The 72,089-nt window shown below is 38.5% G+C and overlaps 1 protein-coding gene across 2 annotated transcripts; it reads right to left on the minus strand.

The window, feature by feature from the left end:
- Positions 1–17,527: 17,527 nt before the first annotated feature.
- Positions 17,528–52,467, minus strand: LOC139456562 (microtubule-associated protein futsch-like). 2 transcript variants are annotated; one of them, XM_071238345.1, is made up of 3 exons: positions 52,354–52,467; positions 23,684–28,515; positions 17,528–23,218 (listed from the first exon to the last, which is right to left on the minus strand). In XM_071238345.1, exons 1-3 carry the CDS (start codon positions 52,363–52,365, stop codon positions 20,293–20,295), a joined length of 7,770 nt encoding a protein of 2,589 aa, XP_071094446.1. In that variant the 5' UTR covers positions 52,366–52,467; the 3' UTR covers positions 17,528–20,292. The 2 variants fall into 2 exon arrangements, with proteins under 2 accessions (XP_071094446.1, XP_071094445.1); XM_071238344.1 differs by lacking the exon at positions 52,354–52,467 and adding an exon at positions 51,992–52,126.
- Between the last annotated feature and the right edge of the window lie 19,622 nt (positions 52,468–72,089).

Consider the following 72,089-nt stretch of genomic DNA (forward strand, 5'->3'; position numbering starts at 1 on the left):
CCTTCTGATTGATCAATGTACACAAGACTTATTTATTCGCGTATAATACGCACTCATGTGTTACATGCACCCTTAATTATGGGCAATTAAATTCTGGAAAAAATATATCTGTCGTACATAAACATTTTAGGCTCTCAGCATAAACCACGAAATCTATATTTCAGCTCATCTTTTTTCACCAAAATAATATTCTAATGAGAGCCCCCCTATTTCTAATTTTGAGAGCGCCCTGGGCGGTTATTACGTCGAATATGGTAATAGAGTTTTGGCTAGGTAGAAGGACATATAATAGGCTAGGTTATCCGGATCCTTATTTGAGACGGCAAATCCAAAGCCATGTCGAACACTGTAGACACGTTGACAGCAACAGATGCAATATCAATGATGAAAAATTGCTGTTCAAAGTAAACGTTTTTCAACATTCATACCATCTTCCACAAGCACAAACATGGCGTTAAGGTCAACATGTCCTAGACATCTGTACAGGTATTTGTTAGAGAGTAGGAACAAAGGGTGCAAGAAAGGTGAAGAAAATACACTCTCAATGGCGTCATACAAGCGATGAATAAACAAGTTAAAAATGCATAGAGCTCCTTCTGTTCTGATGTACATTTGATTGTTCGTGCCTCAAACGTATTGTGTAGGTAATGGCAACTCTCCATTTTCAAATAATTAATTCACTCATGTGAAAAACGCGTGTATTGAGAGAGAAAAATAAATACATATGTCTTAAACCCTCATTAGTAATTTTACAGCTATCCGCGGCGATTTTGCTGAGAGAACAAACGTTACAAGCGAGCATTCTCTTTCTGCCATCATTTCAAAGAACGTCAGGCGACTCTTCCTCAGACGTTGTTTCATCAAGGTTACAACATTCAAGGTCTCAGTAAAGCTTTTAGAAGTTATATGGAAGACATGTGGAGGAAATTTGCAAACTTGACGAAGCATCAGTGACCAAAATGATATCCGATGCAACTTTGACTCGTACCATATGTTCCCATGTTTTTTTTTAAGATGAACAACTGACTTGCCTTTGCATGTGTTTGTGACGGTTGCCACCGATGGGGCACACCTGGTATCATCACTATTTGATAAAGTGGAATCGTACAATCGACTCTTTAGCTGATTGTACTAGGCCAGACTACTGCCAGTTTTATAGTGCCTGCCCACTGAAATGCCGCAGGTTTAACACCCCACTCAGACACAGTGTACTGACTCCGAATCGACCAGTCCTTTTTTATCCCTTTAATGCCGAGCGTAACAACAAGTGCCATCTTTTTAACGTCTTCTGATACAACGCGGCCGAGAATCGAAACACCGGCCTTCCGCCCTCCGGAAGACGCTCAATCCACGAGACCACGAAGGCGGTCAGACAGTTATAATAATCTTAAAAACATCCAGAACATTGATTACAAAAGCCATGACGACAATCATATCTTCGCATAAACAATACACAACACAAATTCTATATGTAATAAATATCCTGCACATTCAATAATATATCATGGTGATATTTGATATATGAGCTTTCAAATGAATATGGCACATGAGAAGGTCACAAACAAACGAAATACTCCGCTGTTTCATGTAATCATTTCATTACTTCAATTCTAAAATAAAATTGACGTTAGTATCGAAAAACATCAGTTTTAAGAGCATTACGTACATCGACCAGGATGTGCAAGCAATTAGCTAATTACAATCAATAAAAAGCATCAGAAAATGGTCTCCAATTATCTACATCAGTTGCAGTAACAACATTGACGTACCCTGTTTCAGACATATGACCATTCAACCTGAACACAGTTAACTGTTTTTATTGTGTTAATACTTGGATGGCGATGAGGCTTCCACTATCAGTGTGGCATACTGTGAACTAGATACCTACATTTGTGTATGTTCCGAAAATACTTCCCGTTAGGCAAGGCAGGAAGCTGGAACCAAAATAGAACACTTCAAGTTGCAAAAGCGCGTTAACATCTATTCTCGGGAATGTCGTTGAAATGTACCCCTCTGAAGACACGGTGTTGCATAATAAAAGGTAATCGTCCAATACGGCAATGTAATGTCCCGGCTTGAAAGTTGCAATATTTCTAAATGCGGCGTTAAACAATACTCGCTCATCACACCATGTTGAGGTGTTTGCTTTATCAATCAAGCTATGTGACTGTGGTCTTTAAATAACTGAACCTGGGCCAGATACTTCTGTGATAGAGCATCGATCCACGCAATTGATATTCGGTTCCATTCATTCAATCAACCAAGTCACCTAACCTGACTATCCGATAAATATAGTTTTCTCTTTCGACTATGTTCATACCTGGAATCCCTACGGGTTCCACGTATTTATGGTTCACAAACTGTTTGTGGTTATATTTGTGTGTTTGTTTGTTTTTTAACGCCGCACTCAGCAATATTCCAGCCAAATGACGGCGGTCTGTAAATAATCACATCTTTACCAGACAATCCAATGATTGATACTATGAGCATTGATCTACGCGATTGGGATACGATGACATGCATCAACCACCCGACCCCCTCAGTCGCCTTTTACGGCAAGCATGGGTTACTGAAGGCCTATTCCTACCCGCATCTTCACTGGTAGTTTATGGTAATGAAAACATGCCAGTTATGGTTGAAGGTGGCGATGTTTCCCATTAGATTGTTTTTACTAATTATTGTATGTCTATGCAGCATATATTTTCATCAGTTTGTAAGTCCAATACAAGAGTGAAACATATTGTCCTCGGACGCCAGATGTTTCCATGATGAGAGCACACATTTTATTCTGGCCATGTGTAACTGTCTGGGAACAAAGTGCAGCTCATATACATTTTTGACACAGGTTGTAATGTACTTCAACTGATGACAATATCGAATATCATTTGTAAATATAAAACGTCAACGCCAGAGAATAACCAGTCTCGGGTATCCACGGAAGCAGATTCCATTGAGCGTAAAATGAAAACACTTCTCTTTGAAATTGTATCCAGAAAAAAGGCATGCGGAAATCATAGAGATGAACTGCCTAAGATCTTGTAAGAGGGGTGGCTGAAAGGTTCTGAGCCTAACTACGAACGATGTCCAGTAGACCCTTAACAGTTTGCAGGTACTAATACAATACATACATACATATTTCGACAGGTGTCACAGTGAATAGATAATCTCTGCTGATGGAAATAAACAAAATTGGCTACCGTGCTGTCATCAAGTATCTCCAACTCCAGCAACCATCCATGCAGACATGGTGTCAAGGTAAGGAGATTATACTCCTTTCTTTGCCACTGTTAAGACGTGGGCAGCAGAGTTCAAGGGGCATCAAAGACCATTCCACCACTCAGGAAATTGTTGATCAAATACATGATATATTAATGTTTGATCCACGACTCACCGCACGTCACATTGTCACGGTATGCTTATCTCACGAAAGAGTTGAGAACATTCAAGGGATTTAACTGGGCATGACAAAGGTTTTTAGCAACGGACCAAGGCTTCTGACTCCAGGTCAGAAGGCCTCCAAATTAATCATCTCTTCTGAACTTTGCGTCGTTTTGAAACAGACTCAGCTGATTTTGTTGGGCGATTGTAAGCATGGATGAGTCTCGGGTTCACCACTCATTGAGAGACTAAAAACGGTCCGTGGAAACATCTAACGTCTTCTCCACCAGAGAAGGCAAAGTCTGTTCTATCTGAAGGCAAGGTGGTGGCTTCTGTTTTCTTGGATTCCAAAGGAGTCCTACTGGTGGGCTACCATCCGGAAGGTCTGACCATTAATGGTCACGACTATGTTAACCTGCTTAGGCAACACACTAAAGATGTGCTGTCCTACCCTGTGCACAAGTCTGTTGTCATGGCTGCAATGCATGACAATGGCTTTGAACTCAATAGAACATCCCCAATATTCGCCAGATTTGGCACCATCGGATGTCCACCTCTTTCCACACCTGACGAAAGAACTGTCTAGCAAGCATTATGGAAATGATAATGACGTAATTTCTGCTGTGTTTTTTTTTTATACCTACAGGAGGAAACCTTCCACACCAATGGGATGGATCCATCCACTGCAGCATCGTTCGCAGAAGTGTGGGGACAACTGAGGAAATTATGTTAACAATTATCTGCAACAAACCCCATCAACATAGCCCATCGTAGATAGGTAATCACATGACTGTTCAAACACCCCTCGAACACCATAAACGCTGTCAATTTCCGATCTCTGTACCAGTATACTGTACTCATATAAGCCATAATCATTTCTCGATGTTCGTTGGGTTAAGTCCTCAATACCGACATGGATGATTGACTGATATCGGGTATTGGAACAATAAAGTAAAAAGCGACAATGCTTTGGTGCACAATTAAAATTAAAAAAGCATAATCCACACGATTTACACCTTATTTTGAATTGGATGCTTGAGGTGAAGCATTATCCCGTCGGGACAAAATTGCAGAGTTAGAGTTACTAACTTGGTGACTTTGTTCTCGTGCAATGTGTATCCCACAAGGCGCAAGTCACAATGCAGTTCTCTTGTAAAACCATCTTAGCTGGTGGTAAAAACATTGGATGTAAGACACTTTTAATAATCGACTTTCTCCACGGGAATATCTCAAATAGAAATACATCTAGACGTGATATCTGATGTTGTGAGTATCTGTTAGTATAAATCAATCAAATCAAAATATACGTTTACGTTATAAAGTAACTGATGCTGAACTATTACTTACTGTAACATTATACTTCAAAAGTAATTGTTCAAAAGCGCTGAGAGCATGATCCTCTGTTGGGAGAACTCTAGTCTTTATTCACTGACCTCAAGGGGTGAGTCTTCAGCGTACACTTAGAATCTACTTACTTTGTTACACAGTGGTTTTTGCTGGTAATGTTATCTCCGTTATACTGTTTAAACAGTAAATTAATGCGAGCAGAATATTAATGCGAAAAATGCGAGTGACGAAAGGTCATATTAATTTTATGCGCATTAATTTTGTACCATCAAAATAAGGAAACAATGAACAAACGAAATAAATCACTTCAGTATTATTTACTAGTATTACATCAAAAACAATGATATCAGATAATTACAGCCACTGACAACAATCAGTCACAACAATCTTCAAGATAAGCCACCCCTATGGCCCTCTGCATAAGGGCAAGCACTGAGCCTCTACATGGAATGTCATTTTGTAACTTGAAACTCCACAATCACTGCTCAGATCTGAGCACATTCTGACCCCTAGAGGATATAGTACACTCGGCATAAACGTTGATCTGATCTCATCCGGAGGGCGGTTCCAGAGTTACGGTCCTGAAATTTGGAATACACGATCTCCATACGTCTTTGTGAGCGATGTCCTCACTGCCAGCAGATGTTGCCGATGGGATCTTAAGGATGTTATAGGTCTGTGTGGTTCAATGAGTTCAGCGTTGTATGAACTCACGATTGGTGTTCACGACACATTATGTAAAACCATATCTGGGCATATGATCTATATTGGTCTATGGAATATTAAACTATCAAATCTACCTATTGTTGTACCGGACATATTGTGTGAGCCTAAACAGGGTGCCTGGTCTATCAAAATGTGTGTCACGAGCGTTGTACCTGATTTATTATGTAATACCTAAACAGGGTGCTAGGGCGATTGGCATGAAGGATCTTACGACTTGTGTCAGCCAAATATCGGACCTCGTGATTGGTGGACACGATACAAGGTGTAAAACTAATCAGGACTCTGATCTGATTGTAACAACAGGTGTACCCGATACATTGTGTGAAATCGAATCAAGCTTCCTGGTATATATTCCTGGTCACGACTGGTGCAACGGACACATTACATGATGCCTTATCAGTGTGACTGGTCTCTTAAGCTGTCGGCGTCACAAATGTTGCACCCTATACACTGTGAGAACTGATTTGGCTTCCTGGTCCATTATACTGTCGGTGTCACTATCGGTGTACACAAACACATTGTGGTTCGTCGGGGTATCTGATTTATTTTGATGCGGTTTCTTATATCATGGGATATACTTAGTGTATGTACATCGATATATTGTGGAGGGAACAGTCAGGGGAGTGTTAAGATGCAAATGGATTAAACAGACACATAGTTGCCCCCCCCTGGATTTTTTTTTATAGAAAACAGTTTTATTTGAATCAAGTTGGGGACAAGTGATACTTGTACAAATATTTGCCCCCCCCCCCCCCCCCCCCCCCTGTCAAAAAAAGTTAACTACGGCCTTGAAATGATATACAACCTTTAACAACCTGTGCAAGCATGTTGTGACCTAACGAATTAGCATGCGTTCAAGGCTACGATAAGACCATGCTGTGACCCAGCACAACCCAATACTATCTTCCTCCTGTTATCGCTTCAGTAACGTGACCTACATAGTTGTATGCCTGTGTAAACACCACACTAGATAGTTTTCCTCATACTGTTCATGACGTTGTTACATCAAGCAGGCGCCATTAATATTGATTTCATCTTTTACACTCTGCATAATAGATATTCTTCTGGTGACGGCCCTACAGGACGAATAACACAAATGTCCGGGAACGTCTTCACATGACGATGTCATGTACGCCAATCTATAATACACCCGAGTAGTATGTATGTTTTTACCCATGACAATAACACTCAAACATAATCTGAATGTCTCTTATCTGTTGTAAAAGTGCGTGGTATAGTTGACTGTTTGCTGGCCTGTGATGATTTTAAGGAGGCTTATGAGGGTCTCTCTCGTAATGACGATAATCGTGTGGTTCATTTCCATCGGGTTTAATGTTACTTTCATGTCAATGTTTGCAACGACCATTATATGGACGTATAAAGTGTGTCTATCAGTGCGTAGCAGAAATGTTATATTTATATATTCGGTATACATAATATTGTCGGCTATTCATGTTTTACCAAGCATTGTCTTTTTGCCCAATAATGCAACCGTGATAACCGGTTGTTAGCTTCACTACCATGACGCCATCGTTATGAGATCCGACGCCTCCATACGCATTGACGTCATGGAGATGCATGTGTTGATACCACACATACGCTACTACCCGATAGCTTCCACAATTAGGTTACATAAATGTTTGCAAGATGGTCCTCAACGCAACTGTTGTTGTGTCGATATTTGTTTTTCATTGAAAGACATTTATTCCTTTCATATATTACAGAAATGTTTAACTGAGGAAAAGCAATCATGTACATCAACGTGCTGATCCACGTTAAACGTCCATATGCTAAGATATAATCATGTGTTTCGTTACAGAGCGAGTCAGTGTCAAGAGTCGTTTGTCCACGAAACTTGCGAAGAACTAGATCACCAAAGTACCTCGAAGGGTATCACTAGATAGACTGAAAAAGGTTCGATGACTATGCAAATGTAGCAACCAAGCAGAAACGGCTATCATTTTGACATATTTTAGATATTGATATTTTGATATTTGACTGATGGTGCCATATGTCGCGCCCGTTAATACAGGGACGCTTCGTATGCAGAATCCGATATTCTGAAGTAATCAATCATGTTTAACATGACAAGTTTCTTAACATGACTGGTTTCTTCGAATATCCCTTATACGACCGTCATCGGAATGACGTCATGGAAGATGCGCAGAAGGATAATGAATCATTGAGTTACATCTGTGTGAGTGAGTATGGTTTTACGCCGCTTTTAGCAATATTCCAATATCACGGCGAGGGACACGAGAAGTGAGCTTCACGCATAGTGCCCATGTGGGAAATCGAACCCGGGTTCTCGGCATGACAAGCAAACGCTTTAACCACAAAGCTACCCTTACGCCCGATCTACATCTGAGACAAAGGAGAAAACATTACTGGAAGAGCGCTATATTTTATTTTATCTTGGTATTGAGACACTTTGTAGACCTGTCTCAGAGACAAATATCTGATGACTAGTACTGAATGCAGAACATCAAGTATTCACATTTAACACACTTGAGTTCGTATCGCCGTGTTCGTGTTAGGTTGCAGTAAACCCGCAAAGGATGGTACATAGTATATTCCATGTACAGGGGGATAATATCTCGATAGCTTTGGTGTGTAACACCGAGGCGTTAACAGGATCATGTCACAGTCAAGTGCCGCTCTGTTCCCCGGCTTTATTTCCGACACCGCTCATTCGTCATTCTACAGTGTGAGATCATTTTGTGTTAAAGAATTAAATTAAATTAAATTTCATTCTCTGGTGATATAACGACACTCTCAAACCATGTATTGACTGGATGTATGATATCTCTTATATGTTCGCTCCCATATTCTTGTATTGAAAATGTTTTATTTGTAATTCTGATTTGAAAACATTAAGGGAACTTATATCAACATTCAGATATTTCTCATGTATTTATGGTCAGTATTGCCTCATCAATAATTGTACATAGCTTCTTGTGAATCTTTAATGATACCGTTGGGCAGCTAATGTTATGTTGATACTGACATCTTAAGGTAACACACAACCAAATGTTTTCTCATATACTTCTATAGTAACGTTATATTTTTCGGCCTTAGAGCAGCAATAAAAAAATAAAAAATGACTAGCTTAGTATGCTCCTTTTCCGAGTACCGGAAGCTAAACACAACACCCCCAGTTTCGCACCATATGTCACCTACTTGAAAATAGCTGTGGTCACATTCAGCATAAGTCATCATGTTGAAAAAGACAGTACTAAATATAGAAAAACATGGTCAGTTTTAATAACTGGATGGATGTACATTTGAAAGACATAAAAATCTTACAGAATATCCTCCAATCACAGCCTGCAGATATCTCTCGATCTGTACTGAAGGCTCCTACGAAAACCGCACTGTCCAAACTGGTACTGATTTGGTGTAGTAGAACCTTAAGTGCAGATATAGTAGTTGGTTTGCCACTCGTTGTTATCCCCGTGTTTAGAAACACACGTTAGCTAGGCGCCCCAGTTGTACTAACCCCGGCGGTCCTGGTCACCTTCGCACATAGGCATTAATGACATTCATTTTCATACATTTTATTTCCAACTAAGTAGATATTAGCGATAAAATCTTTTGCATGTTCATGCTATTTAAAAGCAGAGTCGATTGTACGATTCCGATCACAGCATGAGGATGCATTTATGAATCACTCTCAAACAGTGATGATACCAGTGTTTGCGAAAAGATGAGCATATCCTGCCCCACTGGTGTCACCCGTCACAAACACATGCAAAGGCAAGTCAGGTGTTCACCTAAACAAAAACACGGGGAGATGTGGTACAAGTCAAAATAAGGAATTGCATCGGACACTTGTTTGCAATACTCATCGAATATTTACATGAAATTCATGGACGTGGAGTACAAAGGTTATGAAAATACGGCAGCTGCAGCATAAATATATTCCACTTATCACACAACACATACTGTTGCCATTTTGAATACAGAGTCACATTGCAATCATCTGCAATAGGACTGTGCATCTGTAAGTTTCGCTTGCTGTTGTGTTACAAGTATGTTGGTCTAAATGTGTCTTCCACGCCCACGTCTCCCCTTTTAATAGTGTGGCTAAAACCAAGGTCACGTTGCCCCGGCTGTACTGTAATAAATACGTTATTTCACCCTTATCAATGGTTGATTCTTTCACTGGTTTGTGTGAACTAGAGCGCAACAGCTTGAGGTTTCCACGTACGGTCCCCGCTTAACAATGAGCAGATATAATGAAACATTTCAACAAACCGCATTGCAATGTGGTTTTGTAGCAACCTGTATATATTTTACACTAATAGAATAGATGATTATCGGTGTATACATTATATATAACTGTAGAGAGGCCATATCAGAGATATTCTTGTTGGCAAATCTGCTAATGGCACTGTTATCAGAGGTAGAGGCGAACAGAAACGTAAACCGTATAACCTTAAATCCTTAGTTCGTATCACATGACGGCCATTGTACTACTCTTAATAGAAATCATGTGTACAACTTAAAGTCAAAACCAAAGAAAATCTGTCGCCGTGTTTTGTTAAATCATTTTACAGTCACATGCACGCAGCTAATTCCAATATGGGTTCCTGCTAGTGCCGCCGAGGTCCCATTGACCTGTAAAGAATGTCGCGTATGTTCAGGTGTATCGGGGATCTCATACCGTTCAATAATGGTCAAATAGCCTCATCACTTCCGTCGATGTACCCGCCTGAACTAGAAATAAAAGAGACTAGTGAAAACACCACATCATAGTTTGGTATATACATACAGCCTCAGAGTGACAAAAGCAATCCACGAGACTGTGTGACTTTAACATTTCAAAAGTCAACTTTCTCTTTACGTCGAGCAATAATTCAACACATTCAGGCTTTGGTGTCTCCATTTCACAGCTTTTGGCCTACACTCGAGCTTGCTCTTTCTACGAAGAATGCTTAAGGCCTTAATAAAACTACCTAAATGCTGTGTGGAAGATAGAGGAGGCATTTCCAAATCAGTGACGGTATTTTTCCTTTTTCAGATGAACAGTCGACTTCCTATTTTTTTATGACGGGTGCCAGCTTTGGGACTCGATACGCTCACCTTTCCGCGCACACCCGGTATCACTGCTTGAAAATGAGTCATAAACACATGCTTATGATGCAGTCGGAATCGTACAATGGGTCCTGCTTTTAGCTGAGATTTCTTATGGTTTGGTGTTATGGTTGGTTGGTTTGTTGTTTAACGCCACAATCAGCAATATTCCAGCTATATGACGGCGGTCTGTAAATAATCGAGTCTGGACCAGACAATCCAATGATTATTATCATGAGCATCAATCCACGCAATTGGGATTGATGTCGTGCATCAACCAAGTCAGCGAGCCTGACCACCCGATCCCGTTAGTCGCCTTTTATGACAAGTATAGTCGCCTTTTACGGCAAGCATGGGTTGCTGAAGACCTATTCTACCCCGGAATCTTCACGGTTCGGGTGTTATGGGCAAGGGTTTTATTGCTTTTATTTATGGTTATAGAAAGGGTGACATGACATTTACAGCCCCTTTGAATTTACATAACAACCACGGAACGAACTATTTTAGCAGATTAAAATGAATGATGATTGCATACACGTAAAATACATATTTGATGCATAAGGACATATTGATATTATCTACAAATGACAATATTAAGCTATATATTCAATTTGTGAGATTGTTCTGAACATATTTCATTGTACTTTGCAAATCAAAATATCTCCATTGTCTTAATAAAATATCCTGATTCACTGATAGACACTTTCATAGTTAGTTTTATTCAACGCAAAAAAACCTCGAAAACAAGTACCACGGTACAGAAGCTCACCTTTATTCAGCGATATGATATTTATGGTTTGAGATGTGATATATATTATATATAAAGGAACTTATACCAAATAATTGAATATAACCATGGTTCAAAACGGCAATCAATATATTCTGTTGTGATTGCCGTTTTGAACCATGGTGATTCGTTTTGAACCATGGTGATATATAAAAAATGTCAAATAAAGCTTGTTCAACTGTTGGCCCATCGATCCACGCAATTGGGATGACATGCATCAACCAAGTCAGCAAAGCCTGACCACCCGATCCCGTTAGTCGCCTCTCACGACAAGCATAGTGGGCAAGTATGGGTTGCTGAAGACCTATTCTACCCCGGATCTTCACGGGCACATGCTGTGTAAACATATTGAGAAAAAAACATATGTTTGGAGCAAAAGTTTAGGTTTTAGTGCAGTCGAACGAATACTTAGAAGAAGGTACTTTCCATCTCAGTTTCCACAGGAATCCTGGTGATATGGAAAATGTTGGTGACAGTATGGTGAAATATGCCTGAAATGATCCAAACAAGTGTTGCAATGCCGACACACAAGGTAAACTTCAAATTATGTTTCAAGATCACTTGTACGTCACGGGCTATGACACCAATGTCTGCAATGCGTCATGAACAACGGTATTTACATCCCAAACAAAACATTATATTTTGAGGTGTGACCTATTCCACCTAGCTTGCACAGTTTCGGTAGTGGCGTCAGATATTTAGACTCTGATCGAAATGCTTTGGTTTGTTATATATACTCCTTGTAATGAGCACATTAGGTTTGTGTTGTTCAAGCTTTACAGGCTTTTGTACAACCTCTTTTGCATGTAGCGTGTTTCAGGAAGACACGGTAATTGTTACATGGCAACAAGCCAGCGCTCGGAAGGGAGTTGTCGGAAAGGGCGGGTATGAACTCGATCCCGACATTGTAATGGTTGTTAACATGCACGACATTAGGCTCAGCACGCATTACCAGTGACACATGTCACTGTAGATAAATTGAAGAATAAACCGTTTGTTTCATATTTCGTATTTACTTGATGCGTTGGTTGATTCGGAGAAATAAAATAAACTTATCGAGATATTTCTAGAGGATACAAAATTATGTTAGCTCTGGCATTTAGTGAGTGGTGAGTTGGAATGGGAATTGTGTGGCTGCTTGTACGAGATCGGACTATTGCTGATCCACAGAGCGCACATGGATCCTCCACTAAGACACAGTATACTAACTTGGAGGCGACCAATCCGTGTTTATCTCCTTATGCCGAGACCAAGGAGGGCTAACAATAAGTGGCTAAGTGAGTGAGTTGGTTGTAACGCCGCTTTAACATTGGTACAGTTATATCATGACCTGTCAGTTAGCTTCCTGTGGGAGGAAAGCCCGAAATGATGCAGGTGTTAGACCTTTACCACTTTGATGAAACCCACGTCCATGGGTATGGTAAACCTAGAAACATAATCGGGGTGAACCGGGACTCGATACATCAATCCTAGTTTCCTAGCATGCCCAAGGGACGTAACTCTGCACAGCCAATTGCGATGCCATACGACTGGGCCGACCGTGCCCCCGTGAAAACAGTTAGCATCTCAGGTGGTACCATGAAATTATGTTACACTTTCTACCTGAAACAATTGATATTAACATATATCGATAATATGTTCAATAACTGTAGTACAAGTCTCTATCTTTCAATTTTCCAATTTCAATTATAGTCTTTAACGCACAATCAATCACAATAGTCAAATCTTAATTATATTGGACGTCTTATTGATGTTATAATGTCAAACGTCATGAACTTGGACCATGACGGCAGATCTTCGATATATCGCGATATATAGTTTGACAAACAAGGATTGAGTTCGACTGTTATTAGCACGCTGCAGGTTCTACTGAAGGCAACAGTTGGTCGGAGAGGACGCCTGCATGTCATGAAAGGATCTTTTGGGCTGAAAAGGAATGGGGCTGTGATGTGGCATGTAGCTCTTACTTGTGTCGCTTGTCCCCCGATTTTCCATATCTGTACAGTGGTCGTACCGGGCGTGGATATTGCTGGAATATTGCTGAATGGCATTTACCCTAACTCACCCAAAAGGAAAGCTATCCCATCCTACTTGAAGCAGTCCGGTAACATATGCAGGCTATTCAAAAGATATTACCAAAAATAATTTCAGAACCTTTCATTAGTCCAGTAAGTTTATATTCAAAATGAAAGCCAAGACGACGTGGACTTTGTAATTGAACAGAAAGTTACTCTCATGTATGTCTGTACTTTGAGATGTAAACACCAAAAGCATAAATAGTTTGCACATCTATTGATTAAAAAGCCCGATGATGTTTTTTTAGCCTGATGTAAGGATGAGACTGTCATATTCCTGTAATATCTGCAAATGACCGCGTGCAGTGTATGGTTGCATATATGACATTGCTGATGACTGCAAAATTATAATTTAGATATTTTGTCATAAACGTTCAAACAGAACTGTCCAGTTTCTTGAACTGTAATCTGATGAGCTGGATTGATGTCGTTTTTTGTGTGCATTGTTATGATTCTGGTGGATAAATCACTTGTATTCCGTAATTTACCTGATAGATGTCATCATAATAGTAATGTATTGCGTTTTACTGTAAATTAAATTATCACCCTTAAGGGCTAGATAACTACATAAACAAATGTGTTAGAGAGGATAACGTTTAATAGTGGAATGTGCATGCCCGTTTTAATAGAAGTGATTTAAATTACACCCACAAGTGGAAATGTACCTGTATGCAAAAGAAATCTGCACTACTATATGGAATCAGGCCACAAAAGAGAGCTTGTTTTTTCATGCAAATTGTCTGAATGGCGGGTGCTGCTGGTAAGACAGAACAATACTTACCCTTTTCGCGAACATCTGGTGTCATCACTGATTTTCAGAACTCCTTTTATATAGTTTTCACAGCTTTTTTGCCCTTAACGCAAAGGGCGTGTTTCGACGGATGTTCTAGACTGGTTATTATTTGCATTGACAATTTAGTTTGTAAAGTTACTACGTTCTTATCAGAGTGTATATGCTTTTTTGAGCCGAATGGAATATGTTTCCGCGGATAATCGAGACTTGATTTTCTCATCATCATAAGTTCCCATCATCGACGACTTATTTATGATACCAAACCTGGACAATGTTTAATTAGGAAAGCATAAGCACCTTTGCTTTAATGGAGTTTTCACAAACATAAATTAGAATATAATCATCATTTCGTTAGGCCAGAGAGTAAAGTTTGCAAGCTTTAAATATGAAGCTATTCGCTTACACAAGCTAAAGACAGATAATTTCCCTAATCCATCTTCAGACTGATGACTGTTTCTATGACGACTAAAATTGCTCTGACATTTAGCTTGACTGAAGATAGACCCAAAAGGCTTTGTTCTGTTTTTCAAATTTGATTAAATGCCAAACCAATTCTAATTTCAAATAAACTTTCTACCTAGTATTGTTTGTGTTCTTGAAATGCCATTTCCTTTATATGAGATGTATAAAAGTTTGAAAGTGAAAGGAAATAGTGAAATTCTTCATTTTTCCCCTCATAAAAACACATCGAGCTTCACTGGTCCGCCTTGACCCGTTTTGTTCCGTATAGAACATTGATCAAATTCAATACCATATAGTCGATGCAAACGTATAATTGACTTTCAGTCATAAATAAACTAATCCGATCGGATGACTTGTGTGAAATATCAAGTTTAAACATGACAAATTATAATTAATGCAGTCACGTTGATACATCTGAGGCAACATTGTATGAACTAATAAAGTCGCACTGACGATTGCCATGCTGATTAATACGTACATTTTACAGCTTCATGCTGATAATTCTATGCCTGAACAAAATCATTGTCCGATTCTGAAAGCATTTTTTAATGATTATTAATGACAATTATGTTTATTTGCTTAACGCAGTAAGACTCTTTTTTCACGACTTACGTTGCTCCAAAACGTCAATGGTCGAAAACGAAAAAATAAATATATTTTCTAAATGCGTTGTTTAATAAAATATATGTATTAAACCTGTTGTTCTAACGATAGCCAATCAAAGTTTTGACTGATGAAACATTTGAAATGTGTTATGGATATATGTTCACAAAATTCACGATAAATGTCGGTCCTAAATGAATGTGATCCTCCCGAAAATTTCTGTGTTTGTTGTTAAACGCCTCACTATACAATATTCCAGCTACATGACGGCGGTCTGTAAATAATCGTGTCTGGACCAGACAATCCAGTGATTGACATAACAAGCATCGATCTCAGCAATTGGATACGCTGACATGCATCAACCAAGTCAGACAGCCTGACCACCCGATCCCGTTGGTCGTCTCTTACAACAAACATGTGTTAACGAAGATCAATTCCAACTCGGATCTTCAAGAGTCAAATACTGTATGCACATGTCGCATGTACACTGCAAAACAAAGAAAGGCAAAATATTTTACATGTGTATTTTATATATCATATAAATAATCAACAGAAGGTAATTGATTGTTCAAAATTAACATACATCATTTTCATTGACCCAGGTTCCATATGGCACACATGGAACAGTAGATTTTCAAGGTGAAGGTCATCTGTTCTCAATATCTGGTCCAAACCTGACAGGTATCGCCATGGAAGCAATCAGATCACGAATTGTGGCCTGGGGAATGTTTACCAACCCTGCTGCAGTCCTTGTGCCAACTATCGAAGGTTCTGTGGTTGTTGCTGACAAACTCGCAGTCGTTGATCCAGTGCATCTCATAAATGTTCGACTGGGTTGAAATCTGGAGACCCGGAGGGCCATGGCGGGACCTGGATGTTCTGATTCCTGAAAAAAGCCTTCGTCGGTCTTGCCGTGTGAGGTCGGACGTTGATTGTTGGAAAATGACGTTCGCATAATGGCTGAATAATCTCATTCGTGCAACGTTGTTCCCAAGAAATCCCAAGAACTTCAATCAAGTCTGATCACCAGTGTAGGATTTGGTTGATCTGTCCGCTTCCTGTATGCAGTTTCGTGCATAACGTTCCCCGCGACGCCTGTAAACACGACGATTACCATCCGCACAGCGAAGCATAAAACGTGACTCATCACTAAACCAAACTTATCTCCATCACAGTTGTGGCCATAATCAGTGACCTTTGACACCACTGCCGTCGCAGCCGACGACGCATGTCCTTCAAATTGACACCTCAAACTGGTCGTCCATCGCGAATAACTTCAGCGCGTAAACAGTTCCTCACTTTCTGGGCTGACATCCTAAGGAATCCTGGTATTGCCGTAGTTGTAGTGGGGCGTGGTGGTTTTTTCACGAAGGTGACGAAGACTTATGAATCTGTCCTGTGCTCTGGTAGTGATACGTGGTCGACCGGATCTGGGAAGGTCCCGTTTGTCTGATAACGGTTCAACAGTCTTGTAATGGTGCTTGAAACTATGAGCCTTGCAACAATCTATCTTTTTAGGCTACCTTTTTCCACCAGCCTGATGCATTTTTTTCAGGCATTTTCTGGGACCATTTACTTTTTAATTTTAAACTAAAACGGGGATGTAACTCCATTTTTGAGAAAATATTATTCATGTTTTACATAGTTTTCCCCCTTTAAACCAACATATTACAGTTTAAGCCTTTAAAGCTTTGAAATGCGATAAAAAATCAGTATTGGATGTTACCACCTCGCTCAAGTGTGCCAGCTAAAAGCTCCACATTACCTTAACCAGAGAAAACATACCATTATGTGGGTTCTTCCTAAACGTTGTGTAAGAGCTGTTGGGACTGTTGTCATTTTTGATAGAACTCTGCACAGGATCCCTGGGTGTTCTGCCAAGGCAGTTGTCTCTTGCCCATGATGTTCCATGTGCAGGAAATAAGGTTCAAGTCGGACTAAGTGCAGGTCATGGAGAATTCAACTGCAGCTCATTCAAGAACAAGACAACGTTCTTTGATGTACTAGAGTTCAATCCTTGTACTGAGCAAGTGACCTTTTCATTGAGTCTTCCAGCTGATGTCCAGCACATTATTTTAATCCTTTCCTCACAGACCCTCTGGACCTTACAAGATTCCAATCTCGATTATCTGTGTACTTCAATAATATTATTTGCTTTGAGAGTCTTTCAAATTACGGAACAACTGTAAAGGTCTTGTCCAGTTTCACTTTCGAAACAGTCTGATTCTTTTTTATTTGACAATTCTGGGATTGCACAAAATAAATTCAAAGAATATTGGGCAATGTCAGAATATTTTATTCAAAATAATTTTGCAAATTCAAAAGCTAACAATTGTTCATAACCAACTTGCATACTAAGTCGTTTATCAAGAAATGTGACATTTCCTTCACACATGATTACCTTCTAACCTCATATTCTTCCGACATCCTCAAGTTTTAATAATGATGCTCGGTACAATCTGCTTTTTCTACATTTGTTACAGATCAGTATGCTGATGGTGCCTGTTACACATAAATGAATGTGCCTGCATCTAATGCACCGCCATATATGGTGATAGCTCCCCATCCACTGTTACATGTTATGCTTGAGGGAGCATGCAAGACAAAATTGCCTCCAATAGTTAAGAGTGTATTTTAACATATGTTGTTACTATATGACAAAAGCAGTTTGTGATTTAACAAGGTGTCAGAATACACTCCATTATACCAATGTATCCATGCTATTTGTTATAACATGGTATTATGCATCCCTGTTTTATAACTTAAGTTTGAGACACAAATTTACATACAGGTTGTCATAATCAGGTGTTATACCATGTGATAACAAAAAGCTATTCATGATAATCCAATATCAATTAGTTATAACACATAACTGGTATATACAACAACCCCACATTCAATATTCGTTTTACATATATATGTATAAATACTAAAATCACTTCACAAAAATAAAGTGGGCAGTATGATTACTGTACTTCAGTGCTGTTAAACTAAAGGGCAACATGAACAAGGACTATGTGGAGTACCCAGTGGCAGTGAGGTGCAACTCTAAAGCCTATTAAGGTATGGTATCTTCGGGCAAATGACCTTACTGGTCATAGCCAACACATCTTGTTAAGATTAATTTACAGCACATAATCAATAAAAAAGCTATGTCTACATATGGCATAGCTGTACTGCTGATGATACATATCTATGTATGTTACAGGCCCTGGTCTAATGCCTGACTCAACAATGTACAACAATGTCTAGTCCAGATTGGACTATTGAATAAGGAATCACCCACCATACATTCACTGTCAAAGCGTTGCAAGACCCTTGAGTGTGCAAAACTTTAGCACCTTTTGTCCAATTATATGACTGTCATGAAATTACATATAAAACAATTGTCACAGACATACAAGACATGATCTCAAATCATTTGATTGTTCATTCTTCACTGGATATCAGAGAAGTGTTAGGGGCTAGATCGTATGGTATTAGCCAAATAGACAAGTTTTTGGAACCTATGTTAAATGTATGGGTGTTATGATTGTATTAGCCATAAGATCACATTTTTGAATTAGGATCAAAGCCCGTTGTATATAGAATGACTTAATAGGTGTGAATATCTTTTTGCCCCTCTGAAAGAACCTCCCTCCAACATCATTAGCAAGTGGAAACTTCCTGATCATCAGATATACACAATGACATATTTCACAAATGATATGCATATTGGATTAAGTGAAAATAATTTGTCACATACAGCAGAAGGTAAAACCTTTAAAGTTCATAAAGGAAATGAAAGTCAGACTTCATGCATACAGTTAGAGGTTTTAATAATTTTAATCCCCTTAGTTGATTAGTCATGAAATAAAGAACATTAAGAATTTGTAGCTACATGATCACTATTCAAACTTAACTTTAACTTTAGTCCTTGAAGAATCAACAAAGCAAACAAAACAACTTCAAGATAATGTAAATATATTGTTCCTTTCTCTGTGTTTTGTATTTAAAGTTAAACTGCAAGATCTTCAATCATATGAAAAATAAATATCAACTTGTCCTGAAAAGAATATCAGGAAATATACAGTTGACAAGTTTTGGGCTTCCAAATAGTTTTTCCTTTGTTTATAAGTCAAATTGGAACATGATACATACAGCAAAGTCCAACAAGCACCAATCAATACTCCCTTGGGAGGCTAAATACATTGCAAATGTATTGTATACTATCACCTTTCTTCAAAAGAGATAAATTCTCCAGCATTAATAATGTGAAGTTGAACATGTTGGCATTGTACTAAAATATAGCAACAAAATAAAAGGATGGAGCCATAAGGCTCTGTAGCTCACATACAATTTCTAAAAATACACAAGGTCAGAAAATCAGATCATTTGAAATGATGATAATAGGCCTCATGCTTCCAGAGGTGTTGAAAATGTAACACAGCAGAAATGCCGCTCAACAGAAGTTCAATCAAACTTTAGGTTTGATTTGAGCAAAATATTTAACTTGAGGTACCTTAAGCTATTCCAACACACAAAGAGATAAAAAAAAAAACATGACATCAAGACACATTCAGACCACCCATTCAAGCAAATCACTGAAAATATCAATCCTGTACAGGTGTTTCATAAATACTGAACATTAAAATCATAAACCTTATTGGGTTTGCTTGTCAACCATCTGAGACATCACTTATCACTTGAATTAAGGACAAGAGAACATTCCATTTATGATATGAAATTAAGCATGCAGCATGTGATAAAATATGCATCATATTATAACGAATGTGAACATGAATACTGATGCGGAGAAACTATTTATAAGGCCTGATCCTAACAGGCAATAAATAAATGAATACATGTAAAATCTTGGCATTACTTCAGTTGGGTAATGGCATCGAAGTGGCAAGCAATTACCAATACAGGAATGTCATCCACATAATGTATACCGTATCTCAAAGATGCATATTGGCAGGGAATACATTCACTGCACAAAGTGTGTCCAAACATGTCTGCAGTACATTAGCACTTGTAAATAGATGGATGCAAAGGTTATCCTTCTATGGCACTTTGACAAACATGACATCTTTTCCTGGGTGGCATCGCTCAATATGAGGGGTAACCTCAAAATCTTGTAACGGTCTAAACTGTGGACAGTAAGGGCAACAGAAACCTTGTTGTGAAATCCTTGAATGACCAGTTTTTTTCATTGACAAAACTGACCGAGCTGGAATGCTCTGTTTAGGTCTTGGGTGGCTGGCAATGGGGACAGCATGCCTGCTTCCATGTGACCTCTCTGCTAAAGCCTGAGCTACAGTCTTTGCACTTGATGGTCTTGGGGGTTGAGAAACAGGGACAGATAGAGATGATGTGTTCACAGGAGTCTGGGAATGCATCTGAGGTAGCTGTTGAGGTGGAACACTAAGTCTAGTACCTTGATGCTGTGGTAGGTGTGCAAGCACAAAAGAGTTACCAGTGTTTATTCCTGGAATGCACAAACCTTGCAACTGCAAAGGGTTCAGTGGAACACCAGCCATCTGCATTTGTGCAAGCTGGGTATAGGGCAGGGCCTGTACCTGCTGCAAGAGAGTTCCCGGAGCAGCCAGGGTGCCAACAATGTTTGGGATGGTGTTTCCAAGGACTTGTTTAACTGGCGGCCTTACAGAAGTATTGGAAGTTGATTGTGGACATGGTTTCTGTCGTCTTGAATCTGGTTTTAGGTTGAATATTTTGAAAGCATCTGGAGGCAGATCATCAGTTACTGTCTTTGACTGTGGAGGGGTTGACGACACTTGTGTTGGAGCAGGAGAGGGAGTTCTCGACAAATCAAGAGGACAATTCCTGAATAACAGGGACTTTCGATGGGCTTGTGCTGCTTGTGACTGACTGTGCTGGATATTAGCATTCACAGATGAAATCATTGGAGCAGCAGAACTAGGTCTTGGAGGTGGTTGAGGCCTTGGCATACTCGAGTAGCTTGGAACCTTTAGAACTGGTCTTGAAGCAAATAACGATGGTTGGCTAGTATTTAACATGGGACTACTTCTGCTAGTTATAGGACTACTTCTGGAATTAAGCAAAGCCTCCCGAGAGAACTGAGGACTACTTCTTGGATTAAGTTGACTACTTTGAGCATTCAGAGGACTATTTCTTTCCAGTTGTGCAGCTTTTTCCTTTTCTCTTTCTCTTTCTGCAGCTCTCATGTGAAGCCTATGGAGCTTATCCGTCATAGAGAAAAGTGAAGACTTAGGTCTGCATATTTGTAGTTCTTTGATCTTTTCTGCCACCAATGGTCTGTCTGCTAAAGATATGGATGTTGTTTGTTGTGTTGGCGTAGAAGAAATATGTGTCTTTGCAATGTGTCCCTCTGCTTGCTGAGATGCAGTCGTCTTGGGAAGAATAGGTACACCAAATCTCTTGAGTGGAGGTGGAGGTGCTGTGTTTACTACTATCTGTTTATTTGCTGTGACTGGGGCAGTGGTGGTTTGGGTGACAGATGCAGTAGTTGCTGTTGAGACACGCACTGTTGTATCCACTGACACAACTGATGAGGCCACTGCAACAGCTGCCGAGTGGGAAATGACATTTGAGGAGTCAATAAGACTAGCAGGGCTACTGATTGCAGTTGTTGGCACTGCTGGAACTACAACATCACCATCTTCTTCCACAATATTTGCATTGGCGTTCACAGGGTCATCAACACTTTCACAGTCCATCATCAGTTCCTGAGCTTGTTCAGGACTTGACTTTGTAGAGCTTTTTACTTTAGGGGGCGAGAACCTTGTGCTTGTTCCAACAGGAGTTGAAAACCTTGTGTTTGCTACCATAATGCCTTTTGGCTGTGAATGTGCTGGTTGAATTGGTGTTGGAAATCTTGGAGGTCTTAGAGCGAGTCTTGGTGCAGTAGTAATTCCTCCAACACCTTGTGATATCAGTGGGGGTCGACCTCTCTTTGATGATTGCCCTGTAGACCTGATTGCAGATGGTCTAGAAGGGTTTCTACTTTCTCCCACAACTAAAACATCATCTTCAGACTCATCATTCACTACTCCTATGGAAGGTTTTGGAGCTATTTTTCTATTGGTATCAAGTTTAGCACCTTTGTTAGTGTTCACTTTATCATTGTAAGCACCACTTTTCGAAATAGATGGTATTCTCAAAAACAAATTGTCTTCAATAGCCACAGACAAAGGATGGTCATTTGGATCTTGGTTGTGCTCTTTCATGATGTGGGCAAACACTACCTCATCTGACTTGTCCTTGAACGTCTTACACAGTGGACACACTTGAACAAAGGCATCAGGATGTTCCCTCTCTAGATGTCCAAAAGTATAGTCTAGTGATGGCATATGTGCCTGACACTTCAAACACATGTATATGTCTTTCTCAATAACAAATGTATTGCCTACTTTGTTACACTCCACACCAGATGGAATCGCAAGCACTTGAACAAATGTCTTTGCAGTGTCCGAGAGAGATACTTCATTCTTTGCACAGTTAGAAGGGTGCACTTTTTTTACATGTTCATGCACATTTACCTCAGTGGTGAACTCCGGCTTTTGTGAATTAAAGCCTTTACAATAAGGGCAAGTAAACAGAGCAATTTCACTGTGATAATTTTTCAAATGTTCTACCATAGCCGACAGATAGGGAGAATGTATGTTACATTTCATACACTTGTATGTGCAAGTTATTCGCTCATTTCTCAGAACCAAAGCATCAACATCAACCTCAGGCAGGTTATTGGCTCCACGAGATGTCTGACTAGTGTTTCGGGTTGGCATCTTTTTCCTTGGAGGCTCAACAGCTGGTTCAGGGTTCTGATCACGTAAACTGACAACATCAACAATTTTTAAGCTTGAGACACCAGAGTCATCATGGCCATTGTCATCATTTATGTCTGTTACAATGGCACCTTTCTCTGCACCTGTATTTTCTTGATCCAAAGTAGCTTTCTCTTTCTCCATTGATGGAACAGCATCATTCCTGAAACAGAAGCATTTATGAGTCAAACACTATGCAAATCCGTAATATATAATAGGTCCAAAATAATTTTGTTTGAAATAACTGAAAAATTTGCATTATAGACTTTTACAATGTGTAAAGTGTCACATACACACTCTTGTTATTGGTCAGATTACAAAACAGCATTTACAAAGAACATAAGCATGGAAGTTTCAAAAGAATATGTTGTTTTTCAAATCGTAATTCTCAATCATAATTTAAAATAATAACTGAGTAAGTGAGATCAAATGTTACATCTCATCAGCAATACTGCAGCCTTAATGTGATGCTTGATTATGTATACTTTAATAATTACACGATACAAATCATAAAGGCTATTATCAAATAATAATTTGCCTTGGTCTTTCTTTGGTGATTTTAAAAAGTAAACCAGTAAACATTAGGAGATATGCAAAAATTAAGAAATATCATTTAAGAACTGCTTACACTGAGGATGAATCTGACAGGCTTTTCCCATCACCGTCACTTGCAGCCTTGCTATTAGTTGAAGAAGCCTTTGGTTCAAGAATATTTGCTTTCTCATTGCCACTCTCTTTCTTTGATTGCTCTGTCTCAACACACATGCTGTCTGTTTTATCACTGGCAGCTTTGTTGAGCTTTTCTGCAGCCTGCTTATCAACAGAAGTAGCACCTTTGGTTTCACTTTCGACTGTAACTGGTTGACTGTCACCAAGGTTACACACAGAATCACTGTCCGCTGTATTTAACACAGTTTCATTTTCAACTGTCGTTGTGCTGTCTGCTTCTGCAGATGTTTTGTTTTTCCACCCTTCTTGCACATACAGGAAGTCCCTGGCTCTTTGATAATGAGCTTTCCGCGGGTTTTCGCTGTTAGAATCGTCGCCAACATTGGTTGTAGAGAACAAATTGTTCATTCTGTCAAAAATATTACCTCTATCCTCAAGCTGTGATTTCTCTGCTACCTTCATCTGTTCCACATCATAGAAGTTTGGTAATTTCCTGTAAGACTGAGGCCTTGAAGGATGTGTTGTTTGGTTGTGACTTATAACCGTTTCTTCAGAGTTAAAATAAGCATCTGCACACAAGATACATGCATACAGATTTTCAACTGAATGCAAGTCCTTTGCATGTTGCTGCACATCCTCCAAGATATCTGTAGAATAATCACAGTGGGTACACATAAAACGCTTTGCATTGGGAGATTTCAATGACTTGCTGTCCAAGAGGAAAGATATGATGACCGGCCCCGATGCTGTACTGCCACTCACTGATCCTGGATCTACAGGCTTCAGGACATTCGTTTCTACTGGCACCTTTGGTGCTTCTTCTATCACATGATATAATTCACTTTCAATTAAGTCTTTACTTTTGATTACCTTTGACTCTTTCCCATGATGTTCATTCTTTGAATGTGCTGAAGCTCCAACCATAGAGGCAAATATTTTATTACAATGCCCACATTTGAATGACAAACCAGGAATATGACTGTACACATGAAATTCCATTGTCTTCTGAACAGCAGAGGAAAATTCACACTTGTTACAAACATACTTCACACCTGATTTTCTATCACCAGATAAATGCTTCAGTCTAACACTTTCTGGTACAGTATGGGCATTCACTACTGGAGCAACAGTGGCAGGTGGAGATACAGCAACTGGAGTCAGCTTTGTTATGCTCTCATCTGCCTTAGTATCTGTCTTCTTGGACGTCTTGGTAGCATCTGTAACTTTAGACTTCGGCTTTTCTTTCTTCTTAGACTTCAAAAATTCAACAAAGCTTCCAACAAAGCCTTCTCCATCCAGTTCCTCCACATTTTTCTCTGTTGTAGGTAGCTCTGGAGTTGGTGTGTCGTCCTGTTTCAATTTCAAAAGTTGGGCAACTGTCAAACCATCCTTGTTTTTGTTTTTAGGTGGTCTACCCCTAGGTCTTCCAGATTTGAACTGACTCTTTCGGCCTTTCATCATTCTCTTCTTTTTCACTGTAGCTGGTGCAGGTGGAGAGGATATATCTGCGCTCAATTCCATGCCTCCAGTCACACCAAGATCTGACTGCTGTGAATTGCTCTGGCTCTCATCTTCAGATTGATTTGTTAAATTCAACTGCTTAACAAAGTCTACAAGTTTCACTGAGCATGGTGTGCATAGATCCATAAGCTCCTCAAAGTTTCCTGCTTTCTGTACATTTGTTATACCAACTTCTGCAATGTTGCTTTCCTTAAAAGCAGATTTAGCCAGGTTTTTCCTTTTGCCAATCTGCTTTTCAATTTTCCTGGCCAGTCTTGTGGCTTCATTTTTGTCATATTCTTCCTCAATGCGTTTCTGTCTCATTGCAATTATCTCAATAGGGGATCTAGAGATCTTCGGTCGCAATTCAAATTTCCTCACTGGTTTTCTACCAGGTTTACCCGACTTGAGTCTAATGGTGAGAGGTGGCACACGCTTTTCAGAGTCAACTGGAGATATGTCAGAGCTTGAGCTGAAGCTAGCATCTTCCACTTCATTTGTTTCAGTGAAAACATCATTTTCTTTTTCAAACTGCTTGTCTGATACCTTATCCTCAGTGACCTTGGATCCATGAAGATTACATTCAACTGTATCCAGGATATGCTCCATGACAAGTGCAATGACATCAACTTTAGAGTCTTCTTCACATTTTTCATTAAAGTTTGATTCAACATTAGGAATACCATCCTCTAAAGCAACATCTGCAATTAAGCTATCATCTTCTTCACTGAGACGTGTGACTTTGAATTTACCTTTATGTCTTTTAAGCTTCATTTTTATGCCACCTGGTTCACATTTGTGTTCCTTATCCTTTGACTCAACATCACTAATTGCATCCATTTGGTCATTAGAACCAATGTCAGTGTCTGATTTAATTACTTCTGATTCATCACATTTTTCAGAGTCTTGACTCTGGGTGTTAACAATGTCATCAACAACAGCCTGCAGACAAGCCCTAATGGTCTCATCTGAAACCTCCTCTATATTTGTTGATTTTTCTTCTTCTTTCGAGGATACCAACTGCACAGTTTCAGAGTTGTCGATTTCCATCTTGTCCACATTATCTACATCTGGTTGACAGGGCTGAGTTACACATTCAGACACCTTCTGAGGTTCGGACACCTGAGCTTCAGAGATCTTCTGAGGTTCAGCTTCCTTACAAGTTTCATGTATTTCACTTTCAATACCATCAGCTTTATCCGTATTTGGCAACACTTCTCCCTCACTCTGAACTGCCTCAACATCTTCTGCTGTTTCACTTGACTCTGTTTTGATATCTTTGGTTTCTTCATGAGGCAGTGTGACAGAGCTCCACTGTGTCATCTGTGTAGCCTCATTGTTCATGTCACTGCTTTCAACTACTGGTACTGGTACTGTATCAGGCACCTCATTAATGGCAACAAATGGTATTATTTCTTCCTGACAGACCATAACATCACCATCCATGGATTCTAAACTGTCTAAAACACCTTCCTCAGGACAAACTTCTTCTATTGCAGTATCAATATCAGTAGTCACTGAATCGCCCACTACATCCTGTTCTTCTGCCATTACCCCTGCCTCAAAAGTAGCAAGTTCTAAAACAGGTGGTTCGAGGTCTTCATTGCTTGGAGCAGGGCTGATCAAATCCTTTATTATCGTTAGGTCTGGATGCTGCATTTCAGGTGACAATGGAGAACCTGTTCCAGATTCTTGTTCAGAAACCACAATCCTCAGAGGTGTGATAACTGGTGGTTTTCTCTCTTCCACTTGTACAAAAAGATCAGTTTCCTGTCCTGCCGATTCTTCATCAATCACCTTCTTAGCTTCCAGCAAAACTGATGGTTTATCTTGACACTGTTGAATGGTTCTCTTGCGAGTAGTCTTATACATCTGAGAAGCTTTTAATATTCTTCCTCCTCTTACTCTACTGAATGGCCTGTGTTTCTGATCAGATATAAGAAGCTTGTGTGTATTTTTTACTTTGAGAGATTTTACAATAGGCTGTCGGGGTACTCCAATTTTAGGTCTGCCTGGTTTCCGTTTCACATCACCTGACATGCCAGTTGGTTTGAAACTAATTTCAGAGTCATCTTCCTCCTCAAAGTCAACCCCAGAAAATGTATAAGGATCAGTTTGACATTCTTCATTCCTCACGAACCGTTGCTTCTTTACTGTTTCTTTGGACATTTTAATCTCAGTAATTGCATTGGCATCAACTTTAGTTAGTTGAGGTTGTCGTTCGATATTCTCTTCAATTTCTCCAGATTCACTTACCTGTGAATCTTGTGACACTAATCGCTTCCTTTTTGGAGGTCTTCCTCGTTTCTTTGGTTTTTCATCATCTTGCTGGTCTCCAGATGCCACAGAAACAGATGTTGAGCTGTCAGGAAGTGCATTGTCTGTCTGCTTTCTGATTGTCCTCTGCTTAGTTCCCTGTCGTTTGATGACAATGCTTGTTTCGGATTCATCAACTGAGGAATCACGTGAATTTCCTGAAGCCTTTGATTTCTTAACTAATTTCTTTCCAGAGCCTATGAGAGGGGACGGACAATCAGCCCAACTTGAATCCATGGACACAGAGGTTTCCCTAGCCTGAGATTTTGAACTGGTTGAAGTTACACTGAACTTTTTCCTCCTCTTACCTGTGTTCGCCACTTCGTTGTCTGAATCTGGCAATATGGAAGCATCAGAATCATTTTGATCAGTTTCTGCTCCACTTGCAGTATCATTATTTTCTTTCAATTGCCTCTTAAGAGACTTTTCATCAAGGAGTTCAAAATCAGCACTTAAAGTTCTCTTTCTTTTAGGTTTTGGAGCCTTTGATACCTTCTTCCCATGCCTCATAAGCATTTCACCTATTTGGCTCCGTAGTTTCCTTTCAGGCTTGGCAATCAACTGAGATCTTTTCTTTCCAAATTGTCTCTTAGAACCAGAGCTGGAAGGCTGCGTGTTCACTGATTTGGAGAGTTCACTATCTGGGTTTGCTTCTTTTTTCCCTGATTGTGAGCTATCTTTCACTGTACTACCATGTCCAGTCTCCCCATGTTTGTCCTGAGTAGTGTCAGCTTCATCTTTTAACCGCTTTTTAGGCTTTGGAGGCCTTCCTTTGCGTTTTAATCCAATTGCCTGGTCCTTTGAGTCATCCTTGACCTTTGTCCTTGTCTCCTTCTTATTGGTCTTGGATGAAGTCAATGCAGAACCGGTGCCCCCAATTTTTCGTCCAGAGACACTGGAATGTCGCAACTTTGAAAGAACCAGAACCTTCTTTATTTTGAAGGATGGGGTATCCCTCATATTATTTAGCTCCCTCTGAAACCAAAGAAAGAAAGAAATATTACCCACCTTCCATTCAACAAAATTTACTGTGCACACAAATTCATATAAGAGTGTGTGAGTGAGTTAAAATTTAACGTCGCATCAGCATTATTGTAGCCACATAGCGAAGAAAATAATTTTTCACAGCACCTCAAATAAATACATCAAACTTATACATAAAAGCCAATTTATCAAACATACTTCAGCATAACAATACAAAACTGTTTATAACATGCCATAAGCCAACCGCAACCAAAGCTGGGCCACCTTGCTGGGCATCATGAATTCAAGACAAGGAATCAGTTCATACTTGGTACCATAATACCAGCTTTATATGATGATATATGTGTATATAAAAAAAACTCCTATCATAAACATGATAAAGTACTGGAACTATTTTTATGAACTTTCATTTATTCATGAGAACAAAATAATAAATAATTTGTTTTTGGCAACATGTCCTTGAAGTGAGTAAGTAGTTGGTGTCTTAAGTTCTTTGCCTTTATTAGTATCTCAGAATTTGAAGGTAATTAAAATACACAATAACTGATATATATATAAAAACATTTTGAAATGTTTCAGGTGTACTGTAAATAAAGGAAGGCCTGGAATTTTGTAACCCAGATTAAACAACTTTCGAGGAAGAGTAATATGACTCACGTTGAAATCTAATTAAGTCATTGGCAAACATATATCACTGAAGTACAATGGATTTGAACATGAGCATGATGAACATGGAGTAGGAATATTCCAAAGAAATTCACAAAGAATCAGAACAAGTTACCAAGACATTACTGTCGGACACTAATGCCCCTGGCAAAAAGAAATTACCCACATTACATTCACCATATTTCCCTTTTCAGATGGGTTAATATAAGTCTTCAAAGAATGACTGCACTGACTGTTACACATTTTGTCTGAATATTAATGTCCTCAAGATCATAAGTTATACTTATTAACAATGCTCCCTGCATATCTGGACAACACATCTCACTAGTAAAAATTAAGGTATTGGCATGTACTGTATTGTGATTATGGTGGCATTACATAAACCTGGAATAAATATGCAATTGTCATAGGACATTAGGGAACCCCGTCAAAAGTTTTAAACTGAAGTTCTCCTCTAAAATCCACTGACATATCACACCAATACAAAACTAAATTTCAAAATACTCAAAGCTCTATACTTGACATTCAAAGTGATAAATATGCCCAAAACATTTAAGTGTACAAGTCAGAACATGGGACTTTTCCACAAGAATTATGTGTTGTCATATAGACTATTATTAGCTGTGCTTACTAGATCGAACAGAATTTAACAAGACTTGGGCTTTGTACTAGTGGCCAACCAAAGTCAGAGGCTGGATGGGTATATCAATGAAGCTAAGTTACAATGATGTGTACAAAGCGTTAGAAACTAACAGTTTTAGACCACTGGTCCTTATAATGATAACATATAGCAAAACCCTTAAAAAGGGCACATTTCTACTAGTCCTTATGATACCTTAACTATTGGGCAGTTTGTCAAGGACTATAGGACTAGTGCCAATTTCTAACCCTGGTACAGTTCAAAGATTTTCAACTATCAATTGTCAAGTGAACAAGCTTTCTATCCTGACATGCTTCCTGAGGCCTACTCCTGTTTTTCTTTATCAACATAACTTGTGAAATGAATCAATTTACACCATGTACACAAAGTTACCAACCTAAACTTACTTTCTCATTTTCATCTTTCTACTCAATCAATTTACTTAATCTAGTTTACGATGACATGAAACAGATGTCAGTTGAAACAAGCTGTTAAAAGTTTCCTAAATTGATACAAACATGACTCAACATATTGACAAAGATATTTTTCAAATATTTCATTATGAAAACTAACATTTGTGGAAAATTTTGAGAATTTAACAACTGTTTACTAACAATCCTAGTCATGCACAACTAAAAAATACTATATCAAAGATTATACCTGCCTGACTCAAACTGCAGCTAAGATGCCCATTTCTGTTAACATCACATCACAAAATATGGCACACACATAGACATATCCAGCTTTTCCTCGCACTACACAAATATGATTAATGGCAATGACAGGTGTATTTTATCAGGGCCTATTATGTGAAGTGCAGAAGTGTAAAGCTATATAGTGAAAGTAATCCAACAGCTGTGCACATCCTGGGTGGCACCAATGGGGCATGACAGGCTAACTCGATATGCTGACATGTATGTAATATTTTCACTTTCAAGCTCCTGACATATCATTAACAGTCTAGACTTGGGTATTCTTTATAGCATGTTGATAGTCAAAAAGTGATGTCAGTCTTTCGATAGTCACAGGTCTATCTTAAAATGAGGGAGTTATGAACACCAATGAACCAGAAAATCATTAAAATACTGCCAAAATAAATTCCTTTTGTTTAAGTGTTTCCACATTGAGGATATTTGAAAGTCAGAAAAAAATATTTCTTGGATCCTCAGTTAAATAAAAAACATAAAAGAGAAATTCATGGACCCCTGAATCATGCCTAGTGTTGAACACTGATATTGTAAATGATGTATGGACAAGGATCAACTGGATGTTTGTTTGTTTCCTGTTTAACACCACACTCAATATTCCAGCTATATGACAGTGGTCTGTATATAATCAATCTGGACCAGATAATCCACTGATTGCCATCATGAACATCAATCCATGCAATTGGGATACAATGACATGCATCAACCAAGTCAGCAAGCCTGACCACCCTATCCCGTTAGTCACCTCTTACGGCAAGCATCATCATGGGATGCTGAAGACCTATTCTACCCTGGATCTTCACAGGTCTTAACTTGACATACGATGCAATTATCTACCTGACTTCTACCACATATTTCCACCTTTGTTCAGGTGAATATTTGCCTTTGCATGTGCTTGTGACAGGTGCCACTGAGGGGGCAGGATTGTGTCACTTTTTCAAAAACACCTGGTATCATTGCTATTTGACAGTGTTTCACAAAAACAGATATGATAAAATGATATAAACAAAAACAAACAATGGACTGTGCTTTCAGCAGATTTCTTATGATTTAGGGTTTTGTCACCTTTATTAATGTGAACCAGCTTTAACAACTGCAGAAACCTTGGATCTTCAGTGACATTTCCGTACATGAACTTGCATGGCAAACCAATGGTGCAAATGTCGGCTAAGGTGAGGTGAAATTTGGTTTAACATCGCGTCCAAGATTATTGCACTTATATAGCGACGTGCATGTACGTGTATGTGTTTGTGTGGCTGCTTGTACTAATCCGGACTGATGCTGATTTATAGTGCTAGCTCACTGAGATACCATGCTGCAGTTGAACGTGAATACCCCACTCAGACACAGTATACTGATTCCGAGCTGACCAGTCCTTGTTTTAGCCCCTTAATGCCAAGCGCCAGACAGGATAACAACAAGCACAATCTATTAACATCTTTTGGTATGACACAGCCGGGGATCGCACCCCGGACATTCCGCTCTCCGGGCGGACGCTCAACCACTAGACCATGGAGGCGGTCAAATGTCAGTTAAAATCGAAATGCCACAGCGAAAGTCAGTGATAAATTTACTTTTCTACAGGTTGAATAAAATTGGACATGAAAAATGCATCCCTATGAATGCGCTTTATCATGCTTATGCAAAAATTAGATATGAGGATTCATAATTTGAAAAGGGTATCTGTCATCAATCTTGATGAAAATAACTGGCAAATTCTCTGGATCAGAGTAATACTCTTGAATTTAATATATTTATTCAATATGCCACTACAACTTGGCAACTGTAGAAACTAAATCCATTAATATATAACTAAATAGTCAAGGGTCTCTTGATAGATTGATATAGGGTTTCTCCCAGCAAGCAACCTTAACTGTTTAGAATATTTTTGCAGTCACTGCTCCAATACATGCACATTTTGTTCTGTAAAAAGAATTAAATGTAATAATCAGAAAAGCAGTGATGATGGAGTTGACATTGGTACTGACTATTACATGTACCATATTTCAATACAACATTGATACAAAGAATATTGTCAATCTTTCTATGCAAAGGAGAAGTGTTCCACAACTTTCGTTGCTGCTCATGAATATCAACTTTAGCTGGTTCTTATGACAAAAACCTACAGGTACTGGTGATCTAATCTGTCCCAAATTCTTCCTGGGGAAAGCAGAATGTAGAAAATACAAGCAGGTATATGTGAGCACCAGAACCATAAAGCAACATTGTTTCCAACCAAGGGTACAGAAGGTATTTTTCTTTCAAGTGTGGCACAGGGCACTGATATAGTGAGTGAGTGAGTGAGTTGGGTTTAACGCCGCTTTTAACAATATTCCAATTATATCACGGCGTGTCAGCTTAATGTGTGAGGAAAGCCCGAAGTGATGCAGGTCTCAGAAGTTTACCACTTCAGTGAAACCCACGAGCACGGGGCTAATTGGGGCTAACCGTGATTCAAACCCATAATCATAGGTTTCTGGCTTGGCCAAGGGACACAACTCTGCACAGCGAATTGCGGCGCCATAGTGACTACTGGGCCACCCGTGCCCCCGGCACTGATATAGATACTTGGGTGTGCCTTTACTCATTTAAGTGTGCTAAAATTATGTTCCCTGTCAATTTGTTTAAGGATGATTGTGTCTACTTTTGCAAAGTCCATTTCTCGCCCGGCTTTAACATCAACAAAATCGTCACAAGGTACTTTTCCTTAATAAAATGTGATCTCTTAAAGCAGTGGGAATATACTTCAATCATGCCATTTAACCTGTCATTTGCACTTTAACATTTATAATCAAAAGATTTTTTTAACCCTCAACAACCTACTCTCAACTACAAAAAAAATCTTGTAAATTTGTAAACCACATATAGCTCAATGATTAGAAGAACAAGGAAACAGCATTATCACTATCCCCCGCCATGGGGCACATTAGAAATTTGTTTGTTCATGTAGTAGTGAATATACACTATAAAAAAAAAAAGAGTCTTAAGTACAGAAAGGCACTTGGGTCGCATTCAGTCATCAGAAAATTGCATTGCAGACACTATGCACTTTGTAAAATAACATGGATTAAGGGCAATAACTGTATATGCTCATAATCTAAAAACGTAGCAAGGGAAGTAAGTATCTCTTAGATAAGCATGCAAACTTCCAGTAGTTTCTGAGAAAGCTTGTCCCCATTGCAGACACTATGCACTAGCTGAAAAGCAAGGAGCAAGGAGCAAGGGCCATAACTCTGTAAAACAATCACTGACAGCACCAATTTTCAAACTCGGTCTTGACAAGTATTTCTTAGGTCAGCATGCAAACTTTCATTCATGCAATTTCATTACTTTCTGAGAAAACTTGACCCCATTAGAGACACTATACACTTAGTTGAAAAGTATTGAGCAACGACCATAACGAACTAATTTGCAGCACCAATTTTCGAACTCAGTTTGGACAAGTATCTCTTCTGCAAGCATGCAAAATTTCATTCTGGTAATTTCAGTAGTGTGTGAGAAAACTTGTCCCGATTTCATGCAGCATGCAGAAAGTTGAAAAGCAAGGAGCAAAGGCCATACCCTCTGCAAAAAGTTAATTAAAGACACCAATTTTCATACTCTTGTAAAATCATGACCAGTAACATCAGCATTTGAAATTTCATTTCTCTAACTTAAATAGTTTTTGAGAAAATTTGTCACCTTTGAGAAGCAGATAGACAGATGGAAGGAAGGAAGGAAGGACGGACAGACAAACTGTTTCTATATCACCTGCCCCGATTTGTGGCGGGTGATAAAAAATTATAAATAAATTAACCTAGCAACGCGTTATAATGGCACCATCATCATCCTACTATTTTCAAAACCTTAGAAACTGTTAGCTACACAGTCTTCCCATTTGACCTAGGCTAACCTATAACATATCAATCAGCAGTCATGAATTGGCTTACCTGAGGGAACAGATATCTAATTATGACTATCACACATCAAAATTGAAAGTACACAGAACAGTACCACAGGGGATAGAAATGCATAAATGTTACTACCAAGACTTTCAGCATGTTCTAGTGCAATGAATAATTCACTCCTCTTGCCAATCCATGTTTGGAAAATTTACTTTTAGGTGATCTGGTTATCAATGACGTAAACTGGCTGGTACTGTTGCAAAAAAAATAGTTCACATGGCCAAAGAAAATACAAACTAAGACCTCATTGTTCCTCAAGAAGAGCAATGCAATCTGTGGCAAAAGCTTTTGACTCTACCAGCCTGAACTTGACTTTTCACATCATAATCAGATTTTCTGTAGTGGCATATGATTAACTGAGTATACCAGAGCCAAATGAATATTTCTAGACTCGGGTTTTGGGCTTTTGGTTATGTCAAATCATGGCAATAATGTTGTATTGTGGGGAATAATAGAAATCAGAATATCTTCAACCATGTTCACTATCTTCACACCACTAGCTTCAGTGAGTGAGTGAGTGATATTTTCTTAACATCGCATGAGCAATTTTTCAGCTATCTTCGTGGTAACACCAGTACATTGAAGCCCAAGTCAAGTAAAACTTCTTTCAATCTAGTGATTATTATTAAATATATTTTATTGTCAGAAAAGAAAAAGGGATTGGGCACAAGTGCACCACTTATTACTGCCTTCTCCCTTTTCATCCGGGATCTTAGTTTATATTGTCCATATGTAAAACCTACAGAAAAAGAAGCCAAATGACATGTTACAGCCAGTTACCTCAGATGTCCCACCTCATGCTCACTGGTCACATCCAACTACAGTCCGTTTGACTCCAAATGAGAACGATGAATTGCAAAATAACTCGAAATCCAGAAAAGTGTATGGAACATCAAGACGGTACTTGCTCCTTGCTTTTCAGCTAGTGCATAGTGTCTGCAATGGGGACAAGCTTTCTCAGAAACTACTGGAAGTTTGCATGCTTATCTAAGAGATACCCTGTACCCAAAAAAATCTGAATTTTGTTTATTTTAAGACCCATGACGGATGAAGTTCTTTAAGCAACTATCATGTAATTTTGTATAGAAATGTGTACATGACACGTAGGGGGGACAAACCGTGCAATTCATCGTCCTCATTTGGAGTCAAACGGACTGTAGTCGAGAGCTGATTTTTGAATGGTGGTTCATGCAAAATATTTTGGGTTGGATAGAAAGCTAGTCCCTCTGGATTTTCACTAGTGGCTGTGTCTAACCCTGTTGTATATAGGCTATTCAACATTGTCAAATCTATCAAATATCCTAGCATGTACCATTTGGTTCTATTTCACTCAAACAGATCTTAATGCATATGATTCCAGGGATAGAAATTGGCACTAGCCCATTCGTTTATTAGGTTTCCTAAGGGCAAGTAGAATTTCAAACATTTTGTGGGGTATTGACATATGTTATCACAATTCGGGCTAGCAAAATTTCTTAGTTAATTTCTATCCAAGCGATTCTCTTTAAAAATATGTGAAACAGAGTAAAAATGTCATATGAACGATGAAATGCATATCTTTCATGATCAATACTTTCTAGGTAGGTCTACATATTCATGAACTTCATTCAATTGTAATTCTTTAACAGGAGGTAATCAAAAGACGATCATTACATCCTCAGAGGTAATATTTTGTCATTAATCCTGAAGTCAATGACTTTTACGTACTGGTGTAGCATGACTAACATTTAGGCTGGAAGAGTATGCAAGATGGACGTCACATAATTCTCCATGTTTGTCCAAAAGCAAATAAACTGTTTAGCTGAACTTGTAAACACAGGTGGGCAGTGCACACACAGATGCCGGCCCCAAATAGACATAATACCTGGGACAATATTGATGCAACATCATGCTAAAATATTTCATTTATTATAATTAATAATCACCATTAGCAGGACCATCATGATAACCGTGTATTCTGAACTTATTTTTTGCATTAAAATTTATCATCCAAACTATGCCAATTCTGAAAATCTTCCCATCAAGCAAAACCTTCTTTTGAAATGCAATTAATCATTTGATTGATGCACCAGAGTCATGAAAACGAAGTTGTTGTTTTTTCACATATATATATTTGGACTGACAAAGTTTTGTACCAATCATTGTAATGAATTCAAAGGGGTCCTGGGATCCTTGAAATTTGCTGCAATATTATTTATATCTTGGGACCTCCCCAATCTCTAAAATTTATGATTTATGTCATAACACACTTGCCTTTCTTGCCTAATTTCAAACATTCATAGTGACTGGTTTGCTGTTCTTCTAAAACAATCACATAACTTTTCCTTTACATCATGTTACATATTCCGACATGCAGTTCATGAGATACTTTTTGCAGTGACATCACTCGTGGAATTATGTAAGTACTTTGCGTGCACTACATACATTGAGCTGAGATAATAATGATAATAGGTACTTTTAAATACTAAACAATGCAAAATATAGGCAACATCAGCACAAACGGCATCAGCAAAATCACATTTACCAATGCTTAAATTGCCTTTACCTTGGTCAGTTACCTCCCTTTGTATCTATGGCAGAGAACGCTAGCAACACAATCTATAAGCCCATAAAAAGGACTTTTGTATTCAAAACTTCATAAATATCCATCTTTTGCAGTTTTGATATGGTAGTTATAGAGTTCATAGCTTTGTATTGTCAACAAAACAAAATTATTTGAAATTTATAATAGGTTAAACCTAATAATAAAGACTGGACAACACTAAACAGTCATTAGGACATAATAATGAATTATTTAATTTTATCCCCTTCTTCCCCACTACCAAACATCTCACCTCACATTATTTTGAATAAGTGCCTTATAGTTACACAGGCAAAAAAGAGTCAATGCATGTTCTAAATAGTCCTGCCAAACAGTCAAGCTTCATCATGTTCATGTGAATCACATCCACTGACAGATAATGTACACTCATGACTTGCACAGTTTGCTAAAAACAAATATACTAACATAAAATGCCTCAGTAATCACTTATAAGTAGTAATGTTTCAATCTCACCTTCATCCAAATAATCTAGGGACCACTAAATCTTTAACTTTTAACACTAGGGCAATGTCAATAATAGCCCTAAGGCTTCTGAAAATGTTTAAGGACATGAAGTTGTTCAGATTGTTATGGACCATCAGCAACTTATCACTTGGCACCATGGAATTATAAAAATATCCAAAATATTTTCCAATTTGCACGACGGTATATCTCCATCCCATCCATGATAATTATTGTTATCAACATATATAAAAACACAAGGTGGGTTGCTTATTAAGTTGATGAAACACACAAGCAATTTCGGTGAACAATACTAAGAAAGATATAAACATAAAGAAAGGTGCTTAAACATTCTATTTAATAACAAGACACAAAAAACTAACTAACCCGGTACATGTCCATTATCAATTTCCTGGAATCAGCTTTATGCAAATCTTTACCCCGGCACACATTTTATTCGTCTATATATCAATCTCATTAAAATCAGAGCTTAGTTCTCACTACCGCTAAACAAAGATCTGAGGGCATCCCATTACGGGTCACGCCAGACCGAACTTGCACGAACTTTGACCGACCAATGGATGACTGACAAGAAGTCGACATTTGCCAATCAGAAGGCAGCTTTCTCGTGCTTCACGGCACTAATTTCAAATTGCCTACTACGCTTCGAAACATATGGTCTAGATTGTACGGATTCAGTCGTTAAGCCCGTAACTATCGTCGGAAAACACTGTGTTAAAGTTTTCGAGGTTGCATAATTAGACATCACATTCCGACTGTCATTTTCATGATCTGGTAAGCGACGCTCTGATTTGTCAGATCAAAGGCTGTTCTGATGTGACCCCTAATGGGATGTCCTCAGATCTTTGTTTAGGGGTAGCGAGAACTAAGATCTGATTTTAATGACATTGTCTATATATCATGGCTATTGTATTGGCTCTTTCAGGTGGCAACACACAAAGTTGTTTTGCGAACTGGATGGGCTAAACAGGCAGACAGCCAACAAACCTCAACCAGGAAAAAAGAGTGTGGGCTAGTGCTCAAAATCTGTCATGGGAATTCATCAACTGAATCATAAAATTTTGTTGAAGCTCGTCGAATATCTAATCCTCATCAGGACTACCTCATTTGGTGCACTGGGTATAGTCTGGGAGTCCATAAGTGTACACGCCAACACATTCTGAAACTTCACCTATCCATATTTTTACATTTAGTAAAACATGTCCTAACAGCTGCATCACAGAATAATACATCAACAAAAAATTTGGAAAAAAATGAACCATGCCACATGTTGCCAGACTGGGATATTATTAAAAAGAGTTTCCTCTACTCAAAAACACTCAATAGTCAATAAAAATAAAAGTGAACTGATTCAATTGATTTAAGTTTCAATACTGCAAGGGGTCAAATTCAATTCATCCAGAATTATATTTCCTGCCTTGTAAAAGCATTGGTTGAAACAGTAATGCTAGAAATAGGTGCAAGACTGTCAGACAAAGATCTGGCTACCTTGGTGAGATTGCTTATTGACACTTTACAGTAAAATTGGTACTTTTTCAAATAAAACTTAACAACAAAATTTGCAGGAATGGTCAGCGTTAGCAATTGGCACTAGTCCAGTAGTCCTTACCAAACAACCCAATAGTTAAGGTATCATAAGGACTAGTAGAAATTTGTTATTTTTGAGAGTTTTGCTAAATGTTATCATTATAAGGACCAGTGGACTAAAAATGTTAGTTTCTACCGCTGAAATTGGTGGTACTGAAAATCAGGTTCCCCCAAGGTGATTCCATACAGTTACATATGTGATGCTGTTGATACAGACCACAAAGTTGTTAATTAATCACAAGCTCTCTTATACGTCGACCCGTGAAGAATCCCAGGTAGAATAGGTCTTCAGCAACCCATGCTTGCTGTAAAAGGTGACTATGCTTGTCGCAAAAGGCGACTAACGGGAGCGGGTGGTCAGACTCGCTGACTTGGTTGAGGCACGTCATCAATCCCAATTGCGTGGATCAATGCTAATGATATTAATCACTGGATTGTCTGGTCCAGACTCGATTATTTACAGACCGCCGTCATATAGCTGGAATATTGCTGAGTGCGGCCTTAAACAACAAACCAACCAACCAATCTTATACGTCATGCACAACAAACTTGTTAATGAAAGAAAAAACTTTCAAAGTACCAAGAAAAAGGTTCAAGATGTTTCAAGAGAATCACCTGGGCACATCTATTTGTGCGTTTAGTGAACTCTGAAGACATCATTTCTGGAGGGTCATAAAATTAGGGTCCAAGGGTAATCACTGTGACCTACAGGCTGGAGAATTTTGATACTCTACACTTGACTTCCAAGAGTTATTTATGTACCACCACTATGCATGATCTGACACCTTTCCCTAAACAGGCGTCTTGGGTTGAAACAAAACTAAGTGACCGAGTGAAGAAACAGGAATGAACAGGCAATATATTTATGAATGGAGCTATCACGTTAATTTAATGTGCATGCTTACTGAACAAATATAAACATGCTTTTATTGCATAACACAGGATACACAGCAGTGACAGCACATATATGTCTATTCTCAATAAGTGTGCTGTCACTGCTGTATATCCTGTGTGATGCAATAAAAGCATGTTTATATGAATCATTACAATTTGTTCAGTAAGCATGCACATTAAATAAACGTGATATGTCTATTCTCAATAAGGCCCGTGAAGAGCCGGGGTAGAATAGGTCTTCAGCAACCCATGCTTGCCGTAAAAGGCGACTATGCTTGTCGTAAAAGGCGACTATGCTTGTCGTAAAAGGCGACTAACGGATTGGGTGGTCAGGCTCGCTGACTTGGTTGATGCAGGTCATCGATCCCAATTGCGTGGATCGATGCTCATGATGTCAATCACTGGATTGTCTGGTGCAGACTCGATTATTTACAGACCGCCGTCATATAGCTGGAATATTGCTGAGTGTGGCGTTAAACAACAAACCAACCAACCAACCATTCTCAATAAATCTAATTATAGGATGCGTTGTTAAGTGTCCAGTAAAACCCTTCAGAACCATTCCAACTAAATATATTGCAAATAAACAGATTTACAGAGTTTTTTTCAATTTTATTTATTGCTATTCAAATAAAGTATCTTCAGAAAGAATGATTTTATTGTAAGATTTTCTTCTTCCTATTGACATGATTCACAAGAGCTCATTGAAACCAATGATCAATCAAGAAATCCGCAGCAATCAGTGTCATGCTTCTCTGACAGACACGACTTAATTGATTTAAGAGATTGACGTTTCAGAAAATACTAATGGAAGAGTTTCTCATGAAATTTCAACAAATTTCTTAAATGGCTGAAGAGGATATAGCTGTTGCAGTCAAAACTTTAAAGCATCAACAATTCCACAAGAATGTAAAACAACTTACAGTATCAGCTCATAAGTTTCTAAAAAACTGCTTTACTGAAGTGAGTGAGTGAATGAGTATGGTTTTACGCTGCTTTTAGCAATATTCCAGCAATATCACGGCAGGGGACACCAGAAATGGGCTTCACACATTGTACCCATGTCGGGAATCGAACCCGGGTCTTCGGCGTGACGAGCGAACGATTTAACCACTAGGCTACCCGACCGCCCCCTGCTTTACTGAAAGCATATGATGATCAGACTGCATATATTTCTTATTGTCAGTGTTCATTTCAAGTAGTGAGTCATAAAGTAGGTTGGTTCAAGGATTTCAATGCAATAGTAAGCATGTTTGATACCACTGATACAGGGCTCCATATAATTCTTTTAGAAATTGAGTAGTTACAATGATTTCATTAACTTTGGGTATTTTGAAAGTTTACTTTGGGTATCTAATTCATTTTTACTCCCTTAGATCCAGCCTAATATCACCTTAAAAACACAGAATGAACATCAGTTTAAACAATTCTGTTTAAAATGCTATTTCAGATAATGTTTAATTTCAAAAGTTAAGAACATTGACTTTGCTCACATGGGCCACGTTACTTTTCAGCATGAACATGAAGTACACATACAAATGTCATATCGACAGTTCTCAAAAAGCATGAAAACAACATTTTTAAAATAAGTGAGATGGTTGTGAGTTTCAGTATGGTTTACGTCGCTTTTAGCAACATTCCAGCACTATCACAGTAGGGGGTACACCAGAAATGGGCTTCACACATTGTACCAATGTGGGGAATCGAAACATTTTTAAAGACTTGAGGAGTTATATCTTTAAACCATATCACAGCATCCTGTAAATAATTGAGTCTAGGCCAGGTAAATGAATGGTTGATATCATGAACAACAACCCACACTGTCGGGGTATATGACATGCACTTAACCAAGTCATCAAGCCTGACAACCCAACCCCCATTCAAATGGAAGAAGGTGAAATCTGAAAAAGAAGTAAACGTCCAAACTTGCTGAACTGTCCTCACAAGTGAATGGTGCCAGAAGAATTCAGTCTGAGAAGTGTTGGAACAGTGGCAAAGGACGGGGCGGCCTAGCATAAGGAACTAGCATGACATGTTACCCGGTACTCTGAGATTTCTTTTAATATTGCGGATATTTGATTTGAGTGACCATACATTTTGCTTCTTCTAGAGTGTGGCAACAAGGCATTGCCACATCTATTTCCATTATGATGCAAGAAATAGCACATATGTTCGGGAATAAGGCAAATCTCATATCGCCAGCATCACATGCATGTTGGCCATAAATATTTATCAACATAATACACTAAAAGCTATATTTACATCAGAAGTGAGAAGTGTGCATATGAAATGTTATGAAACAAGCTCCATCAGTGAGTGAGTGAGTGAGTGAGTATGGTTTTATGCCGCTTTTAGCAATATTCCAGCAATATGAAGGCGGGGGGACATCAGAAATGAGCTTCACACAATGTACCTATGTCGGGAATCAAACCCGGGTCTTCAGCGTGATGAGCGAACGCTTTAACTACTAGGCTACCCAACCGCCCCACAAGCTCTATCACAGTGACCCATTCATTAACCTCCTAATGAGAGTGCAGGGAAATAGATATTGCTGTGGGGTGCTTAGAAGATGTGCCGATTGCAGTACTTCACGGAACAGTCCATTTGATTGGCTCTTATCAAATATGACGTTGCAATGATTGGCCTACACACCAGTATACAAAATTTCCCAAAATTTCAGTAAGACAACCGGACAGGGCAACATTGCAAAGTTACCAGACCAGATAAAATGTTGCCAGTCCACAATTTTCAAGGCTAACGAACAAAAGGGTAAACATAAGAATAGTACTGTTTAATGTTAGTTCTCAGAAAATAACAATAAACTGGTAGCTTGTCAACTTAGTAACTTTAACCCCCGACCATCACGCGTGCAACTTTTCAAAACTGACCAACCGTCAGCAAAATAGACAAACTCTGACTGTCGAGCAGGCGCGAATTCTAAACACTGCACCCACATATGTAAGGCCCTTCCAACTAACAAGGATGGAAAGGGGTTTTAGACACTTTTTATTTTTATCCCAGATCAAACTTCAGGATAGTGCAATTCAAGCACAATTTGTTGAGGGTCATTAATGCTTCTAAATGTCAGTAAGCCAAACAGCAAGTCAAAAGTTCATGATGTTCATTACTTACATACAACTATTTAGCATTTTATGAACTTAAGATGCTGGCACAATCATAGCCTCTGTTCTACGAATCTTTCAGCACAAAAAAGACCAAGTCTATATGGTTCAGAAACATTGTTTTTTGGTCTCAAAACATGTCTCAAGGTCAAGTAATCTGATAGTACATATATTAACTTGAAAAACTACTGAAAATTACACCAACAGAAAGGCATGGAACTTTGGATGTAGACTCAAATGATTTGGGCACAGAATGCTGCTATTAATTATTCCTGAACTGAAAAAAAAACTAGGATGCATCAAATGATGGAATGACTTTAAATAATATTTGGATAGTAGATATTTGTTAGGACTGCACGCTCTAACAGATAATTTTTTAAACTAACCATCCAACAATTACCCTTCTTTATGAGGAAAACAGCAGGTGTTTTCAATTTGTATGGGCCGCCTCGTGGTCTAGTGGTAGAGCGTCAGCCCGGAGTGTGGAAGGTTTGGGGTTTGATTCCAGGCCGCGTCATACCAAAAGACGTCAAAAGATGGTACTTGTTGTTACCCTCTCTGGTGCTAGGCATTAAGGGGTTAAAACAATGAACTTTGAAACCTAGAAAATGCATGTGTTTGTCAACTGCAGATGAAGTACCTGACAAGTCATTTTTCTATTCTGCACATCTCCCATTAGCTGTTGCTTCAGTTAATGAAGCATTGTCATAAAAAAATAAAGTTTCCTTCTTTTCTCTGATTTAGCAGGGTAAGTTGAAAATCAGGCTGGGGGGCCTAGCAGAATTTTTAAGTTTACTCGCCCTTGGACAAGTAGGAAATCTAGGTATTTGAATACCCCTGAAAAATAGTGACAAATGAAATACACCTTACTCGTACAATTTTTTTGCCAAGACACTTAAATTCTCAAGAACACTTATTTCAGAAGCTGAGCCCTGTATGAATTCCGAGTTAGAATAGGTCCCCAGCAACCAATGTTGGTGGTGAAAATATGGTTTGGGTGGTCTTGGCTTGGGTAACCTGTGATTAATGTCACAAGTTTATGTTCTGATTCCTGATCCAGTATTTCAAACCAGTATACAATCTTTAAACTTAAAAAAACATTATTTACAAGAATACCCTGCTAGTCTAGACACCTTGCTCTCTGGATGATGTTGGGAACAACACTACATGTAGCGTACAGTCTACTTATTCACGACAAGCAAGTATTGGTGTGTGCTGTAGTGTCCCAGGGTGTTCTAAACCATTTTCAACCAACTTTGACCATGTTCGAATCCTCAAATGGTTTGCTTGTACCAATACCACAGCATTTTTTATGTCAGAAAAATTTCCTGTTAATTTTCAGCAGATATTGTCACATGTTTGGGGCTTTTATACCCATCAACCAATTGCCAAAATGACTGATTAATCTAGTCATATATGATTATATATTAATTTGTCCAGACAGTCTCAGTTGGTGCCCAAAATCTTTGGAGCCTGCATATCCAAACACATCATTATTAGAAGGTTTTACTTAAACGCTATTTTACTATATCAAGGACTGCCTTACATATCATCACTAAAAGTGAATTTTGTCATCTAACAAACATGTAATACATTTTCTGAGCTCAAGTTGTCAACATAACAATCACTCACTTCACTTCATTCCAGTTGTAAATCTTAACAGAATACATATACCATGCTTACATGTCATAACGTCACTGACTGGATGGACCAATTAAATGAGCTATATCTGGAGCCAGCGTGCCAGTTCATTTTGAAAGGTTTCCTCTGTATTCAGTAGTCAAAATATCGTCACTCATGATGTAATTGTGGTGAAAATGGCAAAACAAATATTTTTTCGTAAAGAAGATCATATCTATATTGGGCCATATTGGTTTATAAGTTAATGTAACACAATATTTTTTCTGTTTCTTGACAAAATGAATCCTAACATATCTTTCAGTGGCATATGACTTGCTTGATAAAGACACAAGCTTCAGTACAGAATCAAGAAAGAAAAATTGAAATCCACAAGTCTACTAGGTCCTCACATCAGAATTACTGTATTTTCTAGAGTATAGTGCACACTTATTTTTAAAAAAACCCAGAGCTGTGTAGAAGGGAGTGCGCATGAAACAGGCCATAATGAGTTTTAATGTTTTTTCCCCCAACCGTGAGCACGAAACACTGAAAATCCGTACTGGTGTACACAATGTAATCTTGTAATTACACTGTCTTGTTATAAAAAGTGTTCATTGTACATCTGGACTAATGTTTGTAACGTATTTCATTCATTCAAAATTCCTTTTAATTATTGTTTTAATTAATTTCAGAAAAATTGTGTGTAAAGCGATCGGAAGATCGCACATCTCACCATTATTAACAGCAACCACGCTCAGATTACTGCTATTGACACCTTGAAATGAACTTTAGTTGAAAAAAATGGATACCGGTACATATATCATAAATGCGATACTTTGACTCGTTAAAAAGTCATATTTGTTGTAGTTTGACAATTCTATGTCAACATGTAGTTCTCACGTGCGCTGGAGCTTCAATGGTGACTGGTCAAATTGTTCCATGTGAAAAAGAATAATCGGCAATAGCGATCAGCTGCACCAAAGCGCTACATTTAGGGTCATTATTATTTTAAATTTACTTAGCAAAAGCTGCAATAAACATAATATGATATTGGAAGATATTATTCCTGATAAATATATAGTTTCAGATACAATTTTTCCCGATCCTTGCATCAAAATCTTTTCAAGCTTTATCATTGGGTAAGTTTTAACCGAATCACCGGTAGATTCCAAGAAAACGTGTGTACAGCTGATTGCTGTTTCTGACTTAGTTTACGACAGTGAGTGAGTGAGTTGTGCTTAACGCCGCTATTAACAGTATTCCAGTCATATCACTGCGTGTCAGCTTAATGTGGGAGGAAAGCCCAAGTGATGCAGGTCTTAGACATTTACCGCTTCGGTGAAACCCACAAGCACAGGTATGGTGCTGACAAACCTAGAAACATAATCGGGGCGACCCAGGATTCGAACCCACAATCATCAAGTTTCTGGCAGGCCAAAGGGATGCAACTCTGCACCATCCAGGCCACCCGTCCCCCCTTTAGTTTACGAGAAAATACATAAGGTAATCTTTATCCGAGCATGTAAAACAGCATGTAAAACAGCATGTAAACAATGCCTAACCAAAAAAATACAATTTAAACAGTAAATCAACATGTCTGGTGATTTCAAATTTTTACTGACCAAGTTGCTTATCACCTGAAGGGGTATTGTGTAATTTTTTTCTGCGAATGATATTAAAAAAGAATTTTCCAAAATAATGAATTCGCTAGAGGGGGGTGCGCATTATACTTGGGTGCGCACTATTCTCAAGAAAATATGGTATATGGTGTTAAGTGTTACAATGCACTTAGATCTGTGAACATCCAGGTAGGGAATAAGTTTCCAGCAATTCATGCTTCCTGTAAGAGGTGACTATATATATATATGTGTCTATCTGCTTTTTTGTGAGAGATGACTAATGGGGTCGGATGGTCAGGTTTGCTTGGTTGATGCATGTTGTCGTATTCCATGTGCCTGACCACCCGATCCCATTAGTAGCCTCTTACGACAAGCATAGTTGTCATTTACGTCAAGCATGGGTTGCTGAAGACCTATTCTACCCTGGATCTTCACGGCTTGTGTTACTCTGCAGATTAAAAATATTAATAATAATAAAAACCGCTACTGCCGGTTAACTTTTTACCTACAGAACAATGTAACCAGTCACACTCCAGGCTCCCACACTCACAAAAACTTTACGTTGACACATGATAGTCAAACTACAACAAATATTACCTTGAAGAGTCAATGTATCATATTTATGATATATGTAACTATTCTCTGTCAACTATAGTGTGTTTCAAATTGTCTATAGCGGTAATCTGACAGTGGTTTCTGAAAATAACAGTGACTTTTGCGATCTACCAATCACTTCCAACACAATTTTGCCAAAATGTAAATAATATTGAGTGATATTTGAATGAAATTAATAAAATAAGTTACAACGCAAGTTCAGATATACAATGAACACTTGTTATAACCAGTACAGTGTAATTATATGATTAATTTGTGTACTTCAGGACAGATTTCTTGACATGGTATTTCCTTGTTATGCACTTACGGTATGCACTTGTGCACTCCCCTCGACACAGCTGTAGTTATTTTAAAAGGTGTGCACTATACTAACGAAAAAATGGTTGTGTTTTAGCCACTGAGTATTGACTTACAAGTGTCACATGTTATTCACGCTGGGTATTGATTTCTTTAGGTTTTCAGTACTATTCAACATATGTTTACTTCGTTGGGTCTAGCGTATTGAACATTTTTAAAACAATGAGTGAGTAAGTGAGTGAGTATGGTTTTACGCCGCTTTTAGCAATATTCCAGCAATATCACGGCTGGGTAAACCAGAAATGGTGTACAATAGATAAACATGATAGACCTTTTAAAAAAATAATTCTGCTTAAAACATGTAAAATGATGTGTCAGGTGACTTCTGATTTACTTTTAGTCATGTGTGTCACATGTCACAAAAGCTTACAATAGCGATACATGTAAAAATTTGTTTCAGTTTCAATTAGAGAGACATAGCACATAGCAAGTGAATTATTAAGAAAACCTGTTGGTTGCTCCACTGAGTAGTGTGACCAGTTGGTGCCCAGGACCACAATTGAGATTGTAAATGTTGAACTGAACATTTGGACCAATTTGGCAGATTTTTTATCAAGCATATTCTAACAATGTTTTGAAATCATTCTTTCCATTTTAAAAATATCATTCAAAAAGAAATGTTCCACTCATCATGCTCATACCTAAATATCTTAAAACCTTTGCAGTATTTCGGCTAATGTGTGTTGGTATCTAAATGAAGAAACCACACCCTCTTCATTTTTTTTCAAATCAGTCAATATTTATTTTGTAAATTTGGAGACAAGGAGACAATCATTATTTCATTTGTCAATTGGATGATAAATCATGGGGGATTAGTCGTTATTGATATATACAGGAAATTGCTAATACATAATTACTATGATTAATCCAGTTTCCTTCCAAATACATCCGAGTCTAATTATCACAAACTGATAGACATAACAATGTCAGGAAGGTCTGTCTGTTGTCTGTTGTTTAGCGCCGCACTAAGCAATATTTCAGATATATGATGGCGGTCTGTAAATAGTCAAGTCTGGACCAGACAATTCAGTGATTGACATCATGAGCATCAATCCAAGCGATTGGGATACGATAACCTGCATCAACCAAGTCAGCGAGCCTAACCACCTGATCCCGTTAGTCGCCTTTTACGGCAAGCATGGGTTACATGTTTAATTATCTACAAAACAAATTGTGTATCTTATGCCACAGCGATCAATATTCCAGATATATCCTAGGAATGTAAACATAATCAAGTATGGCCAGACAATCCAACATGATTCAAGGGAACACTGCAAAACCACTGAGACAGATGACTTAAAAATTGGACAATATTTATATTATTAGCAACAGCCTGTTCCAAAGACCTTTGAGTATACTAGCCCGAACTTGGTTCTTTGCTTATTGGTTGATGTTACTAGACGGAACAGAATTTTACTACTCAGGTTTAGGGCTAATGGCCATGGCGGCTGAAGTAAGTCACAGACTGTTGCAATATCTTATTTTCAGTAAGTCTCTGTCAAAAAGGCATTTGTATTTGATGCAAAAACAAACGATACCCCTTCATTTCCCTTCAATTCTAATACTCAACCATATCACCGACATTTGACATTTCATTCCTCATGCCAAACTTCCTCTATGTATCGAGTCGCCCTCACTTCTCAATACTTCTTGAATTATTTACATTCATATGTGAATAGCAGTGATGCACTGACAGTAACTTTGACATTTGAATCAAGTGAAAGATGTAACAAAAGAGGATGACAGAAGAGAATGCTTGTACATCCCCTCAACATTGAACAATGTCAGGGCAGCATTAAAATAATACAGGCCAGAGGTTGACAACATGAATTACATTGACACACAATCTTCATTTTAGCTAGTTCAATTGAGAGAATTAGCAGTCATAACACCACTAATCGAGAAGACAATAGATACTTACAGCATGTGCAAACAAACTTTCAGGTCCAAGGGCTAGAAGAAGAATAATTTATTAGCCCTGAGTAATTTCTACTAGCCTCAGGTCTACAGGCAAGCATTAATTTCCATCCCGGGATCATTCAAATTGTGCACCAAGCCTCAAGTTGTATTTTGACATATTTTCACAAGACCTTTCCAATGGTTTATACAGACAGTGATTTAGCTAGAAACAAATGGCGTTCGACAATTTTTCATGATTCTGTCAACTTTTGTCGTTGGGAAGGACATTCTTCTACATAATTTGATAAAAATGCATGACAATCAGTCCAGGTTTTGAGATCGGTTCATTTTCTGGAACATGTTGGGATTGATGAGACATCTGTAGACAAGCAGGAGGGCAGAAAAAGTTTTCATGTGTGGGAACACATAAACACAAAAATTTGAATAAAATTTGGCCTTTATACGTCAACATCTGTTCAAAATTTCATGATTTGTCAATAAAACAGATCCATTGTAGGCACAGCACCGTCACATGGCAAGTGTCGTTTTCAGACTGGGGCTGTGGGTTCACCTTGTTAAAGCATTCGCACGTCACACAGAAGGCCTAGGTTCAATTCCTGACATGGGTACAATGTGTAAAGCCCATTTATGGTGTCCCCATGCCAAGGTATAGCAGTAATATTGCTAAAGCCCCAACTCACTTTTTCAGACCAGTGAGTGAGTTACTGTGGACACAAAATATGGGCCAGGCAGCCATTTGCCGACTGCATATATAACCATCAATCAAAACTGCATGGTCATGATGACACACATTCAGTCTGATTAAACAGAAAAAAACACTAGAACCTAATTTACAGTTAAGACAAGTACCATGAGATGATGTTTGTCATTGTATCCCAATTGTGTAGATCGATGCTCATGATATTGAATTGTCTGGTCCAGGCTGATTATTTACAGACCACCGTCACACAGCTTGAATATTGCTGAGTGCAGCGCAAAACAACAAACAAACCAAGAGTATATCCCCAACCCAACCAACCAAGACTTGGAACCCCCTAGGTCACTGGATTGTCTGGTCAAGACTCAATGGTTTACTGACCACCGTCATTTTGCTGGAATATTTCTGAGTGCGGCTTTAAACAAGAAACGAACAAACAAACCAAGAGTACTTGGGCACTGTAACATATTCAGACCTTGAATCCGCATAGGCTCACTCAAACTCACTGTTCCAACTCTGGCAGTAGGACTTAAAACCTAAAATTCATAAAAATCTTGACTGAATTATGCAAGTCGCTGAGTGAGTGAGTGGGTTTGACCCCACTCTTAGCCTGATCAAAGCAACAAATCTCATCAGGGCATACCAGAAATGGGCTTTACACATTGCAACCATGTGGGGAATCAAACCCAGGCCTTCTGTGTAGATATGTCACTATACAGGTGTCACTCGACATGAAACATATCCCGACACAGACGCCACGATACGGTAAGTATCTCAATACTGCCTACAACATTTTGAATGGAAAACCCATCCATTAGACTGAGAAAAGAGTCCATAGACTCGCTCATACAGGAGAGAAGGACAACTGACTAATATCCATCAACATGTCACTGAGTCTACTCAACTTTTCTCTATGAGAAAAGAATAAGAAACAAAGTTTACATACTGTATTATGACAACAGGCAGCAAGGAAAATGTGAATCGATGCCAAATTAAGTGTATCAAGTGCCTGAAATAAGTCCATTTAGTCGCCTCTTACAACAAGCATAGTCGCCTCTTACAACAAGCCCTATTCTAACCCAGATCTTCATGGGTACCTACATTAAAACACCAATGAAGATCCGGGTTAGAATAGGTCTTCAGCAACTCATGCTTGCCATAAAAGGTGACTAACAGGATCTGGTTGTCAGGCTCACTGACTTGGCTGATTCATATCATCGTATCCCAATTGCATGGATCGATGCTCATGATGTCAATCACTGGATTGTCCGGACAAGACTCCATTATTTACAGACCAATCGTCATATAGCTGGAAAATTGCTGTGTGCGGAGTTAAACAACAAAGAAATCTACATTAAAATGCAGGCACCATGCAAAAGCATTTTCTGATTAATTTCTTAAATTCTTCATCTTATTCATAACAAAAAATAACCAATTCCCTTAACATTTTGAAACACTTGTTAGCATATACCCAAATTAAAACGATTAACTTTTATAAATTACTTGACAAAAACATCACATATTAAATCAATGCATCTCATGTCAACATTGCAAATACTCAGATATCAACAATATGGGCACTGTCACACAATATCAATATTCCCACAATACTATGCACAAATACATAATGAGCCGACAAGTCAACGAATTTCAGAAAAATAACTTTTCACATTTTAAAAAACAACCTTCTCATTTGAGCCTTTTTTAATCAAAACAAATAACTTATTAATAGCTAATATCATGATATTTGTAACATAATTATGCAAGACAATTGTTTTTGTGAGCCTCCATCAAAATAATAAAAAAGTTGGAAAAATACATTCATCCAGTTTGTGAAAAAATAATTTTAGTTGGAATTAATGTGACTTAAATACAGAATACTCAATAATTCATTACACAGGTAATATACAGGAAGTAGGTTAATTACCTGGATAGACAAAGTCAATCAACAATAACATCGTGATAACTTACACTGAATCACATAAATAGATGTGGTGAATAAGCGGTTTTATTACCTCTGAGAACGAGTACCGATCCACGTGACCGAGCGATGATACACAACCCTTCACATACGCTTTGTGAACCACAAACATGCAAATAGCATTCATATACAGAGAACACACAGCGGAGGCAGCCTCGAAAACCGGGCGCCCCTTATCCCACGACAGATTACAACAGCTCGCCAAACCCCAAGTAGTTTCAATAGAATCGTACACCGGTCGTCAAGCGTTGAAACAAGTCTGCCGCAAAACGACCGCCCCGAGTATACATTCAGTGGGACTCGGTCCGAGCATTGTTTCGCGATAGCCAGTGATCGCAGCTAACTGGCTCGCTAAAGTCTCGAAATACATTCATGGAGTCACACAAATGAACTTACCGATCCCCTCATTATGTAGCTTTATCAGTTTACTTCGTCCATCAATACAAAAGTGCATGAAAATATGTCAAAGTTCTCGTCTGCTTCGACTCCGCTCACTGCCATGGCGGTAATATTGACAGTTCCGCTGTAGGAAGTGACGTCACATATCGAAGAAAAGATACGTTCTGGCACCCGCACATCTGTGGGCGTGGCCTAAATTGCAAATTACATGTCAATATTATATCTTATCTACTTGCTTTTTGTGTTACCCCAAGTGACTGAAGAAAGCGTTGTGACCTCGCTGTAACAACGCACCTTTCACCGACTGTTTGCTAAATCGATGAATTGGGTTTAGGCTAGTGGAATATTTATTTTTAGCAGGGGTACGTGCGGCCACTCAGCTAATGACAAGGGGATGGCGGTGCTTTAAGGGAAAAAGCCCGGATGTAGGTCAGATCTTCTTACTAGCGTGTTGTGAAAGGTTACTTCCATACGGCTGTGAACATTTGAATGTTCTCAATGTGTATATAGGCGCTACGCCTCGCTAGTCATATTTAATTTTAGTAGATTGGTGAAAGCGCGTCCAGCGGTTGGCGTTCTGCCCAATCGGTCTCTGTTGATTTTGTATGCATTCCATGCAATTCAATAGTTATGCCGTAAGGATTTCAGAATCCCGTGTTGCGTGTTACAGAGTTTGTGAATGTTTCGACAAGCCTATATGCAAATTACGCATTAAAGAATTCAAAATGGCGATAGAGAGATCGGGACAAGCGCGTTGTGTCACCTTCCATAAGTTTCAAATGTATAAATAATTTTGCATGAGACATTTTATACTAGTGATAGCGTTACTTTTATTCCCGAGAGAGGAAATGCATGACCCTCAAACCTTACTTTAGCATTGGTTGATACATAAATGATGTATTACTTCATATATTATCAAAGAAATACCGTGATTCAAAGTCGTCTTGCAGTTGCATTTCAGTGGTTGTCACAAGGAAGTATTTTCAAGAACATGTTCTGTTACTGTGAAGGAAATCTATTCTACTGTGACACGTGCAACATGATGTCTTTCCTATTAACACAACGCACTTACGATCAACTATTTCCGGTATCAGCTTCAACAGCTTTGCTTTTCACAGCATGTAAATTAGATCTACTGCCCGCCAATAATATCATTCAAAACAGATCATAACCGACCTGGCCCCTACAGTAAACGAACAATCCTTACATTGTGGTCCCAGAATAAACGACCCGAAGGTAACTTCATTGGCATTATGGTCGTTGGATGGCTTTGAGAGGCCAGGGAAACCTGATGACAGACCATCAAGATCACAATATTAATAGCTAAAAATAATTATTATACGCTATTTATTTTGAACATATAGTTGATGGTTGGCATGGCAGGTGGCAATGTTGTTATATCATGTCATTATCGCAGAAGCAGGAACCTAACAGATGATGACCTGCTGTTCACACTCGATATAAGCCATGCCAGAACTGATAACATAATAGGTCCTCAAAACACTTCGCGAAGGAAACCGGCGACCGTAACCCTTTTAGAATTGGTTGGTTTGTTGTTTTACGCCGCACTCAGCAATATTCCAGCTATATGACAGTGGTCTGTAAATAATTGAGTCTGGACCAGACAGTCCAGTGATTAATATCATGACATGCATCAACCAAGTCAGCGAGCCTGACCACCCGACCCAGTTATTCGCGTTTTACGACAAACATAGTCGCCTTTTACGGCAAGCATGGGTTGCTGAAGACCTATTCTACCCCGGATCTTCACGGATCTTTTAGAATCCGAAATGTAATATTCCGGGGGGAGGTGGGGAGGTGACTGGGACTTTTGGTACAGAAATGTCCAATGGTCGGTCCATTAACGGCATCTGACGATGACGTAACTGTGGCTAGCCCATTTATTGTAGCAACTATCATTTAAAGCGCACCAATCATACAAAATCCGCACTTAATGGTATATGTAAAACCTGGGTCACGTTAATGAATGGTCTCCTTTGGAAGGACCCTGTAACAATTCCGCATTCAGAAAACCCCGGAGAAGTGAAAAATAAAACTTAGCTTCCTGGATCAACACTAAGCAGGATTATAAAATACTTACTGTGTTTGCTGTCTTAATACTCACCCGTGAACGTGAAGGAGTGCCTAGTTGATGTCTGACAGAGCTCAAACCCCGCCAATGGCAATGGGATGTTTTGAGCCGTATATCTTACACTGCTGTTGGCCGCCGGTCATGCTTCAGAAAATATACCAACACTTTAGCAGAAAACAAACTGCAAACTTTAAACGTCATCGACTGACGGGTATTCGTAATCACAGCGTCTCTCTCTCTCTCTATCTCTTTTATGTTTAGACGGGAATAAATTTACTCAAATTCATTGATGCGATTCGAAACAGGGAGAAACACATGGTCGTGTAAAAAACACGCCCACTTTTCTACACAACACTTTGTGTGCTTGATTTTAACCTTTTCCCTTTGAAATGAGTGCGTATCCGTAATGTGGTAACACTTTTATAAAGAGAAACTTATAGTTTTCACTTCCTCGATGAACACACTATTTCCTTGCACGTTGAACGTAATATATGCAAAGGCGGACATCTTTCCAACAAAAGAAACAATGCATGTGAACATGTATAAAGAAAAAAACATTTTTCTTTGAGAAAGCTTTCTTTTTACCTCTCACTGGACCGATTCCCGAGGAGAGATCCCGGATTAATGGAATCTATATTCCATTTAGAGTAATAACAAGATCGAGTCAATGTTTCCTTTTACATCGAAACACATTTTTAATGCTGGGTATTTTGTTCACGTCTGTGGGACTTGTGGGTCTGTTTGAACAATATGCAACACTTTACCTTGGGCAATATGTTAATAGTGTTGTTTCCCCAGAGTACTGATTTCAACATGCAATAGAACGTATACTATTAACGTTGTGTTAACTACTGTTAACCGTATGTTTTAGTGACGCCAGAGAGGTACTGTAGCTCACAGTTGTCTTTCGTGGATGTGGCTGTGGATTAGTTGATAAACATTATTTGAAGGTTATACGAGTCATTTCTTATTTACAGAAACTAAGTTTTGTTTAACTATGAAGAGCAGTGCTTCCAAAGTGATTCTCATCAACGCTGTAGTTGATTCAAATCAAGACATGAATAAAAAAATGTACACAATACACGATTTGCTTGTGAGTAAAATGAATGGCTTTACAAAGACTTAATTTGACAGTTAGGACAACTTAAACGTGTGTATGGACTCTTGTAAGAAAGGAGGTTAAAACAATGATGCCGGTGAACGAACCAATTTCAGCTAAAATATTTGAACGATGAAATTCGAAATTTGCCCATCATTAGTCTTTTGAATTCAAGTCACCTGTGTATAATTATATAAAATGTGACATTTTTTATCTATTTTAACGACATATCTATTCAAGCAGGTATCCTAGACGGATAATAATTCTATGGCTTTGGCGGTTTGGACTTAACACGAATATATGTAATATAAATCTTGCCACTGAATTGTTTAATAAACACCCAACGCCTGCGTCATTCGACCCGTGAAGATCCGGGGTAAAACAGCTCTTCTACAACCCGTGCTTGCCGTAAAAGATGACTTTGCTTGTCGTAAGAGGCGACTAACTGGATCGGGTGGTCAGGCTCGCTGACTTGGTTGTTGCAAGTCATCGATCCCAGTTGCGTAGAACGATGCTCGTGATATCGATCACTGGACTGTCTGGTCCAGACTCGATTATCTACAGACCACCGTCATTTAGCTGGAACATTGCTGAGTGCGGCGTAAAACAACAAACCAGCCAACCAACCAATCTGCGTCATACATTCATCATGTATCAAAACATGTATGGGTGTATTTTCTATGGTGATGTTATTTTGATGTAAAATGCATTTATGACATTTTTTTAACATCTGCAAACACATTACATTGATCGAAATAGTTGATACCCATCAGAATTAAAGTATAGTGTGGTGAAAATCAAAGAGGGGCAGACAGTCTGATGTCAGCCTTGATTTCGAATTTTGAAGAAACGCAAACGCCTTTTGAAGGTCTATGAGAATTTAATAGAAATCTTGTTACAGTAACGATGACATATTTACTGGAATGCGATATGTAAAAGAGGTAAATTATAGTTTATTGGGATTTTCTCAGTTGTTTTACAGACGGTGTTTTAAGAGAATTGAAACATGCACAGAGAAATGTCATTACTGTCTCTACTGGCGAATATGATTGTGGGTTCGAATCCCGGTTCGCCCCAATTATGTTTCTAGGTTTGTCAGCACCATACCCGTGCTCGTGGGTTTCACCGAAGTGGTAAACGTCTTAGACTTGCATCACTTCGGGCTTTCCTCACACATTAAGCTGACACGCCGCGATATAACTGGAATAATGTTAAAAGCGGCGTTAAACACAACTCACTCACTCACTTTACTGGCTAATTACCCTCTTTAAATCATTCAAAGCGTTCGCTCGTCACGCCGAATATCGGGTTCGATTTCCCACATGGGTACAATATGTGAAGCCAATTTCTGATGTCCCCCACCATGATTTTGCAAAAAACATTCTAAAAGCGGCGTAAAACCATACTCAATCGCTCACTTTAAATCATTCGTAATGTTATCAATGAGTGGTACCCAGGTGCCAGTTGTACTGCTTCATGTCCATGAAGGGAACCGTAAAGATGGTAAGATTCTGGTTTCAAACATAAATCATCTCTCATCATCACCCCACTTGAGGGTCTTGTCAAAACATTCTGAAGTTGGGAAAACAAATTTTATTTTTACGTTTGGGGATTGAAAGTCTAGTTATTGATTTAGTGGTAAACGTAACCTTTGCCTTGCAAGTCCATGGCTGTAAACACGATCGTAAATATTGTTCAGGCTGCTAATTTTACATTAATTTTACATCTTGCATGATAATTCCTCCACTACAGTAGTATGGCAGTGTGAATGGGACATAGCCATACTGCATGGGCATTTGCAGTACTGTAGATGGTTTAATGGAATTGTTTACAGAAGGAGGGGAACTGGCATAAAATTAACATTTTGAAACAGAGAGCAAAAGGATTTTAAAACATGTAATTTCGTATGCGACGACACCACGTAAGTTAACAATTGTAGGGAGACATTTGAATTAAAATCTACAGCATTTGTCAAGTAGCAGTGTAACATTTACGATTGAAATGTCAAATGTATCAATGCATTCTAGAGTTCAATTTGGGTTTCATAATTTGTTCTTTTTCCAGCCTCTGCCGCTTATGACTGGTGTAAAATTTATAAAACGGAAACACATTGATGATTGCGGAAACGGGAAATTTATTATTTTCCTTTTTATGAATTGTATACCAGTAGTAAGAAGCAGAGACTGGAAAAAGCACAAATGTTTATCCGATTGATGAAACCAAAATTGAACGCTAGAAGAGCTGTCATGAGACAGTGAAAGTACAAGGCATGAAACTATATAGAAGATGTTGGACTAAGTGGATTTTATTATTATTAAGTCTTTGAAGGTCCATTCAGTTGCTCCCTCTTTCTTGTTACTGATTTAAAAATGTAAAATGTATTCTGTTTTAGAGGTCAACAAGGGCATAACGTCAGATATATACGACAGTCGTACATGAGAAAGACCATGCACTATTCCGCCACAGCCTTAAGACAAACATTTGGAGTGGAGGTGCCCAACTCTTTGTTTTGGGATTGAAAGTGCATATAGTTTTTCCCTCTTTCTTGTTACTGATCTAAAAATGTAAAATGCTCATGTAAACAGCGTTATCACAATGCTACTTCCGTAGTATAAATACGAAGACAAATGATTAATAAGCTGCTGGCCCACAAGGAAAACTTTAGCAGTAGCAACACAGCATATCAAGTAATCTCCTGTCAGGTGCACTGAGGGTTCATGAACGTACACATTACGAAACAGAGGGAGACAACACAAGGAGCCAAGCACCAATGACCACGAGTGGGTTTTTTTAATTCATTTATTGGGTTTCGGTTTTTTTATTAGTGACTTTTGGAATATACCATTGATGAAATTAGTGTTTATGCAACAGTGGTGAGAATAATGGTTAATAGTATAAATTAGTATTAACTACATGGATGGTGAAGGGTATATTGTGGTTTCATAGTCTAGATTGTTTCTCTACATACCAACAAGTCCACGGTTCCAGGGTACAGTTCTTCCCATAGATGATAAGTTTATATTGGGTATTTCATTAATTCAGTTTACGTGTACTTTTCAGTGGATTTGTAGCAGCAGGAATGCATTTGAAACATTATATGTTCAGTAAAAAGTCTATATATACATTCCTCCCTCGTTATAATGACACTTTATGCCCAGCAGAAAATATGGCATAACCAGGTTGGCATTATAACCAGGAAGGTGAAAATCAAACCTAAGTGATCTTGACATGATGTACAGGAGACTAAGTTAGAACCAGGACACACCCATTTAATCCAAGCATTTTTTTCAAACATTACTGCATTATATACATTGTCAATATTGACCGTTTTATTTATTTTATAAAATGTCTTTGACACAAGTCTGGCAAGAGCCACCTGATAATTGTGTCAGTGTGGCAATCGAGTATGGGCGCTTCTCCAAAGCCCTTGTTTGTGGACCGGCTTGGGCCTCAAGACTCCTCATCGGCTCCATGATGTCGTGTTTGCACCTAGACGCGGATGGTGCAGAGTCATTACATCATCTTCATTGGGGGCAGTTTATTGTCAATATCAGGTTTACGGTTTGGGGACTTTAATGATTGGGTGATGACAGTATCATGGGCTGTAGTGGCAGGAAATGAATCTTAACATCTGACAACTGCTCAGGTATTAACTTTCCTGAGTGAGAATCAGCTGTGTGTTGATTTAGAAGGATTTATCTCCAAAGAATTAACCACATCGCCATTTTTTGTCAAAATTAAAAAGAAATTGGCATTTTGGCAAGGGAATTGGAACGTTGGCATTGGCATTATTTCGAGGGAATTTTGCGCTGCGGAATCCGTTTTGAGAGAGAAAAAAAAGCATTATAAACAGAGAGACATTATAACCAGGGGCATTATAATAAGGGAGTACTGTATCTATTTCTTTTCACAGAGGTGTTCATACGTTACAATTCCAAGCTGCCATTAATAAATGAGCTTGTGGACAGTGGCTTTCCTTCAGTGAGTTAGTTTAAATGCAAAGTCATATCAACAATGTTTTAGCCTCATAGCGACAGGACAAATTACATATGACCAATATACAAAGTTATATATCACAGCAATTTTTCTAACATGTTGCAGCGTAGCAATCTCATGAAACATTGTAATTAAAGCACAGGCTGTAAGCCAGCAGCAACGGAAGCTTGGCCTACTTACTGGGGATGATATGGACTTATACTACCACAGCTTCCTGCACGATACCCAGGCAGGATTCACTACATCAATCTAGATACTAACCAAGACTTACAACAAAATACTCAATGGGTAATTGAAAGTTACAATAATTATGATAAGGTATGTAATATGTAACCCAAGAGCATACACAGATCCAGAGGAAGTGGAGGCGAAGGTGTGCGCACCCACTCTTCTTCATGACAACTAAACATGAGTGAGGGAGTTTGGTTTTACGTCAACTTTTGCAAAATTTCAGCAGTATCATGGTGGGGGATACCAGAAATTGGCCTCATACCGCCTCAAACATTTATGAACAACATATCAATTATAGATTCCATTGAACCTAAAATCCCAATTAGCGGTGATCATTATATGAAGGGATCACTGAAAATGTGATGACACCAGATATTCGCGCATTGGGTAAGCATGTCCTGCCCTACCGGTGTACTCGCCACTGACATAATTTGCACACTAAAGTTAGTGTTTGTTGCTGGAGCCGCCCAACAGTACTCCTGTCGTGCTCCTTGTAAACAAACCAGACAATTAAAATGATGGACAAGAAAACCCAGTCACACGATAGCGCGCATTTACTGATTTTGTTAAAACTAACAACGATATGTTAATTTTGAATCACGTATTCTGTACAGAGATTCTACATTTAACTATTTATTTAAACTATAATTAACTGGGGATGTGGTTTCATGGACTAAGCGCAAACTGTTTACATACATACTTATTTGCACATAGCTAGCTCTTGAATAACTAAATGCACCACGCCCAGGTGATTATGTATAAAGTCATACAAAGTTCTATCAACAAGGCATGCGTTTCACTAGGCCTAGTTTTGTCGCTATAAGGAAATAGATTAGCATATTTCTGTATCGTTTGAACTGTTTTTCCTGTTTAATAAAATTCATTTACCAGGAAATTGTTCAAAGTATAGTAACAGACATGTTAAACTACAGATTCACTGTTTGAAATTCGTACGTAAGGTAGGCATAGATCATAGATAGGATTGGCATAGATCGTAGAGACGAGCGTCAATAGCAAGCATAGTATGACCTTGGCCTTCTCAAACTATGGCTACTACCGTTAGGACAGGATATGAACACTTATATCACAAAACCCGTTGCAGCTTTACACGGATTCAGGAGTGTTATTTCTGCGACTTTGTCTGTTCCTTTCAGAAATTCGAATATGAAGGAAAGTTATTTGGTGTTCCGGGTTTAATGTCCTCAAGAATCAGTTAATGACAAAATATCGGTCAAAATGACTAGAACGTGATGGCGTCCTACTGATATTCATCTAGTTCAACGCAAGCCAATGGCAATGAATAAAGTCAGTGTACGACAGGTTAAGAGCAATAAGGACGTGACTATGAAATAATCTAGGGGAACGTATGAAACTCAGATTGTATTTCGTGTTTGCTCAAACTTTGTGATACATATAAATATAACAGTTATCAGCTGCCCTAACGGACCGACCATGTTGTCGGTCCCCTGTTCCACACATCAAATTTGGGGGTGGTCGGGTAGCATAGTGGTTAAAGCGTTGGCTCGTCACGCCGAAGACCCGGTTTCGATTCCCGACATGGGTACAATGTGTGAAGCCCATTTCTGGTGTCCCCCGCCGTGATATTGCTGGAATATTGCTAAAAGCGGCGTAAAACTATACTCACTCACTCACATCAAATTTGTGAAAGGAGGTGTCGAACCATTGAGTTTAGTTTATAACACAAGTTTAAATTAGGCATGTCCTGATATCAATAACCCTTTCTTGTGAATCCTGAATCAAAATAGTTTCGTGAACAATTTTCTTTTAAATTACTTTAGCGACAAAACCCTTTCTATATCCAATAGAAACGTCCGCATAAAGCATAGTCGACTGTACAATTCTCACTTTATCATTAACATGTGCTTTTGAATCACTGTCAAATAGTAATGACACCAGGTGCTCGCGAAAAGTCACAAACACAAGCAAAGGCAAGTCAATTGTTCATCTGAAAAAATGCAGGAACATGTGGCACAAGTCAAAATATGGAATTGCATCATTTTTGTCACTGATGCGTCAAAATTGGAAATGTCCTCCACATGTCAACCATAAAACTGTTTGAAAGCTTTACTGAGGCCTTGAATGTTGTAACCCTGATTGAACAACTTCACAGTCCCACACACATAGCAAACATAATTTCACATAATAATCATTGTTAACATGAGGATTTGACATCATTTATAGTGAAATGACGTCACGCTGAAACGTCATAAAAAATGGATGATGTTCTCTGCTTCAACGATAATCACAATGCTTTACCCACACGAATTTTCGATTTTTTATTCACGGTTCTTTTCTTGTGACAGAAATACGAATGTGAACAACAAGGGCATTGAGTTAATATATGGCTGTTAATTCGGCTGAAGGCAGATGTCTGACAGTATATATCGACCACAGGACATAAATCAAAGCGACAAAAAATCATTTTCATAATCATAAATTTAAAACGTCAACGCCTACAGAACAATCAGTCTCGTCTATTTGCCGAAACTGATTACACTGGGCCCAAAAGGCAAACCAGTAGTGAAAATTGTATGAATGGATAACTATAAATCCGTAATGTGACACCAGATGGTCGCGAAAAAAGCAAGCTTAAGAACTCTGCTAAAAATAAAGTTCATTGTATGATTTTCACTATATCACAAGCATGTGTTTATAAAACGCGACCATACAGTGATGATACCGAGTGTTCATGAAAAGGTGAGCTTGTCCTCCCCTTCAGGGGCACTTGTCCCAAACACAAGCGAAAACAATAGAACACACAGTGCATGTTCAAATAGAAAATTGCATCGGATACCATTTTTGTCACTTTTCGAAATGTTCTCCAAATATCCATCATAAAATACAGCCTACGTACGTTACACCTCTGATGTTCATGTTTGAATGAATACGTCCATCAAAGTTTCAGAAGTATATTCCTCCAGACCATAGGTTTGACTTCGTCGTAAGCACCTTAATATAATTACCCGCCAGCCTCAAAATAAAGTAAGCTACCCGTTTGGTGATGCTACTATTGATAACTCTGACTCTGTTCAATCTCATTAAAATCAGATCTTAGTTCTCGGTACCGCTTTGTTTAGCGGTAGCGAGAACTAAGATCTGATTTGAATGTGATTGGACTCAGTTAAATATGGCGGAATTATCATATACCGAAATTTATCTCTAAAGAAAGAGTGATGACGTGAAAGAAAATGTAAGTCATTACGATCACTTGCAATTATTCTGACCTACGCCCTGCAACGTGCGTCAAGATATGAAAAATAAGAATTCCATCTTCAAGCTTTTATGGCTGTCAATTGTGAATTTTATGTTAAAGTACTTGAACCGAATGCCAGCAATGTTACTTCACTCGTCACATACAAGTGTGTGATAAAAGACACCCAACAGACTCAAATATTAATCTAGGAATGTCGACAATGAACGATTATTTAAACAAATGTAGAAATTAATTATTAGGAAGGATTTTTAATAACGATTGTAACAACGATGTCTGTGCCTATGTTACTGCCCACGCTAATGTTAATATAAGCCGAATGGTTAGCATAATCAGCAATCTTCAATGTACTGTCTAAAATATCATCTAGACAAAAATAATGTCTTCTCATCTCTAAATGATAAACTTGATGTTGATGTATATGTGAAAAAAGATATGCTTGACGACGACATGCCCTCACTGCTTCTTGGCGCAGATGCTCATAACGTAACTGACAAATTGATTATGAGACTTGGGAATATATCATACTGCCTTTTTTAAAATACTCAGTCAGACATTTTCAGTTGACACTATACCCATACGTATTCCTCATTGCTTCAATTTGATCCATTTGTTTGAGTGAAATCAGTAATAATTAAAAAGCTAAATAGTGTTGTGGGAGTGGACAGAGCAAGCAAGGAATGGATTTTACTGCAATACTTGACTTGGAAACCTACTTATTTCTTTGTGTCAATTCTTATCGTGTTGTAGTGAAAATTGAAGGTTGTGTGCCATTGATTGTAATACTGAAGCCATCTCGTGTACACGCGTGTTGAACTGTCTTGTTCGAAGTTCAAATAGCAGCAACGATTTCGTTCTGGAAAGTATATAGACATCCACTAATAATTTATCAACATTCTTAGTGAAAGTCGAAAACACTTTGTTTCTCTCTAACCGTTTAATACAAACAACTTGTTAAGACATCCGGCTTCAGGCCGGTCTTACATGCTATTTTGTGTAAATGATACATTTTTCAGTACTTTCAATGCATTTATGTTATAATAATATTACTATCAAGCAGATACATCGTGATCACACAACGAAAAATCATAAATCAACAGGTCTGACAAACATAAAAAAATACCTTTTATCTTGCTATATAAATAGAGCAATGTTTCGTGTCCACAAGATCAAGCATAAAATACTCTATATCATCTCTTTCAAGCACCAAGGGTATTGTCAAAATCATGTCTGATTGTCACTATTCTGTAGATAGTAGACAACGATTTATCTGAAGCATTGGAAGGGTACTTTGGGAATCGCTATAACAATCATTGGCTGAGTATGCAGAGGAAGTTCTATCGTACCATTTGAATTACCATGGAATTTGTCCGCATTGTGTGATTAATTGGTCGCATCACTGAGAAAATACATGTATAACTTAAATACTTCTTTTTGATACGCGACCGGAAGACCCTATTAAGTAGCGAATCAGTTCATGAACGTTGAATTGCTTGTTTCGTTTCCTGATATCTTGATTACCGTTGCAAGATGTTTGACAGAAAACGAGACTATAAAAAGCTATAAAGGCGACAAGAATGTGTAACATTCAGTAACATTGACATAGTTTCAGGTGAACAACTGACTCGCCTTAACATATGTTTCTGACGGGTGCCACCGATGGGACAGAATACGGTCATCTTTTCGCGAACACCTGGTATCATTACTGTTTGGATAGTGATTCATAAACACATGCTCATGATATATCCGACTCTGCTTTTAGCTGAGATTTCGTATGAATGTGGAAAGGGTTCTGTCGCTTTTATTTTTATATTTGGAGCTGTTTAGGAAACAGATATCATATGTCAGATGTGCGGGTATTATTGGGTATTTGATTCCTGGAGATTTCACTTGGATCTGTCTTAAGCCGGAATGCCGGAACCAAGTTTAGAATTGTGTTTTGTTTGTTTGTTGTTAAAGCCGCACTCAGCAATATTCCAGCTTTATAACGGCGGTGGGGGATTGTGAAAGTAAGGATATTTATCAAGAATAGTATTCATACGCACTGCAGTTTTCCAGACTTCCAGTTCCATCCAACAAGTCAATTTGCAGTATACGGTCCGCTTCGTTTTAAATCTATCTTGTACTGTGACCTTTTCTTAATGTCGTCAATGTCTGATCCTCATTCATAAAGTCACCTATTTTGCGAAGGTAGACCGGACATGAACTTTCCTATTTTCAACCTAACACATCCACGTTCAAATGCATCCACCCTGAACGAAATATAATCAATCAATCAATCAATCAGCTTTATTCAGTTTGAGGCCTTGATCTCTTGTACAAAAGTGTTGTTTACAAAAAATATATTTATATGAGCGTGGCAAATGTTCATTATATTACATGTGTGTAGCACAGAGAAGTACAAGGAACGCATACGTAATGCATCCTTGATATAGTTACTGTAAATACAAATAATACCCAAATTACCAGATTTTTAAATTTATATAAACAATCCCTGTTAACATGGAATGTTATATCCTTACGATATTTATTACGTAAATCTGCATACACAGGACAAATATACAAAAAGTGATGTTCATCTTCAACAACATTGTGGCTACAGATGTTACACGTACATATTCTCAGATGACGGGTATACCTTCCCCTCGACCAGTATTCATACTAACCGGAAGTGCTGCAATTCTCAACTGAGGAATTCTACTTCTTGTTCGTTTTTATTCAATATTAACTTGGTAAGGTTCCATTTCATAAGACTCATTTATAATGCCAGAAAAGGAGCTGTTGGTGATGTCAGGGAAAATTGACTGGAAGTTAAATCTCTTATTTTCAAATAAAACAAATACAAAAAATAAAAATATAAAAGTTCAAAAGGAAAACATAACCAACTGCTATCAACTCTTTATGCAAAATACATAAAGGGTGTATACCATTCCTAAAAAGAAATCGTCCCGTCAAGATCCGGGGTAGAATAGATCTTCAGCAACCCATGCTTGCCATAAGGTGCGGCGTAAAACAACAAACCAACCAACCGAACACCTGATATCATCACTATTTGATAGTGATTCATAAACTCATGATATAGCCGGAAGCGTAAGTGGACTCTCATTTCAACAGAGATTTCTCATGATCATGAAAAGGATTTTCTCACTTGTATTTAGATATAATGTGACAAGTTATAATATTTGTACCGCATGACCCTGCACAGACAATCTTTGTACTGTTGGTCGTGAAACCTCTCACCAAATATACATATATAGCTTCCACGTTCTGTTTCAAATGAAATTAACATGTATTGAAACTGCGTTCGAGAACTAAAAATTGAAAACACAGAATGTTTATTTCATAAAGAGACCGTGAATTTCCTGTTCAGCATGGAAGTGGAAACCAGGTCTGCCGTGTGAACGACTGAGCGCTGATATCAGCTAAGTGTCTCGGCTCGTGACGCTGACGTAGTAACTGTGATCACATGACACTGCGAGTTGTAGCTGTCATGATCTTGTAAACCCAGCTGATCAAAGTCCATCTCTTCAGCCAGTTGTGATATGAGATATATCAGACACGTTACATGAGAATGTTAGCTTCTTAAACCAACGACTGACTCACTACTATTTAGCCAATCCTAGTATTATCATGTGCGTATGTGTCGATCAAGATATTAGGTAGTACTATTCTCCGTTATGGCAAGGGGACGTCATGTGAAAACTTTAAAAACAACATGTTCCCCACTCCATCAAAGAATATCAATAGGTCTGCCCCTTATGCCAAATCGATACTTCGTTTAAGTGTAATTAAGGTATTCATTTATTAATGATGGAATAAATATTAATGTTGGAATTAATATATATAAATGTTGGAATAAATACATATTAATGTTGGAATAAATAAATATTGATAATAATAATAATAATATTAATTTTGTTGAAATGTTGTTTGATCAGGGTGACAAAATTTAATGCCTCACTGAAGCTTTCAAAATGTGTTATGGTAGACACGTCGACATTTGACGCTTCAGTGACGAAACCGATACAATTCCCTATTTTGCCTTGAACCAGATGTTCTCGTGTCACTTTACGTTAGGTGAACAATTGACTTTCCCTTGCACGTGTTTGTGACGGATGCAACAAGCGGAGCAGGATAGGCTCACTTTTTCGAGAAAACCAGGTATTATCACTATTTGATGGTGAACGCATGCTTTGAATAAAGTCAGAATCGTACAATTGACTCTTCTTTCAGTAGAGATGTATTAAACTTATGGAATTGGATTTTATCGCTTGTAAATACTTAATACAACTTGCGTTTGTAGATACAGCTGATTTGTTGTATAAACGTGCTAAAACTGCTAACAGGCGTCTAGTTCGCACATAAGAAATATCACGCATTTGGTCATGGGGACGATACGGTCCCTGCTATCACACAGGATACACAATGTCTCCATGTATCCTATTGCCATCCTATTGTTAGCCTATGACTATTTCAGGACTGTTATTTTAGGTGAATATTTAACGATCAGCAGAGCGAGACGTATCATATAAACATTGAAGGTAGGTATCTTTTCGGTAGATAATGCTTGCACAAAAACGAGAGATGATAACAGAGACATGTACTCAAACGTGCGTAATTTCACGTTTCATTACACTCATTTGCAATCACCATGTTATCATTATAACCACAATATGTCATTTTCACGAGTTTGAGTCTCGAGTTTGTTTGTTTGTTTGTTTGCTTGTTTGTTTATATCAAAAACAAAAAAGGTATTAACCATGTGCCTGTTTGGTTGGGGGTGTAGTACAGCGATGCTGCTGTGATGATCTTCTGTATCAATGAGCGAGGGTCTGACCATTAAATATTTTCTTGGTGGACTGGAAACAAAATATCTTTTGGTCACTGTTTCAAGACACGCAATCATTAAATGATCGGACCTTAAGCGAGTGAATGAGAAACACAGATGATATATTTCGGCTCACTTAATTTCTATCACAGTAAGTGAGTGTTTTTGTGACATCATAAGTTGTTTCTCGGAATACTGAGGTAATGTCACGTCTTTGACATCGTCCGATGTCTAATAATACCATGGCAAAAGAAAGGAGTCGAAGTATGGAGACAGTAAAGCATTTATGCAATTATGTTGAACATTTGAAAGCTATGCATGTTTCTACTGATAGAATAAGATAGCTATCAAATATCCCACAGCTTAAATATGATACAAGAAACATATGTATTTTCGGTGAATATAGATCATCCTTAAACTTTTGAAAAGTATACATTTTCCCCGAAACAGTGATAATATTTTATTCATATTCCCAGAAATTCCTGACGTGTGCTGCATACATAGACTCAGATATTCTAGGTATTAATCGTGAATTATTCAAACAGAACCAAATATTCAGAAGTAAATGGATTGTTCCTATGGTAAAGCATTCTGGTAATTTGATCATATCGACACATCTCGATGAGTTGCCGTCATGTGTCCACTGACCGACAGGATGTATTCACGGCTTTGCATTGTTTGTTTGTTTGTTCTTTCGTTTATTGTTTAACGCCGCACTCACGCTATATGATGGTGGTCTGTAAATAATCGAGTCTTGACCACACAATCAAGGGATTGATACCATGAGCATCGATCTACGCAATTGGGATACAATGACATGCAACTCGTTAGCCGCCTCTTACGACAAGAATGGTTTCCTTAAGACCGATTCCAACCCGGATCTTCACGGGCTCCGTGTATTGTTATTACAAATTCAAACTGCTTTTTTTTCTCATACTAGGTCTTCCTAATGGGAATATTATGTTGTTTCATTACGTTTTAAAGAATAGTTCATTATTATGAATCTAGGCATATAAATAGATGCTATATAATTTGCAAGAAATTAACTCCTCATTACGATCATGATTGTCATTGAAGATATTCACACATGACAGTCATCGGGATGTACAATCAATAAACTATCTGCAAAGGCCATCATGATATATTGATTCCTTCTTTCAGTGTTGTTTGGTAAAAAAGTGTGGAGGTGGAGGGAAATTAGATATTAATTTTAAATGACAAATAGTTCTTTCTTTGAAAATAATGTGTGTGTTATATACTCTGCAAATAAAAGAAACCCAAAAGTGATCTATATTTTATACATCATATAAATAACAGGTGGTAATTGATTGTTCAAAATTGGCAAACATAATTGCCATTGACCGAAGTTCAATCTGGCAAACATGGAACAGAACATTTTCAAGGTGAAGGGCCTCTGTTCCCAATATCTTGAATGGCCCCCATTAGAGTCCAAAACTGACTGGTATCATCGTCCCATGGAAGCAATCAGATCACGAATTGTGGCCTGGGGAATATTTACTCACTCTGACTGCACTGCTTGTGCCAAGTGTCGGAGGTTCTGTAGTTGTTGCTGACGTGCTCGCAGTCGTTGATCCATTGCATCCCAGAAATGTTCGATAGGGTTGAAATCTGGAGACCCTGAGGGCCATGGCAGGACCTGGATGATCTGATTCCTGAAAAAGGCTTTTGTCAGTCTTGCCTTGTGCGGTCGGGCGCTGTCTTGTTGGAAAATGACGTTAGCTTGTTGTATAATAGGAAGAACGTGTGGCCGAAGAATCTCATCCGTGTAACGTTGTGCCGTTACATTCCTCAGAACTTGCACCAAGTCTGTTCTACAGGTGAAGGAGATGGCTGCCCACGTCATCACACTACCATCACCAAATCCGTCCACTTCTATGCAGTTTCGTGCGTAACGTTCCCCGCGACGCCTGTAAACACGACATGTAACATAAAACGTGACTTGTCACTAAACCAAACTTATCTCGATCGCAGTTGTGGCCATTCTCTGTGGCCTTGGCAACATTGACGTCGCAGCCGACGATGCAGGTCAGTGAAAAGTGACACCTCGAACTGGTCGTCTAGCGCGAATACTTTCAACACGTAAACAGTTCCTAACTGTCTGGGCTAATATCCTACGCAATTATGGTGTTGCCGTAGTTGTAGAGGTGGCCGTGGTGGTTCTTTCACGTAAATGATGTAGACGTGTGTATCTGTCGTGTGTTCAAGTAGTAATACGTGGTCGACTGGATCTGGGAAGATCCCGTGTTGTCCCGTGTGTCTGATAACGGTTTAAAAGTTTTGCAATGGATATTGGTGCTACGTGGAAAAACCTGGCTACAGCGGAAGATGATTTTCCTGTTTGCAGCGGCCGATGGCGTTGTTGTTTTGGGCTTCCGTCAGTCGTGTCATGTTTTCACTGTTCACTTGCTGTTAGATTGAGATGGCATGCAAATTTTTATAGCCGAACAAGTGATGTTGCACGTGGATGTCATGTTGGTGTGTTTCGTGCCAGGCTCTTTTCACCAAATTTCTGCGGGACCTCATTCTTTCTACACAAATAAATCCGGATCCATGCGGAAATTACCTATTCATTTTTGGTATTAATTGTGTGTGGATGTCACGCAACGATAGGGCTGAGATGGTGCTATTATATACAGAAACATCATTATAGATCTGGCAGCGGCAAAACATGTGATGGCTTAGCGGTTAACGCGTTGGCTCGTCTTGCCGACAGTCCGTGTTAGATTCTCCCAGGGGTGCAAAACCAACATTATTTGGTGTCCCCTGGCTAGAATATTAAAAAACATAAGCCTAGGGAGGTACTGTTACCATGGAAGTCATTTTGCAGACTTGTATGGCCAAATGTGCCTACACGTGAGTACTTATAAAGCACTTATTATATAAATGACCAAGGCAATTATTTTTATGCACAGACATAATTTTGAAGAAGTATGTAAGTGCGTGCGTGCGTGCGTGCGTGCGTGTGTGTGTATGTGTGCATATACGTAAGTTCTTTTGTGAATGAATACCACTGTGTGTGTTTTGTAGTACTATCTCTACAAAATGTGTATAAACAATTAAAAAGAAAATTGCGGTGATTTTGTTGTAACTTCTTTCAGTGGCATTTAGAAGTTGGTGTGATGAAGTAAGACGAGTTCTATGGATGAACAACTTCTTTATTACAATTAGTGCGACGTTTCGGTGTAGATCCTAACACCTTTATCAAGCAAATAAGACGAGTTCTATGGATGAGCAACTTCTTTATTACAATTAGTGCGACGTTTCGTTGTAGATCCTAACACCGTTATCAAGTGCTTGCTTGCTAAAGGTGTTAGGATCTACACCGAAACGTCGCACTAATTGTAATAAAGAAGTTGTTCATCCTCAGAACTCGTCTTACTTGATTTTGTTGTAGTTGAAATGAAATAATCTGAAAATTTATTTAGGGCTGGTGAGCTATGTGGAAAGTTTTTATGTCTACAACTGACGTACCATCAATGGATGATCTGCAGTTTAGATTTGAAAAACCGATCTAGCAGAAATTGTTGTTAATGTCCTCGCGTGCAGGCATAGTTATCCAATCATATTAACGATTGTCATAAGAGAATTGTTATTGCTCTCATACACCAATGCGTGATGGTATTACGCTGTGTAAAGTAATGCGAGTTTTGACATTGATAATGAATAAATGGCTTCATGAATGATACCCATGTGAGGACGACACAGAGTTCTTCACCCGAGGCCTTATTCTGTATAAGTACATAACACCACGGGCAGTAGTGCTAATACATGTTGGCAGCGTTACGCCAAATCCCGTCCAGCATATATCCTGACACTATAAAGACTATGTTTCAAGATAATTTTGTGCTAACCATAAATACAGCCGGCTATTTCATTTTAAGATAACAGCAAACGGATAACAATTTAATTAATTATATTACATGTATGTTCATGACCGGTTTGTGTCATGTCATGTGATAGCCACATGCACGAAAGTTCCAATATGGATTCCTACTAATGCTGTTCGAGGCCCTTTTGGACTGAGACGAGCCGATTGCAACGAGCGTCGGAGAGATTTAAGTAAATATTGTCGAGTACCTTGTCAAAAGAAGCTTTCGGAATAGGATTTGTCTTGTTATATCCTTAGCTCAAACAGCACTGGATATATTTAAATGTCATTCGTTGCGTTTATTTTGGCATCAAATTGTTCTTCAACCCCATACATTATCTAAACAATAATGTCAGCTCATCGTTT

This window comes from Haliotis cracherodii, unplaced genomic scaffold, assembly GCF_022045235.1.
Source record: "Haliotis cracherodii isolate W230 unplaced genomic scaffold, xgHalCrac1.p SCAF_11, whole genome shotgun sequence".
Taxonomy (NCBI): domain Eukaryota; kingdom Metazoa; phylum Mollusca; class Gastropoda; order Lepetellida; family Haliotidae; genus Haliotis; species Haliotis cracherodii.

What these genes read in the sequence shown, in the direction of transcription:
- LOC139456562 (XM_071238344.1), bottom strand. Translation starts at nt 52,084, where the DNA reads ATGAATGCTATTTGCATGTTTGTGGTTCACAAAGCGTATGTGAAGGGT. An exon ending in ATCGGTACTCGTTCTCAGAG is followed by an intron (nt 28,516 to 51,991) that starts GTAATAAAACCG and finishes CTTTGGTTTCAG; the next exon opens with AGGGAGCTAAATAATATGAG. An exon ending in CTGTCAGATTCATCCTCAGT is followed by an intron (nt 23,219 to 23,683) that starts GTAAGCAGTTCT and finishes CTTCTGTTTCAG; the next exon opens with GAATGATGCTGTTCCATCAA.